Consider the following 58,814-nt stretch of genomic DNA (forward strand, 5'->3'; position numbering starts at 1 on the left):
AAACCTTAAGTTAACAGGAAATATACACAATACAATCTAATTTTGCAATTTTCAAAAGATGTTTTAAAACTGTAATAGTGTACAGTTTAAAGTGGTGAGGTATAATTGTTCTCTCCTTTACCTCTATGATTGCAGATTTTACTGCCTGTGGAGATGACCTCAGGAGGCTATCCTTGAGGTTCTTAATGAAAGTGAGGCTCTGGGGATGCCTGGGTGGCTCACTTGGTTAAGCCACTGCCTTCGGCTCAGGTCATGATCCTGGAGTTCTAGGATCAAGTCCAACATCAGACTCCCAGCTCCGCAGGGAGTCTGCTTCTCCCTCTGACCTTCTCCCCTCTCATGCTCTCTCTCTCTCTCAAATAAATTTTTAAAAAAATCTTAAAAAGAAAGAAAGAAAGAAAGAAAGAAAGAAAGAAAGAAAGAAAGAAAAAGAAAGTGAGGCTCAAGCCAAGCAGCCCTCCTGGCTTTGTGGGTAAACCCTGACACCTAGTTTCTAATAATCAGAGATTCGGTGACAAATTCTCTGGTTTTCTGATCCTTATACTTCATAATTGGATTCAAATTTTCCAGGAATGGTAAAAATTAAAAAAAACTATTCAGGCTGAGATGAAGGAAGAAAAGGGGGAGGAAATGAAAGGATGTGAATGAAAGATTTTTTAAAAAAAGAATTGGCTATGTTTCCTTGAAGGTAAAACTGGCTGGGCAAAGTCCAGGATGCTAAGCAAGGCTAGAAAAAACACCAAAAAAGCAAAAAAGTAGCATGCTGTAAGGCAGTGTAGGGAGTGGGCGATGTGGCTAATCTATCGCAGCTCTGCCTGTATATCTACATTCACATCTCCACATATCTCCAGTATTCAGGAAGTTTACATTTAAGTAAGCTACTGAACTGGACTTCCCCCACCTCAACATCATACATCTGTCAGCTAGAGACAACCGCTGAGAGCCGGCAGCTGCGGTGGCTGGTTTCTTGGGGCTTCTTACTGGTTTAGACAAAATACCCAAGACTTTGACGTGGGCTTTACTGACTTCAAGCCCACATGTGATGAGCTCTTTCTACTGACCATTTAAGAACTAACCAGTAGCCAAGTCCTCAGAGTGGGAAGATTCCTCTCCAGCCACTTAATATTTTTGGCTATGGTTTCCAAAATCATTTGAAAAGTATCCAGATGTAACCCTTGTGCCTTAAGAGACTCAAAAAACAGTTTCACCTGAAAAATAAGCAAGAAAAAAATTACTGACATGGTTCACGAAATACTTGTTCTTGCAAAGGGTTTCAAAAGAGCTTGCAAATCATATGTACAACAGAGTAATCCTCTCTCTTGCAAACTTTAAATGGTTATTTTCCTGTCTTTTGGGGGTTTAATTAGTATTTCACTTTATCTTCAAACAATGTAAGACAGAAATGATAAATACTCATCTTACAAGTAAGCTCACTATGGGTAAAAATGTTAAATGATTGAGCCAAGTCATATGGTAAGTAGTGGGCCAAGACTTAAGTTCTAGAATTCTGAGTTTCCTTCAAGGGTAAATAATTCAAGATTTATTTTGGAAAGAAGATGGAAAACATTAGAATGCTTAGAAAAAAAAAAAAAGTGGAGGGGCACCTGGGTGGCTCAGACCACCCTGGGAAGCCTCTGCCTTCAGCTCAGGTCACAATCCCAGGGTCCTGGGATCGAGCCCCCCGTCAGGCTCTCTGCTCTGCAGGGAGCCTGCTTCCTCCTCTCTCTGCCTGCCTCTCTGCCTACTTGTGATCTCTGTCTGTCAAATAAATAAATAAAATCTTTTAAAAAATTAAAAAATAAAAAAATTTTTTAAAAGTGGAATTATCAACAACAGTAGTTTTGTTAATAAAAGACCTTTAAGTACTCTTCCAAGCTTCAATATAGTCACTTTTGCGATCATACACTATGAAGGAAATAATAAGCAAGGACTCATCTCTGAAGTGTAAGTTTCATTTTGAATGTTATGAACACCTGTATTTTAAGAGGGTCTAGTCCTGTCCCTTCCATTTACTGGCTATGTATCATTGGACAAACTACTCCTTTTCTTTTAATAAAATGAGAACTTTACACCAGATTATATCTAAGTTCACTTTCATTTTTACAACTTGAATATTTATTTTTCAGTTGTTAGCAGAAGAGAGTCACAAACCTCTTGCAGCTCTTCCTTGGAAGAGAAGTGAGATGTTGGGCCAACGATGATCATTCTCATAGCAAATGAGCCCAAGTCAAACCTGAAAATGAGAAGGAAACCCACAGATTTAAGTAATAGGAATACGGACCTTATCTTTATATGTTTTTTAAATATAGGACATTAATAACTATATGATAAGCTTGCACAATACATTATATTCTATTAATTACCCTAAGAATAACTCATTCATCCAGTAAAATCCCAAAGCTATGAAATGTATCAAATTTGACCACAAGATAAATATGAAGATAAAGACTATTTAGGAACTGGGGGCGCCTGGGTGGCTCAGTTGGTTGGGTGACTGCCTTCAGCTTGGGTCATGATCCTGGAGTCCCAGGATCCTGTCCCGCATCGGGTTCCCAGATCCATGGGGAGTCTGCTTCTCCCTCTGACCTTCTCCCCTCCCATGCTCTCTCACTCACACTCGCTCTCTCTCAAAAAAAATAAAATCTTAAAAAATATATTTTACAAGACTTTTTAGGAACTGTGAGGATCTTACTCAGTAGTGTTTGTGTTTAAATTTATGTTTTTGCTTAAAGAAGCATTCTCTATTTTTTTTTATTATGCACTCTATTGGTAAAGATTTTTTGCCAAAGAACTTCCCAATATACGTATTTTTACTTATGTATTACATACATGTACTATGGTATAGGTTCAACAGAAAGTGTAATAGCATAAGAACTTATATATGTAGTGAGATGTTCTCCTTGCACTCTCATGTACTATCTTGCACACTTCCCCATCCCATTTTGGCAATCCACTGCTTTTTAAACTGTATTTTGTGGGGGCCAATGTTATTCGGTTAAACTCTTCATTTCCAGCCCCAGAATTCATCCTTCACCCCAGTGTTGTCTATAGAGAATATATAGCATAAGTCCAAGGGATTTGTGCTAAAGAGCAGAGCACAGATACATCCCAGAAATGATTCCAAGTCTAGACTGTGCACATGGTCAGGCACAAGGGTCATTTCCAGTGACAAAGGAAATCTACGGCATTGCAGAAAAAGTATGATCATATCAGGGGAGGGAACAGATAGTCAAGCAAACGACCCAACCAATGATTCCAGTGATCTTTAAGGAAACACACACACACATTTTATATATAATATTATATATACATATATATATGTATATATATATACACACAGACACATATATAATAAAAATATACATTTTTTAAAGCAGTAAAGCAGTTTCTGTTTGGTCCCATGTGAATGTCAAACTCCTTAAAAGCCTGGGAGGGGGTGAAAATGTTCTTTTTGCTTACACAAGATTCTGGGGACTCTAAGTCCTTCATGGCTAACAAGTGAGAAGGAAGAGGAACCAGGGGTGACTGAAATCAAAGATACTAACTGACACTAAAATAAACAGAGCAGACTACACAGGTCTCAGATTCTGGATATTTTCCATATAGTTCATAAGTGACATTTTGGTTTTGGATAAGGAATAGCTGAGAACCTTAGCAGGGGTTTGTTGTGAGAGAAAGCACTCCTATCCTATACCTTCCACTGAAGTCTAATCATTATTGGTTCTTTCTGAGGGATATTTTAGGGCCAAGAGCATGCTGGAGTGAACTCTGGTTCTCCCAGGGGTTGAAACCCTAGAAAAGACGCAGAACTGATGAAGTTTTAAAGAGGGGGTGTCTCCCGAAACACTTCTGATCGGATTTCTTTCATCTCCTCTAAGCTCTCCACTGAGCCACTTCCACAGGGGAACTGAGGGTGGGGATTAGTGTTCATCAAAATTCCTGAAACTCTCCATGAACAAAGCAGGCGGAATGTGTTCGATGCACTATATATGGATTGCTTGGATTCTTCTGGGCTGGTGAGGAAGCTAGGAGGACCATGGTGGCCCAGGAGTTCTTTGCCTGGGAAGGGTGAGAGAAATCTCTTTCCCACTCACTTCTCACTCCTCTCCTCACATCTGGACAGGGTAATTCAGGGTATTAAATTTTCAAACGAATAGAGTTCATCAAACTATTTGGGTAGAAATAAGATCATTTATGTGCTTTGGGGGATGCATCATGGTACTTGGTTTCCAGTAACTGAGTCATCTAGGTAGAAGAACACACATTGGATGTAAATGAATACCAACTTTTTTAGGAGATGGGTCCAATTTTCTCTTAAAAAATTCCAGGCTAGTTGCTGCCCCTTTGGATTTCTGGCAATCACATAAAGAAGAATGGACAACTCCTGTGTCTTGATGACTTCTCCTTCCATTCCTAGTTCAATTAATCTGAAGAAATAAAGATCATTTGACTTCTCATGGCATGTGTCATATAATGGAAATTAACTCAGGTTATCAATATATTAAGAGTAGAAGAGAAAGAGACATGATAAAATTATAACTTACCAAAAACAGTAGTAAATTCCTTACTAATATTTTTAATGTTCCAGCTAAATTTTCTTTTTTTTCTGGCAGTAATTTTATTCACTTATTATTTCAAAGAAATTAATTAGCATCTTGTACAACACCTTATACCCAAGAATGCATTCTTGCGTTCACTTTTCTCCAAGGTTTTGAAAGTAAAATGTAGCTATTTGTCCAATATTGGTCACCTGATTAATAACTAGGAATATCTGTTTTGATCATTTGCATTTTGTCCATATGTATTTTTCAGAAGTAAATTCAAAGCAAATCAAATTTGATTCAATTCTTTTATGACTTTGAAGTTGGTGGTCAATATTTTAGTGACTTCATTGGATTTTTATCAGTTTACTTTTAACAAGTTGGTTTAATTAATGCACTTACTTCTTTAACTTTTCCTGATGTTGGCTGGTTGACAATGCATACAGAATTTTCTTTTTTTCAGCACCTGACATGGACAGTCCATATTGCTCCAAAAGGTAATTCCAACCTATTGCTGTGTGAGCACCCACAGAATACACGACCTCTAAAACATCCGACGGAATGCTATAGCATGAGGAACAAAGTGAAGGAAAAAGTCCTATGAAACAGCGTAATCCCTGTGATCGCTGGGCATCTTCCTGATTGTAATAAACACCAGAATCCATTTTGCCACAACATACACACTTTTGATGCCCCCAAGTCATTGGTTTCTCATCAAATATGAAATCTGGGGTCAAATTTCGGGTCTCTGGTATTGGATGATGAAGAAGTAGACTTTTTTAAAAGGTAACCTCTCTTAAAAAAAAAAAAACCACCAACTTTTAACAAATGATCGCTGCTGTTTGTTGTTTGACTGATTGTACATTTCACATTGCTTTTTATCTTTAAGACACACTTTCGGAGCTTGGGCAACCCCCTCCCCCCACTTCTACCTTCTGGCAATCTTTCTGTCACCATGCCAATCCCTCCAAGCCCTCCCACTAAGGGGACCTAAATCTCACTTCCCACAAAATCTATTGAGCACTTACTATATGCTAGCATGAAACAAGGGTTTGTAATTCCCAGCATGGCTTTCCCCTACCATGCCCCCTGCCCCATACCATCTTCACTGAAAGGTTTCAGATCTAACATCTTGCTTGATCAAAGACTTTTGCATCAAAGTGAAAGGAACAAAGAACAGGACAGATGTCTAGGTTTACTTTAATTTTCCACTGGATTCCATCCACTGAGAGAAGAGTTCGGTTGCCTTCTGGATGCAAGGAGCATGGTTCAGGTAACAGGCCAGTTTTAGGATGGTGGATCGAAGCATCCTGTCCCAGACAGAACCCTTGTCACTCCAGCTTTGCCTGTCAATCACTGGCTTAAAATACTGGAGAATGTAATGCTGCGGAAAGAACAGGATGATTTACAGAGAGGCTAAATTTAGTACTTAACACAGCTCTTACCCACCAAAAAGGATCAACTCTAAACTGCCTGCATGAATCTTGCCCAAACACAGAACTATTTGGCTTTGTATTTTCTCCTTGTTTTCTGGGCCCCACCTACCATATTTAAACAGAGTTTTTGCATTAAAATAGGGTTTAATTTCCTATCTGAAGGTAGAATATCATTGACAAAAGATAAAATCACACTTAGAAGGAATATTTTGCTCACGATCCTGATAGGATCGTCTTGGGTTGGTGATGACAAGAAATGAGAGCTTTCCAACCACTCAGTGCGGTTGACCGTGCCATCAGCCAGTTCCCTCAGCTTCTTAAAGATTTATCCCCAGAAGTTCACACAAACAGACCAAGTCTCGCCCATCCTCCAGACACTCTCTACTTAGTGAATTTCCTGGAAGTGATACAAACCTTGAGGTTTTCTGTGACATCTGAAACATTCCTTCTCTCCATCATGCGGTAAAACAGCTCTAAGTATTCCAGACCTTTGAGAAGTGCGGGAATGCTTGCTTCATGTTGGAGATAGCGAGTCAGGTCAAGGGCTTTGTCTAGGGTCAACCTTCCTGCACTGAAGGATGAAACAAGGTTGGGTGTGTGTACATAACTTTGAGTTCTTACTATTATTATTATTTTTTTTTAAGATTTTATTTATTTATTTGACAGAGAGAGATCACAAGTAGGCAGAGAGGCAGGCAGAGAGAGAGAAGGAAGCAGGCTGCCCGAGGAGCAGAGAGCCTGATGCGGGGCTCGATCCCAGGACGCTGAGATCATGACCTGAACTGAAGGCAGAGGCTTTAACCCACTGAGCCACCCACACACCCCCAGTTCTTAGTATTCTTAATATTAACACAAATATGATCTAGTGAGCAATGGGAGGAGCAATTCAGCCAGACCTTTGGGTTTAAGTCCTAGATCTGCCACTGACTAGTTCTATGATCTTGGGCAAATTACCTAACCTTTCCCGGCCTCAGTTATATCCCTTATACATGAAAGTAACAGTAGTATCTTGTGCTGTTGTAAGGATTAAGTGACTTCATTCACACAGAGTGTTTGGAGTCATTCCTCACATGCAGTAAGAGATTTATAAAGGAAATATTAGCTAATATTAATAGTTAGGACCAAATAATAGCAAGGTTTTCACATGTTGGGTCATTCTCTACTGGTTTCACTTGTGGATTTGAATTGTTCCTCCAAGTGGATTTGGAACTTTGAGGACAGGGGCTCTGTCTTTCCTTTTTTTAATGTCCCTTCTAGAGCCTAACAGAGAAGTAGTGTTTATTCTGAGTAGGACAAAAAAGGTACTTCCATCTTTTTTTAGAATCTAATTAGATTCCAAAGTTATATGGCTTCTCTGTATTTTCTTTTAATGAAAAGAACAAACAACAAAACTATTATTCTGAATACCAAACATTAGGGCCTCTTCTGCAGAGGAAATAAACCATTATACTGTCATTTTGCAAAGTGGTTCTCACATGTGTTTCTGACAGAACTTGTGTCTGCACGTGGTCTGTAAACTATTACTGCCAGCATTCAACTCGAAGATTAAGCATAATAGTCTGATATGGAAACAGATTCAAGAACAAAAGACGTTTCTGTTGAATTTTCATTAGCATAATGCTCTACCTCCTTTGGGTTTTTAAATGTTCAATTTTTATCTAAAAAGAGGAAACCAAAACTAGCAAGAAGTGAAATTAAGAAGAACCAACTCTTGTGACTTTTCTTAAACACAATTATATATTGCTTTCAAACAGACTTATGGAAAAGTTTCCACAGTTTTTGTCTGAAGACGGAGGGCTGAACCATATGCACTATGATTCTATGGTTTGCTGTATTTTTTAGTGTATTTATCTACGAAACATCACGATTCCTTCCCTTGTTTGTTACTGTCATGCCGTACAGTGTAGCTGATACCCTAGAGGATCAGCAACAGGAAAAACTAGGTAAAATATTCCAGGGTCCCATTTTAAAAAGGGTGTTGAACACAAAAATGACCTCATATTAATCCTGTTTTTCTTATTTGTCAAGCCTAATTTGTTTCTTACAAAAACAAACACCATTATTTACTTTTATACTAAAAAAAAAAAAAATCAATCTTAACATTCATTTAAGAGGATTTCTTTTCTTTTTATGTAACTATTGTTTAATAAAAAGCCAGCTCCTCACCACCAATCATCACGCAAAATGTTACCTGAAGGTTGATTCAGCTTATAAATAAACACATATGTGAGCTTATACTTTACCCAACAGAAAAAAAATCTGTATCTTATTAGTACACCGTTCTATACTTATGAGTATACAGTTTCAGCTATTTGGTACCTTTGTGAAATAAAACTATATTCCTGAAAAGCCAATTTGAATATGGGACTAAAAGGAATAAATAGTTTTTCTGTAAAGAATTTAAAGTTGTCGTTTCAATTCCATCCAACCCAGATGAGATTCAAGTGTTAAGTTATGCTTAATTAATATGAAAATGCAATTAAAATAAATGTCCATTCCTTGGCTAAATTTTGTCTTCAGAACAACTATGATCTCTGATTACTTCTTTTAACTCTTAAATAGATATTTTATAAAGCAGGGAAGATGCGATAAATATTAAGGGAGAGTAGCAAGTAAAAATACTTTGACCTAGTATGAGAGTTTTAAATTGTTTCCTTATTGACCGAGTTTTATGATAAAGTTAATATAAACAAATTATGGAACAGTTGGAAATTAGAGAGGGAAGGAAAAATGCCTCATAATTTCACTACACATCACATTCACTAATAGCACTTTGGAATATTTCCTCCTCTTTTTCCCCACACTTTTAGCTAATAATTTTTTTTTTATATAGTTGCAACAAAATAATACACAAATTCAGATTCTTCTTTTTTCCAACTTCACATTATTTGAACTTCATTTCTATGCTGTTGCTTCATCTTCCTCTTCAAAACAGGATGTTTTAAACGATTTTTTAAAAAGATTTTATTTATTTATTTGACAGAGAGAGATCACAAGTAGACAGAGAGGCAGGCAGAGATAGAGAGAGGGAAGCAGGCTCCCTGCTGAGCAGAGAGCCCGATGCGGGGCTCGATCCCAGGACCCTGAGATCATGACCTGAGCCGAAGGCAGCGGCTTAACCCACTGAGCCACCCAGGCGCCCCGATAAACGATTTTTATTAGATAATACTAATACTACTAATAGCTAACATTTATTGAACATTTATTGAACTGTGCTTAGTGCTTTATTGGCATTATCTTATGCAATCCTTGAAACAGCCCTTTATATTAGATATTATTATTTAAATCTGGAATTTTAAAGACTAGAGAAGTACTAAAGACTAGAAAAATTAGGCTTAAAATGTTTAAATAATTTGCCTTAGGTCAAAGAAGAATTGAAGAGGTAATACTTGAAGTCATCTATTTTAAACCAAAATTTGTATTCTTAACTTCATTAACCTGGCCACCTCGTTTTTCCACTGATTCATTAATAACAGTAGGGTTTCTTCTGCTAAATTTAGACAACCCATAAATTTATTGGCAGAAAGAGCAAAAGAGATTTTGCAACTATTTGAAATATTGGTTTTCATTGTTAAATTGTCAATATTCTTCAGTGTTCCTATTCCTACATTTTTAACTCATCTTCTTTGCAATCTGCTCAGAGCTTCTCCTTTGACCAGACAGACCTCCTCCAGTGAACCGTGGCTTACTTCCCAGCTAGTCTATCATGTAACCATCCCGACAGTTGTGGGATGGCCACATTCCTAGCCCATCCTGACTTCAGTGTGCTCTGCTACAAGTGTTCCTGAAACATGAGCTGAAGATTAAGCTTTCAATCTTTCCTTTTCTCCTTACTAGAGAATTCTGTTATTGTACAGAGAAGCTTCTCCTGAGAAATGTCCTGCTGGTTACTCTCACTCAATTTGACCTAGATAAACATCTGAAAGGAAATAATATGTCACACTAAATAAAATGAATATAGTAATTCTCAGAATAGGAAAAGCTTACAATGCACATTATTTCACCTGACTCCTAATTTTTTTCCATTGGGGATCTTGTGACCTGATTTATTCTACATATTTTTCTGCTGATGATAAATGAGAAAAGAAAGAAAATACTTTGTCTTTCCAGGAAAATCTAAGGAGGAATAAACATAAGGAGCCAATTTCTCCTACATTTCCCTTTCAATTTCATATTGATTTCTATGGTGTGAGCCAAGTAACAAATGGATTGTGCACTTGATTTAACATTTAAAATCATAAAGGTTAAGACTATATTACACTTCTTTTGTTCAACAGATTACATAGGTATTTGGTGAAACAGCAAGCTACTCACCTAAATTTTAAATCTATCGTCAAAAGCTTAAATGCTTAGAGGGTCCACCCTATGTGACTGAAACAGGTCACTCATGTACCATTTGGGACTTTGGTGCATGGGACAGTAAAAGCCTTGCTTCAAGAAGGACGCTGCATCCTCCTCTACGTGGGAATGAAGGTCCATAGTTGCCACATCTAACGTTCAAAAGAGACTCCAGAAGTCAGGATTTGTACATAAATTTCCCCACATTTTAAAATGTCAGATTACGTGTTTAAATACTGTATTGGTCAAAAACCTTATCAGTAGATAAGCTTTGATCTAGTGGCCAGTATTTGACCTTCATTCAGATCCATCACATACGAATGAACAATACTGAATGTTTGATTTTAAAATCTATCATATCTGGTTATGAATAACTTATTTCCTGTGAAATGGAATGAAATTTTGCATTACCTTACTAGCTGAAATGCATCATGAATCAGACCTACTCTGTCCTTAGGTCTGAGAAGTGTGTGGTTCTGATTCAGCTGTGTGATTAGTTGGTCCCATCCGTGCCCCTCATAGTGAACAATGTAGTAGCCATTTGAGTCCACGTTGAATTTCACCCAGCTGGTCTTTTCAGATAATTCCAGAGTATCTAGGAGGTGGAAATTGGCATAGCGTTTTATTAACAATATACATACCAGGAACATCTCCAAAACTGTTAGTTCTCATGCTATTACTAATCAATCAGTAGGAAGACAAAGTTTTGGAAGAATCATTATGATATTCATTTTCACAGTCTACTGAATGGGTTTTTTTTTTTGTGAATTATAGTCTTATTAAATTAATAAATAAGTAAATTTGTTCTCAAAAGCAGTCTCTGCAGGTCTAAGAGGCCCAGTTCATCAGATAATAAGCATGATCGGAATTTGACTTATTTGTGGCCTTGTCACTGGTCATTGCAATATGTATATGTAGATAGGTGATCCACTTGTCTAGTCCTCATTTTGGATGAAATAAAGATTCCAGGTTGAACATGACATTATGATGGAAACCTTCTCATATTTCAGTGAGGTATTCAAAAGTGAAATTAAAATTATATTATATATTTTTAATATGACAAACATTATCCTATGTCATCAAAATAACATTATCATATTCTCTCAATAGATCTGTGAGACTTAGTCCTCATTCAAAATAAGATGAGAGAACTGAAGCTCAGGAGGAGTAAAGAAATTGTCTAAGGGTCACACATCTAATAGGTGACATAGTAAGGAGTTGAACCCAGAGCCAATGCATTCCAAATTCATTCCAATACGTATTTTTGCCTGTGGCATAAGAGCTGGGTTAGTAGTTTTTAAGAGATATAGGAAAGAAAGCCCTCATTTCCTGATATAAATACAAACCTATCTCTGACTGCTAAACGCAAAGAAAACTTCCCAGTGAATAGAAAATTCAATTTTTCCAACTAAAGAGTTCTTTTAGTAATTAATAAATGGAGAAATGAGGACTTCCCTGGACATAAATCTTTTATTTTGAAATTTACTTACAGTAACTTTCCTCCACATAGCCCAGAACATGTTTAATTTCAGAACTGAAACACGTATTTGGCTCATGAGTTCATTACCTGTCCTTGATTTTAGAACGTGTCTATGGATCACATTAGAGGAACTCGTGGTGTAGGTCAATGGAATATGCCACAGGTACCTGTGTCAGAAGATGGAGATGGTTACAGACTAAACGAATGGTCCTTTTAATGTTCACATTGTCAGACTCAGATAGGTTGTAAAAGGCACTTAATGGCCCATCTTTCACACCACTAGGGGCCCTATAAATTTTATAGGCTAAGACTTACAGATCCTTCAGTATGCAAAAATTCTTCCATACAATTATAGAGGTGCAGGCACTATATATACCTGGTTGAGCTCTGCCACAATTATCTGTGCCATTGTTGTCCAAATCTCATACCATAAATTCTGCTGATTGTTTTCTTCTAAGCAAGAGAAAAAAATCCAGTCTTCCTTTCATATTTCCAAAAACTCTGGCAGCCTGATATTAATTCAAACAACCAAAGAAAACTTCAAGAAAAGCTTCAAGAGATAAAGATCTGACCTCAATATGATTTCCACTTATCCTTTTGTTCAACACAGCTACCCACACCCCACCCTTGCAACTGGTAAGTAACTGTAAGTAGTCACAACACCGCAATCTGTTGTGATCTGCTGATCAGCCAAGTCCAGAAAAGCCGAATGGATTGGAGGAAAAGACCAATTTCAATGATATTTTGGTTACTTCTCAGTGGTCCTACTATGATAAATAACAGAAATTGGCTGGTGTATTTTTTTGCTTGCTAGCAGGTTTTACAATTCCTCTATCGCCATCAAGCCATATTAGCTATAGTAATCTTGTACATGTAAAATCAAGTCCTTGAAAATACCAACAGGTGAAAAAACAGAAAGAGGAATAATTGAGAATGTACCTATTAGTCTTCAGAAAAATATAAAACAATGAAAGAAATAGCATATGTAGACTTTAATCTAGTAAAGGGTCAGAAGGGATAATCTACATGTTAACCCATAAGGTATTGATAATTAACAAAGCAATTGAAAAATTATACAAAAAGGTAAAAGCAGACACATAGATATTGCCAAGATTTAATAGAATGATCTGGATTGACCTTTGGCTCCAGAAGGAAAGGAATTTTTTTCCAGATAAACATAGCTGGGAGTGAAAAAGAGGGAAAGTAGCATTTCTTGAGTTTGAATAAGCATGAATCAGATGATAATAATTTTATAAGAATCATCTAAATACAGAGGAAAAATACAGATCGTTTTAGTAGATATTTGTTACTCTGGCCCATCCACAGCATTGAACTCCCTCGTGATAGTTTGATAAGTTATAAAAGTGTGAATCCTGCCTTCCCAGGAATGAATCACCATTAAATTTTTCAGGTTGTGTTGTCAGGATATAAATTGTTTTAAGCTCTCTGAGTTTCAGACTTTAGAAGGACATACGGAAAAATGAAATGTGTGGATAGAGAAGTGGCATAAAAGTTACTGTTGGTTTGGAAATGGGCAACTGACCAAATAGAAAAGAAAAACAATATGTTGTCTGTGTTAAAGACCTTGAATTTGCTTCTGATTGTCAGAAAAATTCTAGAATTGTTATGAGACAGATACATCCCTAGAAAAAGAAATAACAATAAGAGTCAGAACAGATTCACTTGTATTATTTCATTTTAAAATTGACCTCATTCATCTTATGGATGGAACTAATAGATCAGAGAAATGTGGACAGTGTTGTGTTTCTTGATTTTAGTAAAGCCTTGAACGCGGCTTCTTGGGATAGGCTGGTGAAGGAGATATGATAGTACGGTTCCCTGGATTCACTTTCATTATTACCAAGACACAGCATATGTTTTAAGACAACGCATTCACAGTCAGTGACTGAAAAACAAAAGGCCACAGGAGGTTGAATTCACAGGATTCACAGGAATGTAATTCACCCCCAGGGGATATATTTTCCCTTCTGATAGGATGTAGAACTGTCATAACAATTTCTATGTATGCGCTAGTCACCCAACCTATGAGGCCCCAGAAATCTAGGATGGAAAAGAGTGGGACATATTTGAGCAGAGCTATGCATCAGAGCCCAGTGGCTGCTGCAGAATTATCAAGAACACAAGGACACAGTAACGCTGTCTGGGGCCCGGCCTGAAGCTCTTGCTCTTGCAGTCTGTTACCAAGGCTGGGTCAGGCCTCTGCTGCCTGTGTAGAAAGAGCATCCACCACGTTGCCCAAGAAACTAAAGAGCAAGCGGAGATACAGTGACCTAGGCGAACAGAAGAAAAGCAGCCACCTTTCCTGCAGGGCCCTCCATTCAGGGTCCTCTCTGGAAACCCCGCTCAGGAAGCGCTCCTGCTGCAGCCTGAGGGAACGCCCTTCTCTTGTGATCACCACCAGGGGAATTCCTTTCTGCAGAGTCCAGGTCGCCATCATCTCCTTGAGCTCCGTGCTTTCCTCCCGGAAGGCGAGCTGAAATGACAAGTGACTTCGGTGACTCCAGAGGGAGGAGAGAAGCCCAGGAGAGCAGAAACGCACAATCTCCTTGGATGGCGGAAACAAGGCTTGAGGAGGAAGAGGGGAGGCCTCAGGCTGTCAGCTCAGGGCTGGAACTGGAGCCGGGCTGCCCCAGAGATGCTCTCTGCAAGCTGACTGAAGGAGGGATGTATGCGGCAGCTAGAGGGTTAACACGCAGTGGTAAAAGTCCCAGAGGAAGGCCTTGCTCTAGACTGGAGCTCCCTCCTGCTCCACTGCAAACCAAAAACCCAGAAAACAAAACAGAACAAAACTGCCTCTCCATTTTAAGGGCAGTGGAGTGGAGGTGTTTCAGAGAGAAATGTCTATCTTTAGGGGAGCTTTAAATACTCCAAAAGAACTGTATTATATCAATAGATGTCTACTGAATGGAGAACAAAAACTCTAGCTTCCTAGCTTCTCTTATGGATTTCTGATCACTGGATTATGCCGAATCTTCCTTTAAAAACTACAATTTATGGGATTCCTGTGCCTCTTCTTAAAAAGAGTCCCTCTTTTCTTCCACTAAAGTGTTCCACTAACTTCCCAGAAGTAAACAAAAAGACAGGGGCCTCTAGAAAACCATTCACCCTATTTCCAGACCTAACATATTTGGTTTGGCATTTTCCTGAGCCTGGAGGGTGCCAAGACAGCACTAACCAGGCAGAGGAATTCTGAGCCGAGATATTTTTAGCTAGCAGTGGGGCTGTGGGAAAGCTGAATTGTAACAAAAATATAGTAGTAACAGCATCATCCCCCTAAGAGGCCTGAACATTCCTTTTTCAGTCAACTTTGTTTCAAGGAAAACTGTGGAAGTCTCTTCCTTTCCAGTTATTTAAAGGGACAGTTGATGGGGCACCTGGGTGGCCCAGTCAGTTAAATGTCCAACTCTTGCTTTCAGCTCAGGTCATGATCTCATGGGTCAGGGGATCAGATGGAGCCCCACGTCAGGCTGCCCCACCGAATGCTGGACCTGCTTGAAGAGTCTTTCCCTCTGCCCCTCCCCCCACTCTAGCACCCTCCCTCTCAAATAAATAAATAAATAGATAAATAAATCTTTTTTAAAAAAGGAATAGTTGGGCTCCTCTACATAATCACTTCGGATCACATGACACCCCAGATCTCTTCTACTCTAAGTTTTTTTTATACTTACTGTATTGCTTGTCATCTTGGAATCGGAATAACAAAATTCACCAGATGTAAAATCACCTAGACAATCCTATAAAACAAGAATGGAAGAATACTGCCATTTGGGTATTGATAGTTGGCTGAATATGCATATTAGACATGAATACAGACACTTAATAGCTCTATGAAAATTTAATTGCTTCAGACATGGTATGGAGCATCGTAACTCATGAGAAAGGGGGAAGAAAAGCATCTTGGTAGTGACCATAGGAAAAGTTACTTATATACATAAAACAAAAAGTAATTTTTGTGGATTTCCTATGGTTGCTGCAAAGGCCCCTTTTTTTTCCATTTTCATGAACTGTTATGTTCCTTACCAAGTATATCTAGATCAATTAAATTTATATATATATATATATATATATACACACACACACACATATATATTTCAAGTTTTCTTTTTTCTTTTTTTTTTAAGATTTTATTTATTTATTTGACAGAGAGAGATCACAAGTAGACAGAGAGGCAGGCAGAGAGAGAGAGAGAGGGAAGCAGGCTCCCCGCTGAGCAGAGAGCCCGATGCGGGACTCGATCCCAGGACCCTGAGATCATGACCTGAGCCGAAGGCAGTGGCTTAACCCACTGAGCCACCCAGGCGCCCTATATTTCAAGTTTTCTAAAGAAGTACAATGTAGTAGAATGATTGTTGTAAAAGTTAATTTGTTTGTTGACTTTTTCTTTCTGTTTTCTCTTTCCCTTGGGAAAGGTCCTACTTTATTCTTTTATTGTACGTGCTGCTCATGCCCCTATTTAGCATTTAGGCAACTGTGTCTAGTAGTAAACGTCTCCTATCATATCACAAATCCCTTGACTGGGGAGGGGAAATGCCTTTGCTTACCTGGGCATTCCTAATGACTATCACAGTAACAAGAGAATAATAAACTTTGAATTCAGAATTAAAATGAGACCTAAGAAAATCAACAACTTGTCATCAACGCTTAAATAACTAAGACTTAATGCTCAAGGGGAACTGTATATGGAAAAATAACACACACACTTTCTAAGGCTCTCAAACGCTCTTAAATGATTTTATGAAAAATAACAACAAAGAATTCCTCTAATTCCCAAGTTACTATTGACACATGTTAGAAATTATGTGATGTGACACAGTGCTGAGGAAGATATCATTTCATACCACAGTTTCAATTGGCATCAGAAAGTGGTCAACTAGACCTGAGGACCTTTAGGAAAAGGTTAGATGGGAGACTTTCCTGATAACTAGGAAGAAGCTGTGAAGTTATTAGGAAAATGAATACTGAGCTTGGAATCAGAAGATAGATCTCAAATACTGACTCCTTCATTGCTTGTGTCTATACAACCTTGCACCAATTTCTCCCTCAATATTACTTTTCCCACCTATAAAAATGGGGCAAGAATGCTTACCTTACCTTCTCGAGATGGCTAATAAGCATGATGTGACTAAATTTAACATAGGAATATCCACAGTTGGCCTAAAAGAATCCTGCACTTCTTGGCTAAATTTCTCCTCTAATAACCCCCTGACCACTATGCACACCAAGGACATATTGTTTCTTGTTGAAGAAAGACAAGGTTGATGTCCACACACACACATAGACAAGGAGAGGGAGAAAGAGAGGGATGGGAGAGAAAAGAAACATGAGGCTTGTTGAGAAGTTTAGGAGGACTCTGGAGAGCAAGCATCTAGATTTTCAGCAGGAAGTGATAGAAATGGATAAAAACATTTACATAGGTTGTACTAAAGACTCAAATGAGATAATGAGATAATGCTCTTGAAATATCTTTTTAAACTATTAAGTGTTATATAAATATTGAACAATATTATGACTGTCCCTGGGCCATGAAGTGCTTACAAAGAGGACTCTTCTGTCTACAATGGCTTAGGGTTTGTCTATCTCTCTGCGTAAGCCTGCCAGTCCAATGCATCTATAAAAGACTATTTTACTCACAGTTGAAAACTTAAGAGTATTTTAATAATTCTTAGAATCATCTAAGCCTACTACATGTTTTCTTCATTTTACTTATCATACTACTTGAATCCCAATGACAAAAGAGACCAAGTGTTCCTTCATTAGCAATTAACTGTTCATTAATCACAACGCTAAATGCCCTGGCACCTAGAATAGATATGATTCTTGTTCTTTTTTTTTTTTTTTTAAGATTTTTTTAATTTAGTTGACAGAGAGAGAGAGATATCACAAGTAGGCAGAGAGGCAGGCAGAGAGAGAAGGGGAAGCAGGCTCCTCACTGAGTAGAGAGCCTGATGCGGGGGGGCTTGATTCCAGGACCCTGAGATCATGACCTGAGCTGAAGGTAGAGGCTTAACCCACTGAGCCACCCAGGTGCCCCAATATGATTCTTGTTCTGAAGCAAATTTTATTATTATTACTATTGTTATTATTAAACTATTATAAGCTATTAAAAGATGACATCACTGTGGGGGATAGATTCGTAAACACACTTTTAGGTATTGAGCAGAAAGGCAAACCACTGGGGCACCTGGGTGGCTCTGTTGTTAAGTGCCTGTCTTCAGCTGGGGTCATGATCCCAGGGTCCTGGGATCAAGCCCCACATGGGACTCTCTGCCTGGCGGGATGCATGCCTCTCCCACTCTGCCTGCTTGTGTTCCCCTCTCGCTGTGTCTCTCTCTCTGTCAAATAAATTTTAAAAATCTTAAAAAAAAAAGAAAAGAAAAGAAAGGCAAACCATTGAAGGGTGGAGTAGTCTGTAAGGAGAAGGTAAATTCTCAGCTAGAACTTAAAGGATGGATGGCGTTTGAATTGTTGGCAAGAAGAAAGGGTCCCCAGGTAGCAAGGACCCTTGAAACAAAAACATGATGACATAAGTATTGAGCAGGATTTCTTCCGATGAGGGAGGAAATGTGTCTCACGCAATGGAGAATACATGCTGGACACTAAAGTTGAAAAAGTAGAGTTCATGGGGCGCCTGGGTGGCTCAGTGGGTTAAGCCGCTGCCTTCGACCCAGGTCATGATCCCAGGGTACTGGGATCGAGTCCCGCATCGGGCTCTCTGCTCAGCAGGGAGCCTGCTTCCTCCTCTCTCTCTGCCTGACTCTGCCTACTTGTGATCTCTCTCTGTCAAATAAATAAATAAAATCTTAAAAAAAAAAAAAAAAAAGGAGAGTTCAACCTTAAAATTGGGGCAGAGAAGTTTAGATATTCATGGTGGGAATTACAAAGTCATTAAAGATTTTGGAAAATGAGGAGATAAAAGTATTAAGTTATCCTTAGAAGGGAACCAAAGAAAAGGGCACCAGATACCAAAGGCCTGTGACTACCCCAGTGTGGATGGCATCTGGTTCCAAAGGAAAAAGAACGTGCTGCCTTCGATACACCTGGCAGAGTAGAAAGTGGAATACATGTTGATTGACTGACAATACAACTATTTATAAACCTTCATAATTAGCCTATTACATTTTAGATTTACCAACAGTCTACTGTTCCCCAGCATATGACTTACATTTGACAGACTGTTCCACAAATCATCATTTTTAGCATTTCCATAACTGAACGTCTTTAAGTAGTGAATAATTCCTTTGCGGAATTTCTCCTCATTCAGAAAATCCTTGAGCATATTCAAAATACAAGCTCCCTGAAAAAAAGAAAGAAAGACAAAAAAAAAAAAAGAAGAAGATAAAGAAAAAGATAGTATGATTTGTTTTTTAAGGGAGCTTAAACTGTATGGAACACGGGTGGTGTCTGAAAACGGAACGTCAAATACAACAAAAGTATAACCAGCGGCGGGAATCAGCAACCAGTAAGTTCAACTGCTGATCTTACAAGCCTCATTACATGTCTCCTGAAAGCAGAGCTCCCACAGCATTTACTACCTTGTTATAGGAAACGGAGTCAAACATTTCTGCTATCTGCGTAGGAGTTTCTGCTTGATTGGAGATAGGACGGGATGAATTTAATGAATCTTTTTTAATTACTGTAAAACACACGTCTGAAAAAGCATCATCCTAAAGAGGGAAGAAAATGTTTTCACTTTGAATTTGACACTTTCAAAGCAGTACAAAACACAGTAGGCTCAGGAAGATAATCATAGAAGTAGTCATTTCTTACAATTGATTGTTTCTTTCCCCTTATATAGTCCCCTGCCACCAATTCTCTACTTCATAAAGGCATAAATCCAACATTCCTTCAGACATTGGTTGAATGTGTACCACATACCAGGCCCTTGGATACAGAAATAAAATGGTTCCCATTTGGTGAACCCTTGCTATGTGCCAGGACCTTATCTGTGATCCTTTCAACACTCCTGTAAAGTAGATGCATTATGTGCTCTTTACAAGTGAGAACGTATGAAACTTTGGGACTCCACCGTGGATTCAACACATAGCAAATAAGAAGACATTGACTTGGGGCGCCTGGGTGGCTCAGTGGGCTAAGCCTCTGCTCTCAGCTCAGGTCATGATCCCAGGGTCCTGGGATCAAGCCCGGCATCGGGCCCCCTGCTCATGGGGGAGCCTGCTTCCCCAACCCCACCCACCTGCCTCCTTGCCTACTTGTGATCTCTGTCAGTTAAATAAATAAATAAAATCTTTTTAAAAGAAGAAGAAGGAGGAGGAAGAGGAGGAGGAAGAGGAGGAGGAGGAGGAGGAGAAGAATGATGACACTGACTCTGAATCCATGACTCTCTGTACCATACTGGACCAAATGCCTACCCAAACAGCTAAGTAAACATTACAAACCACCTTGATATGTAGTGTTCAGACTCTATGTGTAAAGAAAAAGACATGTTTGAAAAAAATCTTTTCATATATTTTAGGGAAGTGAATAGGCAGGCCTTTTGAAAATTCTAGAAGCGTGTGCCCCAATTATGCTTAATTTTCAGGTTACATGCCGAGAACTCTCCAGAGGATCTTTAACCACGAGCCCCGTCTCATCCTACATCATTGTTCATGGACAGTGACTTTCTTTCCTCTTACCTCACATACACAGCTGTACATTTGTGCTATTTGAGCTCTCTGCCCATAGATTTCTGGGTGATAGATTTGTGTTACGGGCTGAATTGTATATGTGGTACGACATACAAAATTGTAAACTTACAGATTGTAGCTCTGGATATGTGGCATTAACAGAGACGAGTTCCATGTATGTTGCAAAACCTTCATTGAGCCAAATATCATTCCACCATTCCATTGTAACCAGGTTGCCAAACCACTAGGAAGCAGAGACTCAGTGTTACTAGAAGTTAAACAAATATTGGGGTTCCTGGGTGGGTCAGCTGGTTGAGCATGGGACTCCTGACTGCAGCTCAGGTCAAGATCTCAGAGTTGTGAGATAGAGCCTTGAATTACCCCCTCCCCTATTCTCAGTGAGGAGTCTGAGATTTTTCCCTCTGCCTCTCTCTTTACCCCTCCCCCAGGCTCATGCACATGCGCTCTCGCTCTCTCGCTCTCTCTCCCTCTTAAATAAGTAAGTACATTTTATTTTATTTTTTTTTAAAGATTTTATTTATTTATTTATTTGACAGAGAGAAATCACAAGTAGATGGAGAGGCAGGCAGAGAGAGACAGAGGGAAGCAGGCTCCCTGCTGAGCAGAGAGCCCAATGCGGGACTCGATCCCAGCACCCTGAGATCAGGACCTGAGCCGAAGGCGGCAGCTTAACCCACTGAGCCACCCAGGCGCCCCAGTAAGTACATTTAAAAAAAAGAAATTAAACTAATATAAAAAAAATTATTAGGGGCACCTGGGTGGCTCAGTGGGTTAAAGCCTCTGCCTTCAGCTCAGGTCATGATCTCAGGGTCCTGGGATCAAGCCCCTCATTGGGCTCTCTGCTCAGCAGGGAGCCTGCTTCCTCCTCTCTCTCTGCCTGCCTCTCTGCCTACTTGTGATCTCTGTCTGTCAAATAAATAAAATATTTAAAAAAAATTTTTAACTAGCAAAAATATATAATGGATGCTGACATCCTTCTTTCAATGGTTAAGGCCTTTCCTCTCTCTGTTGCTCTTTTCTCTCTGTACAACTTCCTTCTACTGACTGCATTGCCTTCTCTTCTCATCACCACGTTTTTGTTTCTTGTTTACTTTTCTTTGTGTCCTTTTTGTCTCCAGCTCTCCAACTTCCATTTTATCCTCCCAACATTTCTTAGCTATTAGATTTTGTCGAGAAAAAGATATAAAATCTTACATCATCCTTGATTTATGGTGATGGCCTTAGGAGAGATCTAAGCCAAAATATCTTTGGTGAAGTCACTTCTTTATATTAAGTAGCAAATATTTGCTTTATATTTAAGTAGCAAATATTTCAAATTCTTACAAAATCATTTAGGACTCTTGGATTGCTACATAGTATTACTGATGAGGGAATTTAGTTGTTCACTTTTTCTCTGACTTCTTCCAGAGATTAACCTGGACACTAAAGCTAAAGTGAATAAAGTTTTGAGATTTTAAATATATAAAAATAAAATTAACAGGGTGCCATAAGGAAAGCTAAACAGCAATTTACCCTTGACCTATATTTGATCTGTAACCCTGGCTTTAAGTATTACTACTTTTTCACATACTTTTGTATTTTATTTAGCCTATGTGCTTGGTACTATCCATCTAGTTTATCTGTTTCAGAATTGCAATCTCCAGAGAGTTGGGAAATTAAACAAAAAGATTCCTAGATTCAGGGACACCTGGGTAGCTCAGTTGTTTGGGCATCTGCCTTCAGCTCAGGTTATGATCCCAGGGTTCTGGGATCGAGCCCCCACAATGGACTCTCTGTTCAGCGGGGACCCTGCTTCCCCTTCTTTCTCTCCACTTGCCTCTCTGCCTACTTTTGATCTCTCTCTGTCAAATAAATAAATAAATAATCTTTTAAAAAATGGATAAATAGAATCTTAAAAAAAAATTCTAAGATTCAGAAAAGACTTCTTATAGTTATAGCTAGATATGTAGCTTCCAGAAACGGTTTAAGCTCTATTTCTTTTCTGACAACCCTCATATCATTTTGCAAGTGGGCACCAGTCTTCCTGAGAGCATCTGTGAAAATGGATGGGAGGTGTTTCCTTAATTGGAGAAGTGATGAATATGAAAAATCCAAGTTGAGCTATTTTGGATAATTGACCAGTTAGTAAGAGTGATTTATCCATTCATTCAATAAATATCTTTTGAGAACCCACTACGTTACTGGCAACGTGCCATATAGAAATAGAAAGATGTATACAATACAGCCTCTGCCCTAATACAAATAATGGAGGGCAACCGATAGATAAATGCACTAAAGCGGTATGGTCCTATGATCAATGCCTGTACAAAGGGTAGAGAAGACTCCAGGAGTTAAAGATTTGGGGAGTTCTTTTTGGAGAGAGTTATTTTGGGGAGAGTATGTAAGTTAGTTAGGAAATGATTCATTTCCTGCCTCTTACAAGGGGTCTCAGGTATGTTGGGAATAGCATGTGCGCTAGGCAGATTAAGTAGCAAGAGCAAAAGCACAGAGGAACAACACAAACTGGCACATTGGGGAATGGAAAATAGTCTAGGATTGCCAAAGCTTATGGTGTGGGTAAGAGATGAGGCTGGAGAGGTGGAGAAGAGCTTAATCTTGGGCCACTGGTATGCCATGCTATGGACCCTTGGCCCACTCAGTTGGCACCGGGAGTCTTTGTCGGAGTGAACAGTCATAGGGAGATCGATGGGGGAGACAAAAGAGTCAAGACAAAAATTCCACTGCCGTCTGCCGCTTCAGCCTTGGATTTTGCATCTCCGTGAAAGAGAAGTTGTAAAAGTGAAGGCCAGAGCAGCCTCAGAGGTAGAGTTCTCCAACCATTTCCCTAGGAACATTCAGTAGAAAGATTAGAAATCCCCAGATTCAGTCAAATGCTTTAGAGCTACCAGTGACTAATAATCAAAAGCCCTAAGATGGGCCAGTGGGGAGATTCTAAAGCAGGGGAAGCCACACATATGTGCTTCGATTACAGTGCTAAGCATGGTTCTTATGTAATTGGGTACTTAGTTCACTGCTTAAATAAAATCCAGTTCGTTATTATAATAATGATAAAGGATAAAGTTAAAAATTAAAAACAAGAAGTTACTAGCTTCTAATAAATACAATAACATGATCGTTGTCTACATAGTAAAAGAGAATTTCTGGGGCTCTTAATAATTCACTGTGTTACTAGGAATTTTCAGAAATGAAATAGAGCAGAAATAGTCTCTGATATCTATAGAGTTAGTTTTATGGTTCCGAATTTGCATCTAATACAGTGTTGATAGATGGACTTTGGAAATCTTAGCCTGTAAGAAATGGGAGCAGAAGCAGAGATTGTTGCTGCTGTCACTAATAACTCACACTTATTGAGTGTGACAGGCACAGGCACTTATTTGCAATTCTTCACAGCAGTTTCAAGAAGCAGGAACTACTATTAATTTAATGTTATAGATGAAGACACTGAAGTTCGGAGTTAGGTAATGTGTCTAGGGTCAGCCACCCATGAGTACTTGGATTTGAAGTCCTTGCTATGGCCATATAGTGACATCTTCCAACTGAAGGGAGATTAATTTTTCCCTGGGTTAGGGGGTATAAGGAAAACTATTTTTAATAGAAACCTCTCCTTGTAGGGTTTCCAATTCTGCCTCCTAAATATCACCATAATCCATAACTTCTCTACTAAAATACATAGGAAGGCTTTGCCTTGAAGAGTTTTAAAGGATACAGTGACCATTTCTCTTGTGATAACACACCTGTGTGAGTGTCATAGTCTAGAGATTGAGATCTCTGCTACTGGACATACTGTGTTTGGTTCGATAGTCTCCAATTCCCCTCTAAGGGTAAAATGATATAAGTTTATGTTGTTTCAGGAAGCCCACTGGTGTCCTGTACAATGCCTTTTGGACTGATGCTAAGAGAATGTCATGAGTGTAGGTACCTGGTGGGCTAGTTCATGGGCTATGACTTCGGTGACCAATAGTTGATCAGAAGCAGAAGAAGTGTTAGTATCAAAGAGCAGTGACGTCTCTTTATATGTGATGAGGCCCCAATTTTCCATGGCTCCAGACTCAAAGTCAGGAATAGCAATTAGATCTAAGAAATAAGAACAAACATACTTGATCATTATGGCTTCTGCATCAGAAATGGGATTTGCTTCCCCCTCAAATACATTGTGACACTTTCATGTATAAGCAGATGTTCCGAAAACATAAAGACTATTGCAACATTGACCTGGGGTCTTGCAGATGTACTGAAAATAATCAATACCCATTATTAAGCAGCATTAATTCTATCAATACAATTTTGGTTATAGCTGAAGTAACCTGTTGACATTTACCCACTTGTTTCAAAGCGTGCTAAACTCAGCAAATACCTTGGGTGCATTAGTGCTAAGAAAATGATTTTTTTAGAAATACTCATATTGTATTTTATATTAATACTACTCAAAAACTTTGAAAGGTATCAAATAATTTTTAGTATGTTTGAGATTCACCAAAACATATAATGAACTCATTTCTGTAAAAAAAAGAATAATATGGGATTTCAATTTTAGGAAAACATCTTTTAGGAGCAATCTCTATTGTCAATATTTCAATTACTTTTTCAAGAATGTGTGGTCTCTATTATGAGCAAGTGTCCTTTCTAAGGCAGTAGAGGAAAAAAGCTGTAGGCATCAATTATTTCTGACCTCAATTTCCTTTTCAACATTGATATATTCTCTACCCCTTGACAAAGTCTTGAGGGAAAAAGTGAAATTTAATCATTTTTAAGCAACTCAGGTATAATGCATATTAATTTATATTCTATCTGTGTGGGGTGTGTGTGTGTGTGTGTGTGTATGTATGTATGTATGTATGTATGTATGTATGTATACTCATTGCCATTGATGTCATGTAGGTGAGAAAACTTCTGACTAATATTTAATCTTGGAATTTTTACTTTTTATTCTGCTAGACCATTTTGGAAGAAATACGGTTTGACTAAAAAGGAAGGTAATTTTTTTAAGTTGAAATGCACCAAGTCACTTGCCTTGCGATTACATTGTCTGGAATTAATACTGGTTAATTCTAGTGGATAAAAACAAATACTTATAAGACAATCTAAAGTAAATTAGCACTAATAAAGATTAGTATTCATTAGAACTTCAAATGTGGGATGAATTTTTTTTGTAAATTACACTGATGATTTTATAGTTGGATTATCTCCAATAATCATTAGAGATACTTGTATCTAGTTTAATTTTTCCTAAACTGCATCCTTCTTTTCAGTTATTTTAAAAATACATTTCACGGGGTGCCTGGGTGGCTCAGTGGGTTAAGCATCTACCTTCAGCTCAGGTCATGATCCTCGGGTCCTGGGACGGAGCCCCGCATTGCATGGCTCTCCTAGCTCATTAGGGAGTCTGCTTCTCCCTTCCTCTTTCCCTCTGCCTCTCCCTGCTTGGACTCCTGTGCATGTGCTCTCTCTCTCTCTCTCTCTCTCTCTCTCTCTTTCTCTCAAATAAATGAGTAAAATCTTAAAAAAAAAAAAAAGTACATTTCATATGATCTTCAAGGTTGCATTGTTCAAGAACATGGTAAGGGGGGCGCCTGGGTGGCTCAGTGGGTTAAAGCCTCTGCCTTCAGCTCAGGTCATGATCCCAGGGTCCTGGGATCGAGCCCCACATCAGGCTCTCTGCTCAGCGGGGAGCCTGCTTCCCTCTCTCTCTCTCTCTGCCTGCTTCTCTGCTTGTGATCTCTGTCTGTCAAATAAATAAATAAAATCTTAAAAAAAAAAATAACAAGGTAAGGTTGTTGATGGTTGTTATTGGATCTTTCCTTGGCTTTTGACATAGAAACAACAATGGATTATGGGTATATTTAGTATATCTATACTAAAAAACAGATAGAACCTGCACTATAATAAATTAGCACTGAGACTCAAGAACAATAAGAATAAGCCCCTGGAAAAGCCTTTTGATGGTCCTTTTACCTCCTCTAAGGAAAAATGGCACAGATTTGGAGGGTAAAGAGAAACAAAGACATGATAAGGAGTATGTCTTAATTTTCTCAAGGGAAAAATATGTCACTGTCAGAAATTCTGAAAACCAACCTACATATGTTATGAAACCAAAGTTATGGTTTAATGTGTTTTTCTTAAGATAGAAAATCAAAACCAGGATAGACTATTCGTATCTTCCTATGTAAAAATCTGTTACTACCACATTCAAATTATCTACTTCCTCCAAGTCTTCTTTTATTTTTAAATCTTTTAAATCTTATCCTTCAACTTCAAATGCACTATAAACAGATAGAGGGACAATTTCTAGCTATTTACATAAATCTTTGGCAAATTTTATAAAAGACTGCTAGTCTTATACAAATACGGCATAGAAAAATGTTGTATGTTCCGGAAAATTCATCCAATTAAATCTAACATGTGATACAGCTATTTTAATATAAACCAGATAAAAGAATAAATGATCCACACTACTCAGACTTCTCATAAATACTTTTCTTTTCTACACTCAAGAACCATCTCTGAGGTACAAATTATTGCTTCCTGGGCTAACTGAACTTCAGTACTCATTTAAATCACATATAAAGACAAAAAAAGAAATCAAAGCAAGGTCTATAAGAAAAATAAATACAATGACACAGAATTTGAACCTACCCAGTTTGGGGAGTGGATAATTGATATCAAAGTAGTTTTCATAAAAATCAAGTAGCTTTAATGATGCTTCCAAAGCATAATGGGTTTGACTCCATTTTTCTGGAGATGCATAGACGGACACCTGGAAATGTTGATCAGAAGAAGTGGTCTTTGAATGTCACAAATCCTTGGCACAATCCCATTCCTAACAATCCTCACTCAAAGAAAGCTAGACTGAATTTTTCATGAAATTTTTAAAATAGAATTAGCATGGAACGTTAAGACGTTCCATAAAGTATTACAGCAAAAGTCAGTCTTAAAAATTATAAGCCATTTGTGTCTTCTATCATATTCCATTCCCTAGGTGCTAATCTGTAAATTTCAAGTTATATGAGCTCACTATATCATGAGAGCCCACCTGAGCTCATCACTATTATGCATTCTAGCACTTGAGTTCTAGCTTTCCAGAACTGTGTCTACCTGCACAAGTCAAATAAAACATAGGTATATGAGTTGGAAAAGCCTTCAAGAACTTATCGGATCCACCTTTCCATCTAGTAGACTTTAAACTCAAAAATCCCCAAATACGTTTCTTTACTCCCCAAGTAAATAACCACCGAGTGGAAAAAATTAAATTACATTCCACTTTTATTGGGTTTCAGGTATGCTGCTACTTTCATTTTATGGTGTGCTTTCATGCTCTGAATTACCTAAAGTCCCTCAGAACTTTTATACGAAGGATATATTAATAGTTACCATCTTTTGATGGCTTATCAGGCACAGTGCTAAATGTGTACATATGAAATCTAATTGAATCCTCTCAACAACCTTATGAAAAGATGGAAATACGTGGAAATTAAGTAACTTGCTCCAAGTCACCCAGCTAGAGAATTGCAGAGCTGCGATGTGAAACCTAGGAAGCTGAGCGGAACCCCTCCTCCTGAAGTTATGTGCCAGGACCTCCCATATGTCTATTAACTATGCAGAATCTGACTGTAGAGCTGCTGTGTTACATATCTAGATGCACTGCTCATAACATGTATCTACGGATCTGTAAGCATGATATGTATACAAATTGAAATAGTCATTTAATAGCTGTTTTTCATAAGAATTATTTTACGGTTCTTTGAATGTTTTTTGGTTCTTTGACGGTTATATTTAGTTCTTCAGGGTAAGCAGATGATGATGATGATGATGATGGTGGTGTCTCTACTGATATTTACAAAACTCTGTAAGATACCCATTGGGTATTTTAAGTTTTTGCAAATAATGAAGACTCTAAAAATTTGAAGTCTACCTCTCTTTGAAGAAAAAAAATTATAGAAAACAATTGGAAACAATGTGAATGTCCTAAAATAAGAGACTGACTAAAATTTCTTTTGGTGCTTCCATGCAGTATAATACTAAGCAATTGCTAACATAATATTATAGAAAGTTCCATAAAATATATTATAAAAGTACTATAGAAAATTTTAATGGCATTCAGTCCTTAGGGCATATTATGGTGAAAGTAGAGTTAAATAATCTAAAACATTATTTTGTAAAAAAATGAGTATAGACCATTATTGTATATACTCACATATATTGACATATATATGGAAAATATTTGGAAAACTTACACTAATATTATCAGTAATTCTATCTTGGTGATGGGATTTATGAGTAATTTATTTTTTTTTTGCGTATTTTGTGAAATAAGCATGATAAAAAGCATAAGAAAACAAAACCTCTTTGCTCTCAAGACTGTGTATAAAATTAGAACTCAGTCTTACCTTGACCCCTGAGGAGGTGGTGCCACTCACAGAGTTGAAATCACAAACTACATAGGCTACAAGGTATGTACTCATTTTTACAGTAGTTTCAAAATGATCTTCTAAGAGGCCTTCTTCAAGTTCAATTGTCTTCACCTACAGGAATGGAAAAAAAATTTGAAATTTGAAAGTTGGAGTATTTTACAACAGTACCTATGACTTAAGTCGGTGAGTTAGAAGAAGATCCCACCACTTTGAAGGACTTGAAGATCAATGGCCCATCCCATTCTATGACCTCTACTCCCCTTTTTTCTCTTATCCCCGGACTTCCTCTAAGACATCATGTACCACTTTTGGGACCCCAAAGGATGCCAAATCTTATTTTGTTGCTTGAAAGCATAAAAACATTTTAGGGGTTTCTACTTTCTTGATATGCAGTAATCTCCAACACTGGCAGAAATCAAAGTTATGCACTTCTAAGCAAAAATATCAAAGAATGTCTCCTTTCCCTTTGTTTGTTATATAATAAATCTCTGTTACAGAAGGAAATGGGATGCAAAATTGTGTGAGATGCTTTTCATTATCTTTTAGTCCTCTTATTTTTGTGTGAGGCAGGTGCTATTTCACAGGTGAGGAAGCAGAGTCTCAGAAATGTTAACTGAATTGCCCAAGATCACATGGCTAGTTCCACAGGAAGACCAAAATGTGGATGTGACCGTGTGACTCCAAAGACATTGTTCATTCTTTCACTCGCTGTGTGACAGCTTGAGTCATAGTCTTATTTTATCTTTGCTTCATTGATTCAGCAATGAAAGCAGGCAGGCCAAGGAGGTCATTAGTAATTTAAGCTTCTGCCTATCTGCGGAAGAAGAAAGAAGTTTTAAGCCTACAGACGGGCCAGCCACATCTATCAAGTTCACTGAGTAATTACTAATCTCTATCTTTAATTGTTCAGGATAGCTTGTCCTAGAGATGGTCTCTACCATGGTACAATGCCCCCAAATACTGAATGGATACAGATCCAATAATCTGAAAATACCACTTTCTTTAAATTGGTAACTGCTCTTAGACTAGCTTTCCCCTCCCAGCATCCCTTTCAAGGGATCAGGCTTGTGACAGCACTAACCAGGGCTTGTCAAGCCTGTTTTATCTATTTTATCTATTTGGGTAAGATTGCAGTTTGCTTTGGCAAGAGAAAATGCCTTGAAGTATTACCAGAAACTGCCTAGCCTACTTAAGTGACAAATGTTTATGTTATTTAATTCTACTAACATTCGAGTCTATAGAATTCCATTTAAACAATGAGGTCCTAAGTTTTAAGAAAACAGCAAACATTGACCAAATACTTTACAAAAGGTAGCACTATATATAGGACTGTGATATATGTACCTCCTGCAAGTTAACTTTGTAGAACAGCAGTCTCTTTTTTTGGGATCTGATTCAATGAGAATTCTATGAGCACATACTTCTATCAGACACGAGGATTATGGGAGAGGCCGGGGAGAGGGCGTCATGACTGCAGTCTTATGACCAAACTCCGTAAAAAACCATTTAGTCAAGTGGGTTAGAAGCAGGAGGGGAGAAGGAGGAAGGTTGTGGGACACTGGGGAGCCGAGACTCTCTGACAGGAGACACTGGTGGCAGGAGTGATTAGGAGATAGATGGGCATTCCCTCTGATTTCTTTCCCCAGATGAAGATATAGCCCATGGAGACTGAGTTTTGTTCTGGAACCTGGAGTGAACCATGTAGATTAACATTGCCTTAAATGGAAGTGCATGGGGTGTTCGTGTACGTTCTTGCGGATGATGATGTAATCTCCAAGTACAGAACATTTGTTACTAGACAAAGATTTAGCTGTTTCTCACAGTTGGCCAGACTTTCCTTACCCAGCAAGTATCATCAGCAGGTGTGTGTTCCTTTAAGGAAAGAAGGGGACAAAGAAACCCTCCAATGACATGCTGCCCCCACTAGTACATGGCTGGCTACCTCAATTCCCTTAAATCTTGTATTCTCAACTAAGCAGTTTGAGAGCTCAGTGTGTGTTGCTTCTTCTCACTAATCCATAAACCAGATTAACTGCTGCTGTGATTGTCCAGAGTGTAAGACCGTAGCATGACTTAAGTTGTCCTTTTTGGCCAACCACAGAAACTTGGGTTGGGCATGTCGGTGAGAAGCAGAAAGTGAAGCCAGTATTTGTTGGAAAAGTCACTATCCGGGCAACAGGATAAATCAGTTGAGACAATGCAAATATTCAAGGATCGTATAAAATATTTTTGAAACATGCACTTATTTGTCTTAAATAGGAGAAGTTTCCGGAGGTTTCTAAAGATAAAAAAAAAAAATTTAAGTTCTAATATAATGAAATGGCAATTATGTTTGCATCACATTTTAATGAAAAAGCTTGAAAATAATTATATTTTTACTTTACCTTCCATGATTACTCATGTGAAAAATGACATTAATAAAGAACTGCTGGGAAAGAGACTGAACTGCCCTTAAATGAACGTACAGTTAGAAAGCAGACCTGCAGTTCAAGTACACGATTGTTTTTACCTGGAAATGAGTAGGCTAATTAAATTGCTGTCTGGATGATCAGGGAAAAACTAGGATATGTGTCACGTGGAGTATTGTCACTTTTCCCCTTGATCTGTTCTGCCAGTCTATCAGAGCAAATACCTTTTTTACCAGCATGAAACAGAAATCTACGGAAACTCAGTGTCTTGTGTTATCGACTCATTTCTCCCCTTCAGGCATAGAGGCTGATCACTGTGGAGGGCAGAGAAAAAACTGGGGTAGGGCCCCTTGCTGGCTTATGATGGCCCAGCTGCCTTCTGGGCTGCTCATTTTTGCTGAAGCACGATCAGAAGAGCCTCTATTTTTGTCTCACTTTCCAAGCAGCAATTGTGAACTATTTTATATTTTGTCAAACATCACAAATGGCAAGCACATCATTAGTCAGGAAATATCAAATGAGGCCTGCCGTCAGCCGTATCTTTCAGAGTCTCCGAATTTTGAGGGCAAATAAAGGGTTCAAATGTCTCTTTCAGTTAAAAAAAAAAAAGTGTATAACTACCATAGATGATTTTCATAGATAATTTTAAGAATTACCCATGGAATTAAAAAAAAAAAAAAAAAAGGATTTCTAAGTTTCATCAGAGACCACTAGAGCAGAATTTCCAGGGAGGAACCCAGGCAGGGTTCTCTAGATCCTTCCAGCTCTAAATGTGAGGTCTGGACCAGCAGCGGTGGTACCACCTGGGAGATCATTAAAAAGGCAGAACTTTGAGCCTCACCATGCCAACCCGAATCAGAATCTAAATTTTAACAAGATCCTCAGATGATTCATCTCAACATTAAAGTTTGAGAAGCACTGCTCTGGGTGGCTCTGAATTTCATCATTGGCCAAGTAACACAGATTGAAAAAGAACATTGTTTCCATATGAATACGAATCAAATATAAATCACTTTTTTTTTTAACTTCTGGTATAACAATGCCCCACACAGAATGATTTTAAAATCTAGTAGGATTGGGGTTATTATATAATATGTAGATAGAGAAAACAAATTAATGGCTTCAATCTTGAAAACAAAAATATATATATATATTAAAAAAAAACAACAAAGACCAAGGCTCAACTTGAGAATGATTCCCCCAAAGTTTCTGCAAGTGACAATACCTTTGGCATGTTGGATAGTGCAAGGTGTCCACTTTCTCTTCTTATCTTGATGGAAAAGTTGGCTTTAAATGATGGTTCATCAAAGCAAGGGAAAGCCATCCGGGCTTCAGTTGGCTCAAAATCGGTTACTGCAATTATTCTGAAATGAAGAAACCACCGGCCAGAATTTTACAAGTGAAAGCAAGAAAAGAAATGAACTATACCTTCAGAACACAGCTTATCAAACCTAGAGGTGATATATTTGACTTCTCAAACTATAATCTTAGTGAATCTAGGCTGTCTTTTTAAATAAAACAGGGGTAAATTCTGTTACTAGCTGCCAATCGTGAATTATAAACAGTGCTAGGTGCTCTGCTTATGTGACTTCCTTCACACTCATGGTAGGCAAGGATATTGAGACTCAGAAAATTCGAGTAAGCATACCAGTTCCTTAGCTACTAAATGAGATAGGCATGTCCAGTCAACGTGATGCTGAAACTGACTAAGATATGAGTAGTAAAATACCATCTATAAGGATGGGGCTTCAGTTGGAGATTTTAGTACTTGTGAATGTGAGTGATGCCTTAGGCTGTGTTCTCAGAAAGCAGACCCTGCTTCATTAAAAATATGCCTCCAAGAGATGTTACGGAGGTAGGTAAGGAGTGAAGGAAGCAGGATAGGATAGAAGAAAAAGCAGACTGGATCCGGCATCAGTCCAATCTCTGGGGAGCTCTGGAATGGATACTACATCTTTAAGATTTCCCCGAATAGAGGCAAGGAGCTGGGATTTTATATTTTGTACCCCACGGGGAGCCTAACTCTCAGGAACTTCTAGCTTTCTCTGCTTGCTGACAAAGTAGCTCTAGTCCTCAGACTCTAATAGGTAGATAGATATTCTGATAAACCTCTATACCCTATCACCTGGATAATGTCTGAAATTGTATAATTACAGATTTATTCTTTGGACTTAAAGCTTCAATTAAGAAACAGAGCTGGAGGGGCACTTGGGTGGCTTGGTGGATTAAAGCCTCAACCTTCGGCTCAGGTCATGATCCCAGGGTCCTGGGATCGAGTCCCTCATCGGGCTCCCTGCTTCCTCCTCTCTCTGCCTGCCTCTCTGCCTACTTGTGATCTCTGTCTGTCAAATAAATAAATAAAATCTTTTTTTTTTTTTTAAAAATCACCTCTTCAGAGTTCCTTGCTACTTCTTGGGGCAATAAAACTCCTGTCCTGATTGAAGTCATTGGGTGGGAAAACTTTGTAAAATACTCAGTTGGCATGTTTCTTTTTGCCTTTTTCTCCTCCCCCCACCCACTCCACTTCCCCTTTCTTCCTGCCACAATGTGGACTTAATGCCTAGAGGTTCGGAAATCATTCTGTATTAGGAGGCAAGCCGTATGCCAAGGGCACTAATCAGAAAGATAGAAGCAGCCTGGGTCCTGGATAGCACCAGAGAGTGCTGTAGCAAACCAGTCCTGTCCTGTTTCTGGACGTCTTGCTGCATGAGAAAAGAGTGGGCCCCTATGTGGTTAAACCACTGTGTTTGGGTTTCTCTAACTGGCAGTGGAGTGTCACTGATCAAAGGTGTGAAAGCACCGAAACCCTCCCAGATGGACCCTGGCTCTGGACAACCAAAGCAGCCACCCCCATGGAACACCACGGATGCCTCTTTTTTCCTAATTTCATGTAACTGTCGGAAAATTCTGTTTTACTTTCCAAAACAAACGGCAAATTCAATCAATTCTCTCCATAAGCACTGCCACTAGCTTGGCCCCAGATACCCTCATTTCTTGCCCCCACCACTGCAATGACCTCCTAAAAAATTACTGTCCCCTGTGTCCCCCTCTCTGTATCATACTTGCAACATACACTTGAGCTTTATGGAGCATACATCAGATCATTATCTCCTGATGAATTCCCACTGCACTGGAGGAAAAGCCTAAACTCCCTACAAGTGGCTCAAAGTCTTTGCCTGATATGACCCCTTTCTACTCTACTTCTGTCCTTTATTCAGTGTCCTTAAGCCATGCTGGTCAGTCAGTCCAACCTCAGAACCTTTGCACTTGCTGTTCCTTTGTCTGGAGATACTCTGTCCAAAGATGTCCTTATCATTTTCTCCTTTTTGGAAAACAAAAAACAAACAAAAAAAACCCTCAAAACATTGCTCTCCATTTGAATGCATCTCCTTGGCAAGGACTCTTCTGACCACTTTGATCAATGAGTTCCAATCCCCAGCTACATTTTCTTTCTATCACAGCCCCTCAATTTATTTCCTTCTTAGCATTTATCATTTATCTTGCCCATTTAATTTACTTTCTTGTTCGGGTTGTCTCTTCCTACATATCTTACCACTCTACATTCAATGCCTAGAACATTGCCTGGCACATGGTATGTGCTCAATAAATGGGAGCTCATGAAATTGACCATATTTCTCAATTCTGCAAACACACTTGATCCTGCCTTCTAGATTTGAGTCATGCCATTTCTTGGGGAATGAACACACACTCTCACTTCCTTTCTTTCAAACCAAACCTCACTTGTGGTTCTTTCTGGTCTCAGATCAAGACTCATCTCCTTTGAGAAGCCTTCCCTATTTCAGCTTTCTGTGCCATGACCAGCCTTCCCCCTAGCACACCAACATAGCTGTCTCAACACAGTCACATACTGGTCTCTCCTCCTAGTCATTCTCCCTCTAGCTGTTTATGCCTTAGCATTCTGTGTTCTCATCTTCACTGATATTTCCTTAAGAAACAGCAGAGCTGCTGCTTCTTCCAAGTTTCCATGGTTTATGGAAATGACTGCTGAAATGTGCTCCTTGGCAAAGAATTGTAACCCATGAGGAAAGTATCATAAGAGACTAAACAGCTAGAGCAATGTCCTACCTTGTTTTACCACCATGAGTTCTGTATGTGCTTTTATAAAACCCTTGAAAACCATTGGCTAAGTTGGCCTGGAAGTCGATAGCCACAGAGTATCTCAAATCAGTCATTAGTGCCTCTGGAACCAACAGTGCAATTTGTTGATGAGCAGGATAACTCAAAACATTCAGCCTTTTTCCTGGTTTCCTGTATCTCAAATCTTCCTCTGATTGAAGGATGACATTCATGATTTCAAGGTCTTTGCTGTGCAAGATGATGAATTGGGTGGCATCTCTGACCAAGACTTCAATCTTCTCAGAACCAACAAAGTCCAGGGAGGTAAGATTTGGATGGACCAAAAGGTCATAGTGGAGAGGAATGACCACCCTCGGGAGCCTTAGCTCGTTCCAAGGAAATGGTTCCCCATTGGTGGCTACGGGGAAAGCCCCAGGGTCCTTATTGAATGGATCAATAGATGACGTTGAAAATTGAGAACAAATGCATATTTTGGCCATAATGGCTGAGCAGTAAAATCCCATGTAAATATTAAATATCAGTTTTCTGCACGGATTGGCCATTGCAGAAGAATGGATACTAAATCTATTCTCTAGAAGAAAAATTAATATCCAGACTAAGTCTCTTAATTCTCTGTAGCACTGTACTCACTCCAGTTATATCACACAGGATCTGAACGATACGTTTCAATAAACGGATTTGACCTAGAAGGAAAAAAGAAATTCATAGCATGTAGAAAATGAGTTCAATTAATAAATTACTCTTTTAAAAAAGTATGGGAATTGAGAAAACCTGCTTTCACAGAAAGAAGCCAAATAACCACAAAATGAGGTAGAAATTGAGCTATCATTTGATTATTACTAAAAATCCTGTGGAGGCCAAATGAAAGGACTATGCCTTAAAATTTTATGTGTAGAATTCCCTCTGCATTCCTATGCCATGAACTTCAGACAGGTATGTAAATTCATTGAGTGCTAAATATTTTTAATATTTGGCTACACCATTCTGGCTGTATCCTGGACGCCTGAAAATTAGCTGAACTCAGAGAAACACAGTGGAGTGGCAGCTACCAGGAGTTGTGCGGTGGGAGAAATGGGTACAAACTTCAATTGGAAGGTTTAACAAGTTCTAGGGATCTAATATACAGCATGGTGATTACAGATAATCATACTATATCTTGCACTTGAATGTTGACTAGATTCTCACTGTCCTCACAAAAAAATAGGTCCGTGACTTTCTCACTGCAAAAAAGAAGTGGTGATTATGAGATGGGATGGAGGTGTTAGCTGATGCCACGGTGGTAATCATTTTGCAATATAAAAACGTATCAAATCAAGGTGCTGTACACTTTATTTTTTTTTTAAGATTTTTAAAATTTATTTATTTGACAGAGACGGAGAGAGTACAAGCAGGACAAGCAACAGAGAGAGACAGAGAAGAAGACTCCCCAATGAGTGCAGAGCCTGATGTGGGGTTCCAATCGCAGGACCTTGGGATCATGACCTGAGCCAAAAGCAGACGCTTAACTAACTGAGCCACCCAGGAACCCAAAGTGTTGGACACTTTAAACTTACACAATGTTATAATGTCAGTTATATCTCAATAAAGCTGGGGAAGATTTTTTTAATTGAAAAGATGATGACACTTCCTTCTTTTTCAAATAAGCATTAAATGGTGGCTAGGAGTGCCTGGGTGTTTGACTCTGTTGAGCATCTAACTCGGTTTCAGCTCAGGTCATGCTCTCAGGGTTCTGGGATTCAGCCCTGCATTGGGCTCTCTGCTCGGAGCCTGCTCCCCACTCTGCCTCTGTGGTCTCTCTCTCTCTCTCAAATAAATAAATAAAATCTTAAAAAAAAAAAAAAAGAAAAGAAAGAATTCATGTGAAGATTTTGGCATAGCACCATAATTAGTAAATACAAATCACATAAATGTTAAATATTAAACCATTACTGTGTTACTATTACTTGAATTCTCTGGCATAGATTAAGGACTATTTCCGTCTCCACTTGCAGCAGACACACTCCAAGAAAGCTGTATTTTACTGGTAATACTGGAGAGAAAGTTCTTGCTATTTACTTATATTCGTATAGCCTTTAGCCTTAGATCAGTAAGGACTTGAAAAGCCAGCTAATATGTCTTCGGTGTCCTGGTGAAGAAACTGAGCAAAATTGGGATGAAAATAGAGCCCTTGACCCTTAGTCTGGGGACTTTCCTTTATATTCAATAGCACTTCAGTGAAAAAAACGTCTTGGGATCCAAGACAAGAATTGCAGGAAATGTTTGGGAAAAGCTAAGAAATCTCCGGAAGAGAGAGTGAGTCAGTAAAGCTGAAGGATTCTTAAATCAAGTCCCAACCTTAACCTCACACACATGCCGACGATGCAGTGCCAGATTCCCCCCACCCCCTTTCTCGGGAGCCTCTCTTAACATGACAAGATCTCCTCAATACAGCAGTTTTATACCTTAAGTTCCAGTAATTATCCTCACTGAAAAGTTCTGAGGCTTAAGAAAAATGGAAGAGAAATGTTGAGGAGTTACCTTAATCCATGCTGTTGCAGATTTGAATGAAAGGGAATTTACTTTTGATTTCACTTTCTGTTCTGGTAGGACCCGGAACTTAGCGTGCCTACTGATTACAACACTAGCTGGTCCGTTAGAGTATAGACGAACTATAGATGGTCGTAGGACAAGAGCTTTAGCCCAAAAGGCACGAGACTTCCCCCTGCTTCAAGCCCTCCTCCGTCCTCTGTGAAAGGAGCATTTAATTGTTTTGATTCTGCCCCTCTCCAGTTTGTTATGAATTCCTTTTGATTCTTCACTTTCAATTTCTTTCTTTTCAAATTTTAAACAATGCCTCTAGTCATTAGAGTAGTCTAGGTCCTCATTACTTCTCACAATGACCTTCACTCAGGTCTCCCTGGCTCCTCAAGGTCAGGTCTGGCAGTTTACTGGTCTGATGCCAGCCCGGACTCATCCTTGACGCTACTGCTTGATCATGGCGTGCCCAGCTTCAGACCTTCCTGGCGTTTCATCCTGTTTACACAGAGAGGCAGGTCCCCATGTGGAGACCACGGAGGACCCCACAGACTCTCTCATGCTCTGTCTGGTGGTTTTGTTTAGATCCTAGTGCATTAAAGGACAATGCCCCCACGCAAGTGCTATTCTCAAGGGAAACATAACAAGCTTGACTCTTACTGTCCAACAGCCTGTCCTCATGTTCTGGTGTTCGGGCCTCGTCCTGCCACACGTTAGAATTTGCAACCCGGGCTTTGGCTCAACATTCAAGTACTGCCATGATTCGATCTTAGCTAAATCTCATGCCTTAATTTTTTTTTTTCTCTTTTGTTTTTTTTTTTTTTGTTTTGTTTTTTTTTTCATGTCAACCTGGATAAATGATTTGATAAAGCAGAGGAGCGAATGTCCAACAGGTGGCCTCCACCGAGGTCTACCTGGATAAATGATTTGATAAAGCAGAGGAGCGAATGTCCAAGAGGTGGCCTCCACCGAGGGCTAGAGGCACAGGGTTGAATGGGGACCCTAAGGGTGGCATTGTGTGTAGTTAGAGGGGCATAGTGGGGTGGGGAGGTTGACTGGAAACAGGTGTGTGTTGGGGGAGGGGGCAAAGAAGAGAAGGCTGTAATTCTGCAGCAGGGGAGGGAAGGGGCAAAAGTTGTAGAGGAAACTGGGGGTACTTTGGTGACTTTCTCCGTCACGGGGCCCAGCTCAGTGTGTGCATGTTCTCAGAACTCTGCCCCACCCAGGAGAACAGGGTTCTGGGACTGGGCTTCAGAAGACAAAGTTGAGGAAGTTCCAGGTGACTTCCCAGCTTATTACTTAGAACTGTTTCTCACCAAAATGGGGTCCTAATTTTTTTTTTTTTCCTGATAACAGAATAAGCTTTGGGATGTTTGTGGCCCAGAGAATTCACATATCTCACTCTTTCACTTTACCCTGGCCTTTGAACCGTTCCTCATTCAGACTCTCCTTAGTGGCTCTCTCTAACACAGGTGCACTCTTGGGACGCCTGGGTGGCTCCGTCGGTGAAGCCTCAGTCTTCAGCTCTGGTCCTGATCTCAGGGTCCTGGGATCGAGCCTCCTGTCAGGCTCTGCTCAGCAGACAGTCTTCTTGTCCCTCCTCCTCTACCCTTCCCCCTGCTCATGCTCTCTCTCTCTCTCTCTCAATTAAATAAATGAAATCTTCAAAAAATATAAAATGATCAAAAGTAAAAGAAGAGCCCTCCTACCTGCAGGCATGCTGACAGCCACCACCCAGTGTCTATCACCTCCTCTATCAATCACCCCTGACTGCTTAGTTCCTTCCTTCTTAGCATTTGTCAACATCTGATACTACATTATGTACTGATGCATTTGTTCATCTGTCCTTTCACTAGAACATAAGCTTCTTGCAGGCAGGGAGTTCAGCTACTTTGTTCATTCCCAAATGCCCAGAGCCTGGCCTCTCAGTTCATACCTGCTGACTGAGGGAATGCATTTGTAATATTTTCTTTTTTCCATTTCAGATAGCCCTGGGCTTGCTCCATGCTTCAGGCAGACAAGGGAACTTTACATCAGTGGATGTCCCCAGCCTGGCCTGTCCCCATCTTCCTGAAGCTGCACTCTACGTGTGAGATATCTCTCTCCATGTCCCCTGTGTAAACCTACTTGTCACAAGGCAAATACCACCTTGGAAGTGACACAGGCTCGCTTCCAGTCCCTAACTATGGGGACTTGTTCTGTTAGTGCTACTGACTCTTATCTTCTGCTAACAGGTTTGTGTTTCATATTGTTCTTTCAACGATCAACTCCTAAAGGCTAGGGGCCAAGCAGTACACCTCCACCTCTTCCCAGCACCCCACAGGTGTGTGTACCTCATAGGCCCTCAACAAACAAGTGAGAATGAATGAGTGAAAATGAATTTTCCCGAGAGTTGAAACTTACTTGGCAAAATGTTCAAAGATTTTTACTTATTTTTAAATGGAAAATTTCTCAAATATATTACAGATGTTTCCATCCCCTTAGGGTGTTCTCAACAGATTTAAACTTGAATGACTCAAGGTTTTGTTTTTGTTTTGTTTTGTTTTGTTTTGTTTTATTACAAACTGGACCTAAAGTCAAGAGAATTGAACTTGCCATCTTCTTAAAGTAAGTTACTTCCTTATGTCCAAATTAGAGACAATAATTCTCTCCTTAATTATTAAATAGGGTTATTGTCAATGTCAGAATCAATTTGAGACAATATGTAGAAATCAGTTTATAAATGTTTTATGGACTTTAAAGTTGTTTACATGCATACTACCTTGATAATAATAATCAGTGATTATGTTATGTTATAATAAAATGCTGCCCTTGAGGCCAAGGAGATATAACAAATAACCCTATGTTACTATATATTTTTGAATTCTTTTGAATTGGATACTCTACAAAGTTTATTTCAGTTCCTCCATTATTATTAGATTTGTATTTACTTTCTATTGTTACCTTCAACTGTCCCCAACCTCCCCTCTAGAACTGTTTCAGGATTTTTCCTTCAAGAGTGCTACAAGTTGAGGGCGCCTGGGTGGCTCAGTGGGTTAAGCCGCTGCCTTCGGTTCAGGTCATGATCTCAGGGTCCTGGGATCGAGTCCCGCATCGGGCTCTCTGCTCAGCGGGGAGCCTGCTTCCCTCTCTCTCTCTCTGCCTGCCTCTCCGTCTACTTGTGATTTCTCTCTGTCAAATAAATAAATAAAATCTTTAAAAAAAAAAAAAAAAAAGAGTGCTACAAGTTGAGGGCACCTGGGTGGCTCAGCATCTGCCTTGGGCTCAGGTCATGATCCCAGAGTCCCGGGATCAAGTTCAGGGTCCTGGTCAAGTCCAGGGTCCTGGGATAGAGTCCCACTTTAGGCTCCCTGCCAGTGGGGAGCCTGTCTAAATAATTTTTTTTAAGGGCTAAATGCTGAAAAATGAACAAACAAAGCCAACTGGATATTATTAGAGGCACTCAGATGCCTTAAAAATTATTTCCTAATGCTGCCTATCTTGTAGGTGGTGAGATTTCGCCATAAACAAACAGATAAAGAGCCCTCCTGACAGATGACATGTTACTAGTGTTACTAGCGTGGCTCTTGAATTCTCTCCCCTTAACATATGTACAGCTTGACCTTTGTCAGTGCTTGATGCTGCCACTCTGAATACCCAGCCAGCCGACAGTTCTGAAAACCACTTCCTCTTCTCAGCCTCCTGTCTCTTTTCAAAAAGATCTCTAAAAATCTCTTGGGATCTCTAAAATTCTTCACAGTATGATTGTGATGGCTCTGTTTATTTTCAAATAAATAGAGCCAGAATCTGTAAAATGGTTTTGATATTTTTAATTAAAAAAAAAAAAAAAGAAAAGAAAACTTCTGATGGTACAAAGACCCAAGGCCTAACCAAAATATGGAGAGAAGGGGTTTGCGTGGGGGTGGGAACATGAAGTTCACCTAGTAAACACACTCGGTAGCTTCTTTTAAACTCCCTTAGTTTCAACAGAAAAGGAGAAAAGTATAATACCAGAATTTTAAACCAGCAACTGACAGGAAGGTGGTTTTTCAAAAATTGATATCTTCAGTATGCCTTCTGCAACATTTATTAAAAACAAAAACAGAAGACTGAAACAATAAAAATCTTACACTGCTAAAGTAGAACAGAATATTAAGCAGCCCTGACATTAGACAACTGAAATTGTACCACATTTAACATTTTTATTTAATAGCCAAATGAAAAATGCCGGTGCTTCTGTCATTTTCTAAATACTACCTAAATAACTGATGACACATTTTCAAGCAGGAAAATGGCTGCAAAAGAAAGCAGAGCGCTTCTGAGCTTCTTAAATACTTTATTTCGAAAGGCAATTTTAATGCTTCCAAATGATAAAACTTCTGATTAAACCAAAACACATTTCTTGGTTTCCTACTATTTAAAGATAGAGCTTAAACATCCATAAGAATTTTGACCCTGGCCAGGATAGAGGAGGGACTGCGATTTCTCCTTGCACTTGAGACAACCAAAAAACTGGACACGGGACGGTTTGCAAGACAAAGAATATCAGGCAACTGGGGGCAGCCATGATCCCAGAAGAGAAGGAACAAATGAGGTCGGCCCTGTGATTGTCCCAGTTTATTGCCTTGAGGGATTCCACACACCTGTGCCTGGAGCGAGACCTTGGGCAAAGCCCAGCAGACATTTTCTGTTGAAGAGATGGAGCTGAGATTCTGGGAAAGCAAGGAAACTCGAGTTCCTAGGAAAAGTACTGAGAAGACAGAGGTACAGAAAGAGAGAGGGTACTTTGGAGATCTGCCGAAGTTTCCACTTGAATATTCAGCGGATCACTGATCAGCACATGCATGTGCAGAAAATGCATAAGCCAGAGACAGGAGCACTGGCAAGCATCCGAGGTAATGGTACTGGGCTCCCATACCAGGCAGAAACTGCCTGCGTCTGCCAGTCCGACTGGAAAACCTCAAGATCAACAAACCAACAGCTAGAGTACACAGAGGGGTCTTGCCTCGGTGGGAAGGAGCAATTCAGCCCTGTCTCCCAAATCTTAAAAGCAAGATCCAAAAGGATCAGATCATTTTCAAGTAGCTTAACTGTGTCCCAGCACGAGCTCAAGAAAATTTGAGTAATAAAAAATAATCACCACCCAACTGGGTAAAAAGGTGAGTAGCGATTTTTTTTTTTAAGATTTTATTTATTTATTTGACAGACAGAAATCACAAGTAGGCAGAGAGGCAGGCAGGGTTGCTGGGGGTGGGGGGAGCAGACTCTCTGCTGAGCAGAGAGGCCGATGAGGGGCTCAATCCCAGGACCCTGGGATTATGACCTGAGCCAAAGGCAGAGGCTTTAACCTACCAAGCCACCCAGGTGCCCCTAGCAGCGATTTTTTTTTTTTTTTTAAAGCTGTTTTTTTCAGTCACTGCAGTAAGAGAGAATGCACACCATGGAGAGGGGTAGGCATCTCAGAAGGCAAATGCTGGGAAGGACTTCTTACAGGCTGTGTCAGGTGACCAAGAAGGGCTTCTTGAAGCAGGGCCTTGTTTTGGTTCAGATGATCTCAGTGGTAGGGCTACTTCTGTAAGGGCGTTTCTTAGTAAGGAAGGAAGACTGGGGCGCCTGTGTGGCTCAGTTGGCTTAGCAGCTGACTTTGGCTCTGGTCTTGATCCTGGGGTCCTTGGATTGGGCCCCACATTGGGCTCCCTGCTCAGCGGAGAGCCTGTTTTCTCCCTCTCCCTCTGCCTGCCACTCTGCTTACTTGTGCTTTCTCTCTCTGTCAAATAAATAAAATCTTAAAAGAAAAATAGGGAGGGAAGAGTAGATCAAGGGTAAGGCTGTAATTCGTAGGGAGACACCAGTCATTCCTGTGGGTCAGGATATGGAGGTGTTTGGTCATTTTTGGCTCAGTGACAATGTTCACGTTTTGCCCGTTTTCAGACACGAGTCTGAAGTTAGCCTTTTTTGGTCTTCGTCGATCGTAGCTGTAGAGTAGGTTTGTCCAGTGCTGTTCTATGAAATAGTTCATGTTCAACAATAGGTCAACACCGAGGCCTGGCTGTGGGTACCAGGTCAGCTCTTGGGGGACAGGGACTGCTTTTTTCTTTCTCATTATGCTAAGCAGGTCTTGGACTCCTGATTTTGCCTCCCTGGGTCCTATGAGGCTGTCAAAAGCTTAGCTCAGCCTATGTTTCTTTTTTCCACCCCTGAAAATGCCCCAGGCGTGAAAGAATCCTTATATGCCTCTTGGATTTCCATCCTCTCTAGACTCTTGGCTGAGTAACTCTTGGTCTTTGATGCTTTAAAGATGTTTTCATATTTTGTCAGTGTTTCTAGTTGTCTTCACTGTGCGTCCAATTACATAGTGTGCCATTACTGTGGTTAGAAGGACCCTCTCTTCTGCCCTCTTTCCCCTGCAAAGACTTCCCTAAACCTCAGAAAGAGTTTTACTAGAGCCTTTGCCCGGACATTATCCTCATTTACTAGAACTGTTTCAACCCACCGAGATATCTGATCGCCTTACAGTGATTCCACAATTTGATGGTCAGACAATTAAGTAGTTTTCACTCCACTTGGGTTTAGTCCTCTTTAACCCTACATGCATCACACCCTTCAGCTTTCTCCCTGCACAGTCCAGAGTATCATCTGATCATGTTCTTTCTATATAAATATAGACCCTAACAAGCCCCACCCTAGTTCCTTTTTCCTACTCCTTTGGGGTTCCTGTGACCCTCCTCTTTTCTTTCCTTTTTTTTTTTTTTTTAAGATTTATTTATTTATTTTAGAGAGAGAGAATGAGTGTGAATGGGGAAGGGACAGAGGGAGAACATCTCAAGCAGACACTTTGCCAACCTTAGAGCCCCACACGGGGTTTGATCTCACAACCCTGAGATTATACCTGAGCTGAAATCAAGAGTCGGGCACTTAACAGACTGCGCCCCACCCAGGTGCCCCTTTGTGACTCTCTTCTATGAAAATTATATATCCACCTGTTAACCTCTAATACGTTTGTATACTAAGTAAAAGTGGGTGGGCTCAGGGTTATACTTCTGAAAATGTGTTTAGTAAGCTAATCCCCAATTTTTACCTAAGAGGAAATAGAGGCCTTTTCTTTCCACTCGTGTCTTATGTTTGTACCTCCCTCGAGCCAATAACTGGTACAAAACGAGTCAGTGTGCAATAGGTGATGATGGGAATATTTTTTAAATAAACCGTTACCAACTAAAGAAACCTAGTTCTAAGGGCATTTATGTGAACTTAGCTCTCTGAATTTTATTGAAATTATCAAAATAGACTGGTCACCTTATCCTCAAAGCAAGGCAACCCTGAGTAACCCTAGGATTTTCAATTCCACATCAATGTCATCTAGTAGCCAAACAATAAACTCTATTGAGAGAAGAGAGCAAAAGCAGTGGTAGCCTCATCTAGTGGTGACATGTGTAACTGCAGAGAATCGTTTGTCCTAGCACTTTGCCTTTATGCAGACATACATCCCATGGCAAATTACACAATCCCAAAAGCTCTAATCAGACACATTTATCTAATGCACAAACTAGACCTAAGAGAATCAGGTTTATAGATAGGCTTGGATTTCTGGTAAGTTGAAGGCTAGGGGTCAAAACTTCTAGGATTCCAATAAATCAAATGTGGATACATGAGTAACTCTGCTTTGGAGGCAGAAGCTTCATGCTATCAGTGGGAACATTAGAAATGGGGTAGCTGGGCCTCCCTCTAACCTGTACTGATAGGGTGCTTTCAAGTTCATCACACTTTTACATAGAAATTTTTCTACAAGATGCGGCTTTTGAGGGCTTTTCCTCTTGTCTGTAAGAATGTTCAGAAGCCTTTCCCATTATTTGGATAAGCATTTCACTCATATCGAAGATACAAGGAGTATCAAGTAGGTCACATATCAGTTGAAGGGGAAGGAATGCTGCATTCTGTCAGGAATCAGATTCTCATGGAGCCAGTGGTGTAATTCACATCTGTTCATTATTGACTAAAAGACCATAGACAGAGGGTGCCTGGACGGCTCAGTCTGTTAAGGGTCTGCCTTCCACTCAGGTCAAGATCCCAGGGTGATGAAGCCCCACATTGGGCTCCCTGCTCAGCTGGGAGTCTGCTTTTCCTTTTGCTCCCTGTCTTTGTGTGAATGCTCTCTCACTCTTTAAAATAAATAAATATGGGGCGCCTGGGTGGCTCAGTGGGTTAAGCCTCTGCCTTTGGCACAGGTCATGATCTCAGGGTCCTGGAATCAAGCCCCGCATCAGGCTCTCTGCTCAGCGGGAGCCTGCTTCCCCCTCTCTCTCTGCCTGCCTCTCTGCCTACTTGTGATCTCTCTCTCTCTGTCAAATAAATAAATAAAATCTTTAAATAAATAAATAATAAATAAATAAAATAGACCTAAAGAAAGAAAGAAAGACCATCGAAAGAGTTTCAGAAAAAGAGCACAGAAGGTAAACTAAAATAAAATTTTAGCTTTAATCTGCGGTTTGTTCTTTTTTTTTCCTAGAGGGAAATATATTTTTTATTTTTACCTCCAAAGTACATTTTTTGCCATTTAAAATTTTTTCCAAATAAAAGATACTTCAGTTTTCTCCTCCATTTCCTCCTCCCTTTTTTCTTGATTGGCAACCGGGTTGATCAAATGGACACAAGTCCATGAGAGTTGAGAGAAGGAAGAGATCCTCTCCCATCCTCTGCTCAAGCTCTTCATTTTTCCACCTCTAGTTTTTTTCTGGGTTTTTTCTAGGATCAGTGAGGGATGTAGGCAGCTGGAAGGAAAGAGAAAAAATCCTTTTGTTTCTCTGGTACTGCTTATCCAACTTTTTCTTTGTCATTGATGTTTTCTGTGTGATAAGCTCATATGTTTCTCTCTTATGAATTTTCTCTTAATGTTTTTGGCTCTCTGCTCAAATCCTGAGTGTCTTTCAAATTACGAACTTAGATTTGCATGTGTCTCCAATAAGTTTCCTACTGAACACATGCAGTTCTACAAATTTCTGAGAAGAGAATTTTACAGTTTTAACCTACATCTAAGTAAGTCACTAAAAAAACAAACAAAACAAAACAAAACAACAAACAAACAAACAAACAAAAAACTAGTATTGTTCCTCAGTCCAACATATCAAAACTTCCCAATATTCTAAGGGAATTACTTTTGAACTTCATCTTTAAGAGATCCGAATCCAAATTATCAGGTATAATAGAGTTCACTGAGGGGCAGAATACCTTTTCAAAGTATTGTATCCCTCCAAGGGTTTATACAAGTTTCATTTATAATTGATTGACCCATAACATTTTGCTTTACCATTTTATGTTGTGAAAAATAACCTTAACCCCTCTACCACAGTGGAAATGTGATTTTTGTTTATCATCTGATGGAATATTTCTGTGCAATTTATAGCAACCTGGTGGACATAAAGGGAAGCAAAGCAAATCGAAGACTTTTCCACGATCATCTCTTCTGTACTGAGAAAAATGTCATTCTCAATGTACGTTCACTTTCCTTGAAATGCTCAGAACATCAAGTATTACTTTTAGAGAAGAAGGAAGCACCTGTTTGCTAATATGAAGGAAAACAGGAAGAAAAACACGAGGGTTCTACATATTTAGCATAGATTAAGCAGCTTTCAGCTCAGCTATTCTATTAAAAATAAGGCAATCTTTCTGTTTTGGAAGCTAACAGAGCTTTCTTCTTTGAAAGTGTCAAATCACCACCACTTACAGACAAGTGAGGGTAGCAGCATTGTTCATTTCCCAGCTGTTTACTGTGGATACATTTTGGCAGAGTGCTACCAGGGACTGTAACCACCTTTGCCCTCATTTAAAACATTTTGTGTCCCTGTAAATGTGAATATGTGTATGTGTATGGATGTTTCCTCCTTATAAGAATCACAATAATATACGCCTAGTAAAAAATCAACTACTACAAGAATTAGAATGAAAAGCAACAGAAACACTCTCTACTCTTTCCTACCTATGGTCACACTTCTCAGAAGTAGTCATATGTAAAACTTTTCTCTTTTAATTTCTGATGGTTATTTACCCAATTCTAAACAACATTTGGGGTCACTATATCTTAAAATAGGTTTTTTTTTTTAAGGGTCTTTTGACTCCTGGTTTGAAATATGAAGATTTCATATTGGAGTAGACATTCCTCCTACTCCAAGTTTTATTATTTTTATTTTAGTTCCTCTGTTACCTTTATATCTTTAAGCAATACACATAAGCCTTGGTTTCTGCTTCTATCAACTTTAGACATTATCTCTTTAACCTCAAATGTGTGAGACAGCAATGACTAAAATTTACTGGAGGTTTACTATTTGCCAAACATGGTTAAGAGTGTTTTACGTGAATTATCTTATTTCATCCTGATAGCAACCCTCTGAGGTGTCATTCCTAATTTATAGATAAGAAAAAAAAGATATGGTGCGTAGGGAATGCCTTGCTTCAGGTCACAAGGCCAGGAAGGCGGCAGAGGGACCAGGTAATCTGCATCTGAACCTATTACCTTCCACAGGAGGGTTTTACATCCTGAGTGTCCCTCCTTCCTCTCTGTTCCACTTCCACCATCTGTCAACCAGATCTTCACTTTTACAGCATTAAGCTAGATAACATTGCCAGTCTATTATGTAATTATATTGAAATCTTCTGTTTTTTTCCTTAGAGGTCAGATCCAAGGTTGAAAGTCATAAGTACGTTGACATATTGTGACTATGCAAATATTATTCTCAGCAGAACTACGAAGTATGCCAAGATTACGTTTTCTTCTCTATCTCCCCCAAATATTTGAACTCCTTCCTTCTTTCATTTCTTCCTTTATATGCTCAAGAAACATCTGAAAGCCTACTAAGTGTTAGTTAGAATTTGGGAAGAGGAGGTAGAGATGAAAACAATGAAAAATACAGTGCTATCAAACCCATGGATTCTGCCCTTAAGAATTTACCCTTAGTAGGGGCACCTGGGTGGCTCAGTGGGTTCAAGCCTCTGCCTTCAGCTCAGGTCATGATCCCAGGGTCCTGGGATCGAGCCCCGCATCGGGCTCTCTGCTCAGCAGGAAGCTTGCTTCCTCCCTTTCCCACTCCCCTTGCTTGTGTTCCCTCTCTCGCTGTCTCTCTCTGTTAAATAAATAAATAAAATATTAAAAAAAAAAAGAATTTACCCTTAGTATAGAATTTACAGTGAACCTGTGATCAAGGAAGGCTTTGAGGAGAAGAGAGCATATAAACTGGATCCCAAAGAATTATGAGAATTTGGAAAATGGGTAGAGGGGACATAAGGAAGTGATATTAAATGATGGAGATAGGATTATATTTTGTTTGTTTTAAGAAATGAGATTTCTAAATTGCCTGCTGAAAAACAGGGGTTTGCGCTAGAGAGGTGTGGCAGGTGTAATGGAAGCTTAGTTGTCCGCGGCTTGAACGCCTGGTAAGGATTTCCACATAGAAATCAGTGGGTGTTAGAAATGTGAACAGGAGCACATGAAAAATTCTCAGTTGGAAGTTGTAAAAAAAAAAAAAATGATAAAGTCTTTACAGTGGATGGGTCTGTTAAGAGAAAATACAGATCAGGAAGAGGAAGGGACTTTTGGAGGACAAGGAAAGGGAAAGAGAAGTAGAGAGGTCAGGGACAGGGGGAAGAGCTCAAGAACATGACCCAGAAGTCAAGAAAGGAGAGACCCATTGGACTGGGTGGGGATGACTCAGATCACACCTTTAAGAGATGACTTCAGGGGAAGGTAAAGGCTGAAACTTGGCTACAAAGAGCTAAGAGAGTACGGAGGGAAGACAGCTGCTGGAGTATGGAGGCTGTTTTTTCCAGAAGCTTGCAGTTAAAAAGGACAAAGAGAACCAAGGCAGTGGTTGGGGAGGGAGCGGAAGGTGGGCAGAGGTTAAGAAGGGACTTGATTACAGTAGGAGAAAATCAAACATGTTATTGCACAAGGAAAAAGTAAGGAAAGGACGGAGGAGTGAGATCCTGGAGGAGGCACGAGGGAACAGGGTGGAAGTCTGGCTTTGGGGATCAGTCCACAAAATACGCCTTGCCGTTTTTTTCCAAAGTACATTGGAAAACCCCCGGAGGATATTGAGCAAGGAAGTGACATAATCCAATTCACATTTTAAGACTGTGACTCTGACTGCCATATGGAGGATAGATCGGAGCAGGACAAGATTTGACGCTTCTCTTTAATACACACAGCCATCCTGGGGTTAGAAATGCCATCAGTGACTTTTCAGTGTGTACCAGAGGGGCGAGCAGGTTGGGAGAATCTTAATTTGAACCCTGATGCTCAAGAATCCCATTCCACATTTCTAAAGTCCAGAGTGCTGTGTGTAAGTGACTTATGAAAGTGCTAAGGTAGAGTGGTACCTAAGAGAATGAGCTGTGGGGTCCAACAGCCACCACTTACCAACTACTGTTCTGCATTTCCTCCCTGGGCCTCAAATGCCTTCTCTGGAGATTGCAGATAAAAACGGCTCACCTTGTTATATTTTTATGGGTACTAATGAAGGAGGCCTAATATCTCAACAATAATCATATAAGAACCCTTTTTATTGCTTTTCCACATTTTTTGACTGCCTGCATGATTATTTATTTACATAGTCAATCTATAGAGGCTTCAGAGAAGGTGACTCTGCTGCCATCAGGAAAAGACCAGTTGACAGCGGAACAAAGGAAGTCCTTAGAACTCAGGAGCTACGAAAAAGTTAACCACTCGCCAGACTAGGATAGAGACTTTTAATGTCCCTTGTTCATAACCACCTAAATTTCAGGGAATTTCTGTCAAAATTTCCAAATCCTACATGGCTGCCTGTCACACCCTAAGGTACTTGCTAAGAGCTACCTTCTGATCGTCTGTGGCTGTTTGGTTAACCTCATTCCCAGGACACTTTTACCCTGGTCAGGGGCCTTGATTCCCCTAATTAGAAGGCAAGTTTGTTTGATTGTTTACTGATTTTAAGAGTTCACATTTTATTGAGGCGCAGCACTTGTGTGACAATGTCTTGTCGGCTATAGAGCTTAGTAGTACTGATTACCTTTTCTGAAGATTGCTATAGCCCCATATTTATGGGACTAATTTTTTGGTTCAAGCCAAGAATTATGCTCTATGTGGGTTCACAAATCATTTTAGGATAAGAAAGGTATTAGGATGCTTTAAATTGCAAGTGTATTTTGATCAGAGAAAGTACAGAGCAGAATGATTGCTGGGTAAATGCCCAACAGTTTCCAAAAGGATGTTGCCCCCCCAACCCCCCGCCCTTGTCTTAGCAGAGTGCTGAGCACATGGGCTTTGGAGTTAAGTGGCCTACATTTATTTATTTATTTATTTATTTATTTATTTATTTTAAAGATTTTTATTTATTTGTTAGAGAGAGAGAGAGAGATACAGAGCGCAAGCACAGGCAGACAGAGTGGCAGGCTAGAGGCAGAGGGAGAAGCAGGCTCCCTGCCGAGCAAGGAGCCCAATGCGGGACTCGATCCCAGGACGCTGGGATCATGACCTGAGCCGAAGGCAGCCGCTTAACCAACTGAGTCACCCAGGCGTCCCTAAGTGGCCTACATTTAAAGGCTGGGTCAGGAACTTACTCCACCTAGTCGTTGAGGGTCTGATGCCTCAGTGTCTTCATATACAAATGAGGGAGGATAATTTAAGTACCTACATAGAAGGGTTGTAGCACACGATCAAATGGGATGGGGTCTGGCATAGCCTAAGTGCTCAGTGTGTATGAGTCCAAGTATGATACTTTTACTATCAGTAAAAGTATGCTTTTACTGATAGTGACCAATGTTAGCAGCATCAGGGGGAATGTTCCGAAATGTTCCGAAATGTTCCAAAACCCAATCAAGGCTTTTGGGAATATCTTCCGGTATCTTTGGAGCTGCTTATCGGCCTTAAGGCCATCACCGTGAAAGCTTTAAATGAGGTTCAGCAACTATTAGTCAAAAGCCACTTGGATTTTTACCTAATCTTCATTCAGATCCATTGGGGATGTTTGCTCTTCAGAAATTCTTCCTGAGAGAGAGCTCTTTGTCTTGCTGGGGTGTTAGTGGCAGATTGCCTTTCTGGAGGATTCGTGTCTTCATTATCTCTGCCACATCAAGGTATTAGTGGAGAAAACTCACAGTGAAGCCAGCAGCTTTGGGATGCTGCAGGAGGTAATAAGACCTGTAGATTTCATGGTGCTGGGCCCTTTTTCACAAATCCTTTGCTGTGAAATGATTGGATACATTATTTGTGGGAATTTGTTAAGGGATTTTTGACAGTTTGAATAGTTTTTAGGAGGGCCATAGAAATAGATCTAGAAATTTCAGAGGGGACAACACCTGCAGAATCACATCAGCTTCCTGACCTTTCAATGATTGCTCTGTTCCATGGATAGGTAGCTGTCTCTGCCTATACTATTAAAAAAAAAAAGTCCACAGGAAGTAGGTTGACCTATCTTGCTCACTTCTGAATCAAAGTCCTATAGTAGTACATTAAATTGGTGCAGCAACCTAACTGTAAGAGAGGCTGGGAATTTGAGTCTAACTTCCTTGGGGCAGTGGGACTGAAAATGTGAGATAATTGTACTAAAAATACCAAATAGCCACCAAATGACACAGGCCTGACAGACTCTTCCACCTCCCCTACCAATCTACCTCCCTGGGTTCTGTACAGTTCCTCCTCATGGAAGTCTTCCATAAATTGCCTGTTGCTGAAGGACTCTCCCTCGATGGCCTAGAACTGGGTTACCCACACTGTAAGGTCATAAGGAGGCCATGTCTGTTTTCCTTGGCGCTGTCGCCTTAGTATCTAACACAATGTGCTTGGCCCTCAGTTGTCGCTCAGTAAGTTTGTTGAATGAATGTAAAGCTATTTCTTCTCTTTTGGAAATCCACCCCAATACCTCCACAACTACCCATTCAGTCCTAAGTTATAATTAAGACATATGAAATACTGTCATATTTGTAGATAAAATATATTTTGGAGCTACATTTTGTCTCAGTAGGTTGCTAAATCACATACATGGAACGCTGTTCTATGTCAAGTTACTAAACTATGTAGTTCAGCCCATGTCCTCAGGGCAGGCCATATGCTGGCAATTCTTCTTTTGTCCTATATTTGCCCTATATTTTTTTTGTCCTATATTTCGGATTTGTCCTATATTTCGGATTTCATGTGTGAAAATCCCTTCAACAATAACAAAACCCTGTTAACCTCACTGATTTTATGGGGCTGGGATCATTAGATCAGAGTCAAAGAAACCAGCCAAAATTGACAATGTCACAAATAACCACCAATAATGCCAGTTATATTTATTAGGTTTGCTTTACAGTCAGAAAAATACTTGCATATATAGTATGCCATTGATCCTCAGAACAATTCTGTGCATAAATCAGGGCATGTATTATTTCATTTTGTGGGTGAGGAACCTGAAGCTCCATGAGGTAAAGTGATTTGCTGGAGTCTTTAACGGTGACCAGCGGGAAAGGTGAGGGCAGTGGTGTAGCCTTTCAACTCTGTCCAGGGTGTTTGCCCTCTTGCCATGCAGCTAGAGTTACCACTGAGACCTAGGGTGAGTCCATTCTAGAAAGATATGAGCAGAGAGTCCTCTACCCCCCCAGAGGAGAATTTCTGTCTTGGTTGGGTCAGTTTAGTATCCCAGAACAGACAGTATGGAAGTTTGAGGCAGCTCTGTAGCCAACTGCACTGTTCTCTTGACTCAACATACACTTTTATGAGAGCATCTTGTTGGGAATAGGAAGCTGAAGCACAGCCCACTGGTGTGCTTGTGACCTATGTCTCCAAGGAGCTTTTGGTCCATGTGGAACAGAGCCCGGGTACAGCCTACAAGGGTCAGGAAGAATGTTCCTGTATGACTCAGAGAGCCAGTTCTGTAAACATCTGATGCCTAGGAAGCCAGACCCTCGGCCAGCCACCATGGCGGAAAGAGATGAATGAAACGTGTCTGCCTCCCATGGTGTGTGCATGTGGACAAGGGGCACGGGCATGGCACTGGTCTAACATGAGTTTCACCTTCTTCATTTGTAAGCATAACAGCTGATGATACGTTTTGAAGGCGCAATCTTCAGAGCGAGGCTTCTTGGAATTTTTTTGCGGTGGATACTGTTTGCTGTGTGTGTGCCTGTGAACCAAGGACATGGGGAAGTTTGAAGATGATAAGAATATACTTCCAGCATTCCACACCTCACTTTTATTTCATTGTTAATCTTCTGTTCTGGAAATGAAGCATTAGCTATATTGACTATTTATTTATTTACCGTGATTACATTAAGAGATTCTCTGGGCTCTTTAAAGGCAGCATATATAATAAGTAAAATGTTGGCTTGGCGGAGAATTGTCATGTGGCATAAATCAAGTTAACTTTATTACTGAAGATAAATATTGTCACCCAAATTTAAGGTTCAGAGAAATATGAGAAACAGTATTCTTTGGCATAGATCTCCAAGTCAAATGACTGTCAGGGATCATCAAGTTATTAGCTCAAGGTTTATTAGGTGCAATTAAGTGAAGAGGAGATTTATAATTGCACCACAGCTCAATGTTTGCGGTAGCCAAATTGATCAGATACAAATGATCACCTATTGAGGCTTAAGAGCAAAAACATGTTAGTAGAATCTAGCCTTCAGCCTCTTTGCCCCTCCAACCTGCTGTTCCTTGCTCTTGCTCTCTAAAACGCCTACCCTGAACCTTGTTATCAGGCCCGTTTTTTACACATTTTGGGGACCTGATCACGACTTCGTCCTTTGGACATGATTTCTATTATTTTCCCGCTTGCTCTACTTATTTTCTTCCTTTTTCTCCATCCTGATCCCTCGGGATCCGCCATCTAGAGCTGGACATAAAGTATGTGTGTTCAGTCAGGATTAAAAGAAACTGAACATAAAACATTTATTCTCCCTCATATGTGGCTTTTAAATGTAAGCTTACTTTGAAGTAACGGCAAACAATACTATGTTATTGCTATGATCCTACCTCTAACTCAAAAGCAAGGGCATAGGGTACACAGTAGCAATTGTACTCTGAAAAGTCTCTGAAGCCAGCCCAGCTAGATTTTCAAGTAAGTTACATCTATATTTCCTAGCTATGTAACTTTGGGAAAGTCACCTAATTTCTCTCTGCTCTGTCTCCTCATCTGTAAAACAGGAATGATGATGATGATGTAACTGCTTTGCAGGGTTCCATTAGAAGTATTCATAGAATTGACACACAATGTTAAATTAGTTTCAGGTGCATAGTATAGCCATTGGACAAGTCTACACATAATGCAATACTCACCACAAGTATAGCTACTATCTGTCACCATATAACACTATCACAAGAAGTATTATTATTTTTACAACATTGCTATTGTTTTCCTCGTTACATTAAAATTTATTGAGATTTTTTTATGTGCCAGCACTGTGCTGGGTATTGAGGAGAAAATGATCACAAGACGCCATTCCTTCCCTCCAAGTACCCACTTCTAGTTGCGGACACGGCCAAACAAAAAGACAACAATACCCGGCGTGATGATTGTGTGCCAGGGGTAAGCCAAGGTGCTCCAGAGCACATGGGTGGCTAACCTAACCTGGCCCTGGGAAATCTGAGAAGGCTTCTTTGAGGAAGTGACATGACATGGAGTCCTGAAGGATGAGAAGGAACGAGTCAGGCAAAGGGTACAGATCACATCTTAAGCAAAGAGAACACAAGGCTGGCGGGATCGGGGGGTTGGAGGAGAGTAGGTCACACTTGGGGGGAACAGCAAGTGGTTCAGAGAAGCAATTGTAGTAAGGCCCAAATTAAAAAGTTCATCAAAAAGCTGAGGCTCTGAACGAAGAAGCCCAACTGAGGGTATCAGGATGCAGAAAGCCCAGATAAGAACTGGGTTTCTAGAGAAAGGGGAGTAATGAGAACTGGTCAGTCAGAGTCCATAAAATCCAGCAAGAGGTAAGAGACAGAAAACTCAGCAGAAAGTGAAATGAGTAAAACGGGGAGATTTAGATGGGAAAGCTAGTAGTTTCAATTTGATATGGTATCACGTGGAAGGGACCCATGAAGACAGTGCCCCCATGAAAACGCTGTCGGAGATGTGGAGAGTGGAAATGCACCAAGCCCCACTGAGGGGTCAGCCGTGGATCTGTGGCCTGGTTAATAGAATGGGAGCAGCAGAGCTGAAGTCACAGCACAGTGCACACGATTCCCGCCAGTGAGAGGTGAACTAGCTCTTTAAATGTCCCTGGGAACAAGACGGTCACCAGGATCTGAGGTAGGGTTTGAACATGCTCTGGGAAGGTGGCGGCTGGTATCAAATTGCTCAAACCCTAGCAGACTGAAACATATTCATATCCCTGAAAGACTAATAATTTATCCCCTTCCAAATTAAGATTCTTCAAATAGTTGTTCAAAATATCTTTACGGGGAAGGTTGGCTTCTTCCGGTGAGGAAGGGAGAATAGTTTTACTGCGATTGTCTTGGCCACCCAGCTGGGGTTGCACAGTCATTCCCACACTGCCCTTATCAAGACCCGCTCTTCCTTCTCTTTCTTAGATGGCAGTAAGTTGAATGTGTTGCTGGTGTCTCTTATTCTGTTTTCCGTCTCAAGGATTTTAACACTGTTCCTTCTAGCTCCATATAGTGGTCTCCTGGATGGAAGTTGCAGAAAATACGATTTTCCCCATCAGGTGACAAGTCCAGTGATGTTTTAGCTGGGCGGGAGGCATTGAAATATTTAGTAATCACTACTGCACGTATATAGACCACAGACCAACGAGGATGGTAACTGCCTGAACACAGAGCAAAGCCTGTTTGCCCACTGGGCCAGGCATTAAATCTTTTGTCTCTGGTTGGTGATGAAGTCCAGAGTGGGGTGAGGTGGGATGGAGAATTTCTGGAAGTTGTAAGGGAGAAACTAGGGAGACCAGGATGGTGGTCTGGAGACTTGTGGGCTCAGGGAAGCTATATAGAAGTCTTTCAACATTTTAGCCACTGGAACAACTATGATGTGCATACTCGTGAACTATCAGCCCTGATTTTGACGCACACGTCAAAACTTTGTGACCTAGAAAACTCCTTAGCTCTCCTATTTTTGAGCCCAGCTGGGCTTCAGTGGTGGTAGGAGAGGTAGAGGGGTAGAAAAGGCAGGTACATAGTCCACATGTGGAATGCTGGGGTTATACTTGAGAAAGAAAACACAGACCCACAAACATATATGAGCACGCATGTGCCCATGCGTATGTTTACACTAATCACCAGGGAACCGAAAATCACCTTCTTCTGCAACTTTCCATCCCCTTTTACCTACAAGATCAAGAAGGAGATGTCTTGGGCCTCAAATTCAGTTGACTGTGGAAGCAGATTTCAGTGTAGTTCAAGTCGTTGAGTAAGTGGTAGAGAGGTGGAAATGACCCAAGTGTGGCCAAAGTTGTGGTGCAATTGCCTCAGATTGGCAGTGAGCCAAGGTTTAAAAAATGTCATCATTCTTCCCGCCCACCCCACCCCCGACAAAGTGTCTCATTGCTGAGTTATGAAAAGGAATGGTAGTCTTCACGCTGAAATCAGAGGTCGCTGTGCAATTACCTAGGGAATTCCCACTAGGAGAATTGATCTGGTCATACATCTGCCCACCCATTTGGGCTGACCTTTCCTCCAAAGCCTTTTTTTTTTTTTTCAAAGATTTTATTTACTTATTTGACAGAGATCACAGTAGGCAGAGAGGCAGGCAGAGAGAGTGGGGGAACAGGCTCCCTGCTGAGCAGAGAGTCCGATGCAGGGCTCAATCCCGGAACCTCGTGACCTGAGCCGAAGGCAGAGGCTTTAACCCACTGAGCCACCCAGGCACCCCATCTCCAAAGCCTTCTTGACACACAGTTGTTTCAAGAACGAGAGATACAATGTATGCTGTGAAAGTATGTTGACAGTTACTGTTTATATTCAGCAGTTCAATTTCATTGGATATTATTTCGACTTTCTTCATAGGTTCAAAGTACTTTTCCATAGGCAAGAAGGCTTAGTGGTGAGTATCACCATTACAGTTGTTACCATGGTCATGCTGATGCAAACATACAGGCTGTTCTCCCATAGTGTGTTTTTCTTTAACACTAATTTATACATTGTGTTAAAAGATAAAATGAGGCATAATAAAGATTTTAAGCATTTATTTAATTAACACTCAGTTTGAACCAGGCAACGTCAGACTGGACATAGTCAGGAGTGTGTCTGTCACAGACAGGAGCTAGGGGAAAGACACCTATAGAGAAGAGGTGGAAGCAACGCAAGAAAATTATTTGGCTGTAGCTTAAACATTTATATCTGGGAAAGTGTCGTTGGCTGTTTGTGATTGGTTGTCCTTGGGTTGCCATTTCTTAACCTTGAGGCATTTACAAGCTTATGTTTCGGATTGCCCACTTAAGGTGCTGAGGTATTAGAATCCCCTCAGTCTCATGGCCTCCATGTTTAATTAATTTAATATATGCGATTCATAAATTGGAGAATGGGGTCAGTGTATTTTGGAAGTTGTGTGAAGGCTGCTCTTGGATTGCATTTTCAGTTTTGAAAATGGTGAAACTGATTTCTGTGGAAGTGCCTGTCTTCAGGGACTTTATTTCAAAAGGCTAAGTAAGCATGACTCAAGTGTAAAGGGCCACCGAGATTGCAATGACTGAGATTCTTCGGCAAATGCCCATGGAATTTAGCTATATTAGGATAATTTCCTATTAGGATTTTAATTGGTTTTGTTTTGCATGTTGATTTCAAAGTTGCATTGTTTTTGACTATTCTGCCCTTAATGCTATTTTTTCCCCATAGACCCTGTTGTTTTTAGTGTGCAATTTTTGCAAATGCAAAATTTTTAGGAACACATAGAATTGTTACTGTAAATGCCTATCTTTGTCACTCAAACAAAACAGATGAAAATAAAAACCGAGGGTGTTTAGAATTCTTTTACAACATTGGCATTCATTGATTTGAGT

At 39.9% G+C, this 58,814-nt stretch overlaps 1 protein-coding gene across 1 annotated transcript; it reads right to left on the reverse strand.

Annotated features, from left to right (window-relative positions):
• Positions 1-428: 428 nt before the first annotated feature.
• On the reverse strand, positions 429-37,986 carry ERAP2 (endoplasmic reticulum aminopeptidase 2). The gene is made up of 19 exons (XM_032335683.1): positions 37,893-37,986; positions 35,364-36,058; positions 32,503-32,641; positions 28,846-28,980; positions 27,095-27,215; positions 24,381-24,535; positions 20,571-20,684; positions 19,349-19,480; positions 18,979-19,110; positions 15,485-15,550; positions 14,114-14,289; positions 11,883-11,962; positions 10,727-10,910; positions 6,392-6,548; positions 5,741-5,925; positions 4,944-5,105; positions 4,287-4,427; positions 2,152-2,233; positions 429-1,208 (listed from the first exon to the last, which is right to left on the reverse strand). The coding sequence occupies exons 2-19, from the start codon at positions 35,915-35,917 to the stop codon at positions 1,065-1,067; spliced, it is 2,859 nt and encodes a 952-aa protein (XP_032191574.1). The 5' UTR covers positions 35,918-36,058; positions 37,893-37,986; the 3' UTR covers positions 429-1,064.
• Positions 37,987-58,814: the final 20,828 nt, after the last annotated feature.

This window comes from Mustela erminea, chromosome 3 (assembly GCF_009829155.1).
Source record: "Mustela erminea isolate mMusErm1 chromosome 3, mMusErm1.Pri, whole genome shotgun sequence".
NCBI classification, from domain to species: Eukaryota; Metazoa; Chordata; class Mammalia; order Carnivora; family Mustelidae; genus Mustela; species Mustela erminea.

Excerpts from the sequence above, each read along its gene's own strand:
- ERAP2 (XM_032335683.1), bottom strand. The coding sequence starts at position 35,917 with ATGGCCAATCCGTGCAGAAAACTGATATTTAATATTTACATGGGATTT. Across the intron at positions 32,642-35,363 it reads ACTCATGGTGGTAAAACAAG|AATAATTGCAGTAACCGATT; the intron begins GTAGGACATTGC and ends TCTTCATTTCAG. Across the intron at positions 19,111-19,348 it reads ACTCCGTTTCCTATAACAAG|GGAGCTTGTATTTTGAATAT; the intron begins GTAGTAAATGCT and ends TCTTTTTTTCAG.